The sequence below is a fragment of the Zea mays genome, chromosome 10 (genome assembly GCF_902167145.1).
Source record: "Zea mays cultivar B73 chromosome 10, Zm-B73-REFERENCE-NAM-5.0, whole genome shotgun sequence".
NCBI lineage: Eukaryota > Viridiplantae > Streptophyta > Magnoliopsida > Poales > Poaceae > Zea > Zea mays.
The window spans coordinates 77,710,277-77,782,017 of NC_050105.1; the positions used below are offsets into that span (position 1 = coordinate 77,710,277).

The window sequence follows — 71,741 nt, forward strand, 5'->3', positions numbered from 1 at the left end:
TGGATCGTGGCTTCTAGTAGTCGCGGTCCTTCTTCTTCTTCTTCTTTCCGTCCTGGTGGACGGCCCCCAAGCCACCCGACTGGGCAGCTCCAGTTAGTGGGGGCGAGTGCCATGCACGGCCCTCGGTGGCTCTGGCGCACTTGTCGGCCAGAGCGAAGAGTGTGGGGATAGTTTCCACGTCATGTGTGGCCAACTTCTCCAACATTTTTTCATCACATACTCCCTGTCGGAAAGCTGTGATGATAGAAGCATCAGAAATACGAGGTATCGTACCTCGCACCTTGGTGAAGCGGGAGATGAACTTCCGGAGGATCTCTCCGGGCTCCTGCCTCACCGCATGGAGGTGGGCCTCCACACCGTGCTGCTGGTAAGCACTGGCAAAGTTCGCCACGAACCGCACGCAAAGTTCCTCCCAGGAGTAGACTGATCCCGGGGTGAGGTTCATGAGCCAGGTACGGGCAGGTCCAGACAAGGCCACATGAAAATATGTTGCCATCACAGTGGTGTTTCCACCTGCTGTTGTGATGGCGGTAACGTACACCTGCAGGAACTCCGACGGGTTCGTCGTTCCGTCGTATTTTTCTGGCAGGTGCGGCCGGAACTTGGGTGGCCAGGACGCCGCGCGGAGATGATCCGCAAGAGCGGCACAGCCCACACCGACCAAAGGGACGCCCGTTTGGGACCGGGTGCCCATTGGTGTCTGTGGTGCAACCGCAGCGAAGTCTTGATCGAGGTCGCGGCCATCGATGTTCTGGCGGCGCTCGCGTGCCCTTTCCAAGGAGACCCGGGCATCCTCTCTCGCACGCCTGCGGTTGAGCTCTGCCCGGAGGTCGTTGGTCTGTGCGCCCCTTACTGAGGGCAAGCGCATAGATGCTGACGCCTCGTGTTGGCGCCGGGATGACCGCGTCTTCGACCTGGCTGAGGTAGAATGTGCCATACTGAGCAGTCGGTCGACATCGTCCCACCATTGCTTCATGGCTCATGGTGAAGCTGTGGAGCTTGGAGGGTGTCGCAACAACTCCCTGGCTGCCGACAACGCCCCTGGAGATGCCCTTGATGGAGTCCGGAACGTTTGCGCTACTACGTGCTGCCGTGCAGCGTGTATAGCAGGAGTACTTGGTACTGGGCGACTAGGAACCTGCGGTGTGGAGGAAGCAGCTTCTCCCTCCACCGCAAAGTCTACCGAAGTCTCGGCGCGGTGCTCAATGATCTGCACCATCATGCTTGGGCAAGGGATCGAGCAAAAACCTAATGCCTAGGCCCCTACCTGGCGCGCCAAATGTCGGAGAGTAGATCTCCGGCGGGGTGGCGGAGTGCACCCGCCCTAAATCCTGAGATGAGGAGGGGCTTAGGCGTTTTGCTTGATCGTTGGGATTAACGAGAAGAACTCAAGAACACACAAGGATTTAGAGTGGTTCGGGCCACCGGAGCGTAATACCCTACTCCACTGTGGGATGTATTGCTTGTGAGCTTGTATGAGCTTGCGAGTCTAAGGTGTGACCTAATATTGCGTGTGTGTGTAACGTCGCATGCCTCCCCTTTTATAGCTGAAGGGGGGCATGCACAAAGGCACTGGGCCCCGACATGTGGGCCCAGGGACATAAAGAATATAGCGCTTGTAGCCACTAATGTCTGTTGTCGAGACAATCTCCTTGTGCCTTAACGCCCGAGATCTCCGTATCCTCGGCGTGAAGGGGAAGCTTCTTGTAGAAGGGAAGATGAGTACAGCGCGCCGCTCGGCTCGAGCGCACTGTTCGCCAGTAGACTGATCAGAGGTGCCATCTGCTGGATGGGTCTGACACCGTCTGCCAGCGGATGGAACAGGACACATTAAATGCTGAGAGGGCACGTCGCCGGTCAGCGTGTTGGCAGGCGGCGCGTCCTCTCCGCCATAAATGCAAAGGTTGCATGGCTGTATGGACTTTGCATCAGGCTCAACCTGCTGGTTTATGTCACGGGCCACAATCCACGCGGCAGCAGCGGGCCTTCACCTGAGCGGAAAGCGGAGAATAAGGCCTGGACACGTGCCGGCACCGAACCCTTAGCCATGCCGGGGTCCTCCTCGTCCCGGGACCTTGCCAAGACCTGGACCTTACTGGGGGGAGCCTGGAGCTTATTCGACGGACCTAGCATGTCCCCCTGGGAGCGCCGGACCCGTTCGTACAGGGGTCCGGCGTTCCTTGGAGGTCCGGATCCATCGATACACCTCGAGAAGTATTACCTTTCCTTGCCACGTGGTGCCCCTAGTCCCGCCCATGTGGTGGGGTTGGGAGCCGCTCTCCGTAAGACCTGGAGGTGCGGTACGGGTGCAGCGCCTTCTTACCGTAGAAGGGGGTACCCCTGATTTAGGGTACCGACAGGTTTGTTTTTGTTGGGTGAAGTAACTGAAGAAGAAAGAGGGGCTATAAAGTTGGTTATTGGTGGCATTCTTGCCTAATGATGGGTGATGCAAGATGCTTGTGGTCAGAATTGGAGGGGCATATCTATGTCTTGTGTCCCAAACTATTTTGTAGACTCATGATTCCTTGCTTGTTGTCTCTCTACAAAAATGAGAGAGCTCAAAACAGGAACTCATCATTATCAATCCATAAGGTATGTGTAAGTCATTTGCTTATCACGTTGCTATTAATTAAAATAGAGAAGTAGTATGCCAATGCAAGCTCTTATTGTCAAGACACTACTACTTTAGCAATATGCAAGCACCTCGACTTGTCATGTTGCTCTTAGAGCACGGGGGGTAGTAGTGAACTTGTCATTCTGATGTAATAAATGTTGCTAGGCACGTGCTCATTGTCGTAGTTGGAACTCGAAACAAATGTTTTTTAGGTATGACCGATGATGCTACTCACGCTTATCATGTTGTTGTCGAAACTCAAAATGGAGGATTTTGGGTATGACTAAGGATGTTACAAATGTGCTTGTCATATTATTATCAAACTCAAAACAAAGGAATTTAGGTGCATCTGACGATGCTACATACTTACTTGTCGTATTGTTGTCGTAACTCAAAACCAAGGATTTTGGATACGACTAATGATGTTATGCACCTACTTGTCGTATTATTGTTGAAACTTGAAACATATGACTTTGGATACGACTAATTATGCTAAACACTTGTTTTTATCATCTTTCTTTAGTATATTATTTGCACTCACTCTATGATATGATCATTTCTCGCCCTTATAGATGCTATGTAGATACTTTAATATCATGTTTAAAGTTGTTGAATCAGACAAAAAACAAGAAACATCTTAGGTTCCTTAATTTTACACAATTGTTAGTTATAATGATACCTACAACACCCACAATTAAAGACAAGTCATCCATAGGTGCAACAATTCATATGGTTAAGTACACTCATTTTCCTTCTCCATTTCTCTTTTTCTCTCCTGCCCACATTCTTTATCACTCATATTGATTCCATGCAACTAGGACACACACCATTGACTAAGAACAAGATTAGATACCATCCCATTTGATCAGAAGCATGGTGGCAACCACTAATTACATTACTTGGAGCACATGCATTAGCATTGGAGAGAAAAAATCAAGTCAGTGGTTATTTTTGGTTGGGTGAAGCAATTGAAGAAGAAAGAGGAGGTTATAAAGTTGGTTATGGGTGACGTTGTTGCTTGATGATAGGTAATGCAAGATGTTTGGAGTCAGAATTAGAGGGGCACATCAATGTCTCGTGTCCCAAACTATTTTCAAGACCCATGCATCCTTCCTTGTTGTGTCTCTATGAAAATGAGGGAGCACATGACGAGAACTCAATATTATCAATCCATAAGGTATGTGTATGTCATTTGCTTATTGCATTGCTATTAAATAGGAAAGTAGTACGCAAGCTCTAATTGTCAAGACGTTACTACTTTGGCAATATACAAGCACCTTGACTTGTCATGTTGCTCCTAGAACATGGGGAGTAGTTGTGAGCTTGTCATCTGGATACGATTAATGTTTCTACACACATGCTTGTTGTGTCATTATTGAAACTCGAAACAAATGTTTTTTGGGTATGACTATTGATCCTACACAAGCTTGTTGTTTTGTTGTCGAAACTTGAAATAGAGGATTTTGGATATGACTAATGATGCTACACATGTGCTTGTCATATTGTTATCAAACTCAAATTGGGGGAATTTAGGTACAACTAATGGTACTACACATTGCTTGTCGTTTTTATCATAACTCTGTGGGGGATAGATATCCCCCAGGTCCACTAAAAGAGTAAAAGACCTCACGAAAGCCCCAAGGGCCCAATAAATCGTAAGGTCATTCTTTCGTGGGCCTGGGGAGAGACAACCAGCAAAGCAGATCGACATGAGGCCGGATTGGTGCAAACCCAGACGACCCACAACGTCGAGCGAGCGACCACAACAGAGATCCGACTTTCCCGCGCTGGAGCCCCCATGCAACGGAGCCATGCGAGGATAAGTCGGCAAAACTACAGGGAGATAAACTCAAACAGTTCACTATCTTTTAGCTACACGTTGTTATCATATCCACATGTATTGCCCCACGGTCGAATATATAAGGCCTAGGGGGCACCCCTTCAGAACGATCGACCCTATTACTTAGCCACCCACATCAACTCTCTGCATTCTCTAGTTCAGAGAGCTCTCTTGTAACCTTGTCCACCAAGCATACTCACCAGGACGTAGGGTGTTACGCATTTCTAAGCGGCCCGAACCTGTAAACCTTGTCCACTGTCCCTCGTGCAATCGGCACGAACCATTTTGCTACAGTTGTCGATACCGTCCTACTCCTAAAAAACACCCTGAGGGGCAACCCTGTGTGTGCGGTCGGACCCAAAACACCGACAGCTGGCGCGCCAGGTAGGGGGGTGTGTCGACGATCCAAGCTAGCTCAATGGCCGTCACCTTCTACAGCAAGATCACCCTGCGTCCCGGATCCATATTCTGCTTTGGAACAATCTCATCCGTGGCGGATGAAGAGGGAACTCTACACCGCATCGCGGATTCGCCGGAAAAGAAGTCTCCTCCAACGAACTCCGAAAATGCCGGAGAGGCGCAACCTCCAGCTCTCCGGAAAAAGATCGTCTCCGGAAAGTCGGGGGCCGAGGGCCCGCCGACCCGGAGAACTCCACTATCTACTTCCCCGACAAAAGAATGGACACAGATCGTGAGGAAGAAGGAGACCAAGGGGAAGCAAGTTGTTCTTTCCGTATCTCCGCTCTCAAAGGAGAACGGAAAGAAGGTCGCCACGACAGCAGCACCATTCTACCTCGACGTCCTCTTCATCGGGAGAGTGGAGTCGCCTACCGTCTCCGACGACGAGCCGACCGCACCTGGAGAAGAACCGCCTCAACGAGAATCTCGCCGACGGAGGAACCGGCGCAGGAACATTCGGCGACATCACGCGACCGGAGAACGGGATCCGGAGCAACCCGTCTCACGAGACGAGGTCTCGGAGATAGGAGAAACTCCGGAAGAACGCGTCTTCAGAGAACGAAGGAACTCCCAACGACGTGATCGCCGCCGGGCTCAGGAACAAGCCGAGCAAGATGCAAGGCAACGTCGGGAGAATCCGTTCTTTGGGCGCAACCTGAACCCCGACTTTGCCCGAGCCATGAACACGCCGAGCGAAGTCGGAGGAGTATTAGCTCGGATAGCTGATGGACTCCCTCGGACTCCCGACGCCGAGGGCTACCGACGACTGTTCACCCAGGCAGCCAACCATCTTCTGCCGCTCGCTCACCCGCCGAACGATCTACGACACGCCATCAACAGTCGTCGAGACGCGCGAAGCTCCATCAATGCTTCGCGTGAACGACGGCATGAGAACGAGATCCGCCGCCGGGAGGAGTACGACAGGGATCATGGTATCCCAGCTCGGAGCCAGGCCACCAGAACTAAGTCGGCAACAGCCTCAACTGGCGGTACTACCCGGGGACGGTCGAGGAACCACAACAACTACTCCCCTCCCCGGGACAGGCATCATCCCCGACGACAGGAGGACACCTGCGGAGTGTCTGCTCTTACTCCGCGCCTTAGGGCCATCCAATGGCCTCCCAACTTCAAGGTATCCAATGTCGACAAATATGAACCTAAGCAGGATCCAGGGGGTTGGCTAGCCGTCTACACCACCGCTGCTCGAGCTGCCGGGGCGTCCGAAGACGTGATGACCGCATATTTACCCATTGTCCTTGGGCAAGACGCGCTGCAATGGCTGCGACATCTACCCCGACACTGCATCGACGACTGGGGCGACTTCAGTCGACGCTTCACTGCCAATTTCCAGTCCCTCTCCGACAAACCGGCGCAACCATGGGACCTCAAATCCATCAAGCGCCGGGGGGACGAAACTCTTCGGTCGTACCTCAAAAGGTTCCAGACCATGAGAAATCGTATCCCCGAGGTCACGGAGGCGGCCGTGATCGAGGACTTCTACAGAGGATCCAATGACTCGGCTTTCGTCTGAGCCATACTGCAGAAGGCGCCGACTACTTCCGAGGAGCTGTTCCGGGAAGCCGATCTCTACATCACCGCCGACGAGCGAGCTCAGGACCTCATCGGAGGAGCAAAGCCCGCACCGGCAGCACCACGACGCGACGCGAACCAGCAACCCGACAAACGCTGGGAGAAGAGGCCTCGCGAAGAAGTGCACGTCGCCGGACCACCTGCCTCTCGCGCCCGAGGAGGACCTCGCGGAGGCGAACGCACGCTGGACGACGTCCTCGACGCCCAGTGCCCATACCACAAAGACATGCGCCACACTCTTCGAAACTGCCAGGACTTCAAGCATTCCGTCGGGCACGGCCGACCCTTCCAACCTCTACCTCCTCCTCCATCGAGGGGAGGACCAGATGAACCACGACAACCCCACTAGCAGGAGGGGGGAAGAGGAGGAGCTTTCCCGCGCGTTGACAGGGAGGTCAACGTCATTTTCGGTGGACACGGGTCGCAGGAGAACAAAAGGCAACAAAAGCTCAACGACCGCCAGATACTGGTGGCGACCACCGGTCCTCCCACCCCATACTGGTGGTCGGAGCACCCGATCACCTTCACTCGGGAAGATCAATGGCTCAACTTCGACCATCCAGGCAAATACCCGCTCCTCGTCGATCCGGTGATCCGAGAGAGCCGGGTGAAGAAGGTGCTAGTGGACGGGGGGAGCAGCATCAACGTCACCTTCCCCCGGACGCTCCACGGCTTGGGAGTTCACCTCAAAGAGCTCCACGAGTCGGACACTCCTTTCTTCGGCATCGTGCCAACGGAAGGGGAATACTCGCTGGGCCACATCTACATGCCGGTCACCTTCGGAACTCCGGAGAACTACAGAACCGAGTTCCTGAGGTTCGAAGTGGCGAACTTCGACTGCGGGTACAACGCCATCATCGGGAGGCCGGGACTGGCCAAATTCATGGCCATCCCTCATTACACATATATGATACTGAAGATGCCAGGACCGCAAGGAATCATAATCGTGCGCGCCGACTTCCAAGGCGCCACAGAGTGTTTCCGAGTGGCCATCCAAGCAGCCCTCACCACCAAGCCGTCAGCGGTTCCTTCAACACTGGCGAACTCTAAGCCTGAGGAGGACCTTGCAGTACCGACAAACGAAGCTCAGGCCGCGACCTCTATGCGGCCGACTGAAGAAACCAAGAGGATCAACCTGGGGTTCGCTGATGAACGCAAGACTGCCATCATCAGCTCCAGCTTGGACGACAAATAGGAAAGCGCGCTCATCCAGTTTCTGCAAGATAACCGAGATGTATTCGCATGGCAACCTGCGGATATGCCGGGAGTCCCAAGAGAACTGGCCGAGCACAAACTGAAGGTCTATCCCCAGGCAAGGCCGATTCAGCAAAAACTACGTCGTTTCACGCCCGACAAGAGAGAGGCCATTCGCACCGAGTTAGCTCGCTTGGTCGCGGCTGGATTTATTAGGGAGGTGTTACACCCCGAGTGGTTAGCCAACCCTGTTCTTGTACTCAAAAAGAATAAAGTGGATTGGCGCATGTGCGTCGACTATACTGATCTCAACAAACACTGTCCGAAGGATCCCTTCGGGCTCCCAAGGATAGATCAGGTGGTGGACTCCACCGCTAAATGTTCTGTGCTGTCTTTCTTGGATTGCTATTCTGGATATCATCAGATTAGTTTGGCGAAGGAAGATGAGGAAAAAACAACATTCATCACTCCGTTTGGTGCTTTCTGTTATACCTCCATGCCGTTCGGCCTCAAAAACGCTGGAGCGACTTATCAGAGAGCCATCCAAACGTGCTTAGCCGATCACTCGGGCAAGCGTGTGGAGGCCTACGTAGATGATGTGGTAATCAAAACGGAGAATTCGGAAAACTTCATCGAAGACTTACAGCTGGTTTTCAACAGTCTGAGACGATATAAATGGAAGCTTAATCCCGAAAAATGTGTTTTCGGGGTACCAGCAGGAAAGTTGCTCGGGTTTATCGTCTGAGAGCACCTAGAGGGGGGGGGGTGAATAGGTGATCCTGTAAAAAACTTCAAACTTATAGCCACAAAACTTGATTAGGTGTTAGCACAGTTTATGCCAAGTGGCTAGAGAGGAGTCAAAACACAATAACCACAAGAATCCAATCAAGCACAGAGTGACACAGTGGTTTTATCCCGTGGTTCGGCCAAGACCAACGCTTGCCTACTCCACGTTGTGGCGTCCCAACGGACGAGGGTTGCAATCAACCCCTCTCAAGCGGTCCAAAGACCCACTTGAATACCATGGTGTTTTGTTTTCCTTTCACTATCCCGTTTGCAAGGAATCTCCACAAATTGGAGTCTCTTGCCCTTACAAGTATATGATCACAAATGAAACACAGAGTAAGGGAGGGAAGCAACACACACAAATCCACAGCAAAAGCGCACACACACGGCCAAGAATCGAGCTCACAAGACTATCTCAGAGTTCTCACTTAGAACAGAGCTCGAATCACTTAGAAACACAAACGAATGCGCAGAGACTTAGTGTGGATGATCAAGAATGCTCAAAGGTTGCTTGTGTATCTCCTCCATGCGCCTAGGGGCTCCTTTTATAGCCCCAAGGCAGCTAGGAGCCGTTGAGAGCAAATCCGGAAGGCCATCCTTGCCTTCTGTCGTCGGGGGCACCGGACAGTCCGGTGCACACCGGACACTGTCCGGTGCCCGATTTGTTTCCTTAAACGGCGAAGACGACCGTTGCAGACCGTTGGCAGATCTGGCGCTGTTGGCGCACCGGACATGTCCGGTGCACACCGGACAGTCCGGTGCCGTCTTCCGACCGTTGGCTCGGCCACGTGTCCCGCGCGGATTGCGCGGCTGACCGTTGGCCCGGCCGACCGTTGGCTCACCGGACAGTCCGGTGCACACCGGACAGTCCGGTGAATTTTAGCCGTACGTCGCCGGCCAATTTCCCGAGAGCGGCCAGTTCGAGTCGCGCCAGCCTGGCGCACCGGACACTGTCCGGTGCACACCGGACAGTCCGGTGCTCCAGACCGAGCTGGGTCTTGGCAGCACACAGCCAAGTCCCTTCTCCTTTTCTCTATTCTTCTTCTTTCTGTTTCTAACACTTAGACAAATATATTAGTACTTAAAACCAATGTACTAAGGCTTAGAAACATACCTTTACTTCATGATTTTCACCTTGTTCATCCATGTACATAAATTCACATTTAGGCCCTTGTGTTTGCACTCAATCACCAAAATACTTAGAAATGGCCCAAGGGCACATTTCCCTTTCAATCTCCCCCTTTTTGGTGATTTATGCCAACACAACATAAAGCAAGTGGAACAAGTGCAAAATCACTTCAAATAAAAACTCAAATTGGTTTTATTCAATTTTGGCATATATGGATCATCCTTTGCCACCACTTGGTTTGTTTTTTTTTTCAAATCAAACTCAAATCTCTATCTCTAAGTCAAACACACATGTTGAAGTATAAAGAGAGTCATTCCAAAAGAGATTGATCAAAGATTTCACAAACTCCCCCTTTTTCCCATAATCAACACTTCTCCCCACAAGAAGCCAACTTTTGAAAATAGAGACAATAAGAGACAATAAAAGCTTTTGACAAAACAAAAACTCTATTCTACTATTTTCAAAATTTTCAAAATCTCTCAAGTGGTAGCTGATCCATTTATCACTTTGGCCTTTATTTTCTCCCCCTTTGGCATCAAGCACCAAAACGGGATCAATCTTGGCCTTTTAACCCCATTGCCTCACCAAAGTCTTCAATTAAGAGCAAATGGCAATAAGATTTCATGAGATGAACTTGGAATTAGTTACCCTCTCATCGGAGTGCAGTGGAAGTCTTTCATGGTCCAAGCCCACCTTTTCCCTTTCAATCCTCCTTCGAGACTAAATTATCAAACTCAAGCACATGGTTAGTCTCAAAGGGTCAAGTTGTAACACATCTCCCCCTACACATGTGCATCACTTTGCAACGGACTTGTGAGGTCCAGGGAGTGTTTGTACAACTTGAGCACCATAATAATCAACATAATGCAAGAAGAAACATGATCAAAAGCATAACTACATGTATGCTACAATTCAATCCAGGTTCCGCGAATCTAAGACATTTAGCTCACTACGCAACCTGCAAAAGGTCTTCTCATCTAGAGGCTTAGTGAAGATATCGGCTAGCTGGTTCTCGGTGCTAACATGAAACACTTCGATATCTCCCTTTTGCTGGTGGTCTCTCAAAAAGTGATGCCGGATGTCTATGTGCTTTGTGCGGCTGTGTTCAACAGGATTTTCCGCCATGCGGATAGCACTCTCATTATCACATAGGAGTGGGACTTTGCTCAGATTGTAGCCAAAGTCCCTGAGGGTTTGCCTCATCCAAAGTAGTTGCGCGCAACACTGTCCTGCGGCAACATACTCGGCCTCAGCGGTGGATAGGGCAACGGAAGTTTGTTTCTTAGAGTTCCATGACACCAGGGACCTTCCTAAGAATTGGCACGTCCCCGATGTACTCTTCCTATCGACCTTACATCCAGCATAGTCGGAGTCTGAGTATCCAACTAAGTCAAAGGTAGACCCCTTTGGATACCAGAGCCCGAAGCAAGGCGTAGCAACCAAATATCTAAGAATTCGCTTCACCGCCACTAAGTGACACTCCTTAGGATCGGATTGAAATCTAGCACATATGCATACGCTAAGCATAATATCCGGTCTACTAGCGCATAAGTAAAGCAAGGAACCTATCATTGACCGGTATGCTTTTTGATCAACGGACTTACCTCCTTTGTTGAGGTCGGTGTGTCCGTCGGTCCCCATCGGAGTCTTTGCGGGCTTGGCGTCCTTCATCCCAAACCGCTTTAGCAGATCTTGCGTGTACTTCGTTTGGGAGATGAAGGTGCCGTCCTTGAGTTGCTTCACTTGGAACCCAAGGAAGTAGTTCAACTCGCCCATCATCGACATCTCGAATTTCTGCGTCATCACCCTGCTAAACTCTTCACAAGACTTTTGGTTAGTAGAACCAAATATTATGTCATCGACATAAATTTGGCACACAAACAAATCACCATTACAAGTCTTAGTAAAAAGAGTTGGATCGGCTTTCCCAACCTTGAAAGCATTAGCAAGTAAAAAGTCTCTAAGGCATTCATACCATGCTCTTGGGGCTTGCTTAAGTCCATAGAGCGCCTTAAAGAGCTTACACACATGGTCGGGGTACCGTTCATCCTCGAAGCCAGGGGGTTGCTCCACGTACACCTCCTCCTTGATTGGCCCGTTGAGGAAGGCGCTCTTTACATCCATTTGAAACAACCTGAAAGAATGGTGAGCGGCATATGCTAGCAAGATACAAATTGATTCTAGCCTAGCCACAGGAGCAAAAGTCTCCTCGAAATCCAAACCTGCGACTTGGGCATAACCTTTTGCCACAAGTCGAGCCTTGTTCCTCGTCACCACCCCGTGCTCGTCCTGTTTGTTGCGGAACACCCACTTGGTCCCCACAACATTTTGCTTCGGACGAGGCACCAGTGTCCAAACTTCATTGCGCTTGAAGTTGTTTAACTCCTCTTGCATGGCCAACACCCAGTCCGGATCTAGCAAGGCCTCTTCTACCCTGAAAGGCTCAATAGAAGAGACAAAAGAGTAATGCTCACAAAAATTAACTAATCGAGATCGAGTAGTTACTCCCTTGCTAATGTCACCCAGAATTTGGTCGACGGGATGATCCCTTTGAATCATCGCTCGAACTTGAGTTGGAGGTGCCGGTTGCGCTTCTTCCTCCATTACGTTATCATCTTGTGCTCCCCCTTGATCAAGCGCCTCCACTTGAGGTACCTGTTCGTCATCTTTGGTTGGGGGTTGCACCATAGTTGAGGAAGAAGGTTGATCTCGTTCATCTTGTTCCTGTGGCCGTACTTCTCCAATCGCCATGGTCCGTATAGCGGCCGTCGGAACATCTTCTTCATCTACATCATCACAATCAACAACTTGCTCTCTTGGAGAGCCATTAGTCTCATCAAATACAACGTCGCTAGAGACTTCAACCAAACCCGATGATTTGTTGAAGACTCTATACGCCTTTGTATTTGAGTCATAACCTAATAAAAAACCTTCTACAACTTTGGGAGCAAACTTAGAATTTCTACCCTTCTTTACTAGAATGTAGCATTTACTCCCAAATACACGAAAGTACGATACATTGGGTTTGTTACCGGTTAGTAGCTCATACGACGTCTTCTTGAGGAGGCGATGAAGGTAGACCCTGTTGATGGCGTGGCACGCCGTGTTCACGGCTTCCGTCCAAAAGCACTCGGGGGTCTTGAACTCTCCTAGCATCGTCCTCGCCATGTCGATGAGCGTCCTGTTCTTCCTCTCTACCACACCATTTTGCTGTGGTGTGTAGGGAGCGGAGAACTCGTGCTTGATCCCTTCCTCTTCAAGGAACTCCTCCACTTGAAGGTTCTTGAACTCGGACCCGTTGTCGCTTCTTATCTTTTTCACTTTGAGCTCAAACTCATTTTGAGCTCTCCTGAGGAAGCGTTTGAGGGTCCCTTGGGTTTCAGACTTATCCTGCAAAAAGAACACCCAAGTGAAGCGGGAAAAGTCATCAACAATAACTAGACCATACTTACTTCCCCCTATGCTTAGATAGGCGACGGGTCCGAAGAGATCCATATGCAGCAGCTCCAGGGGTCTTGAAGTGGTCATCACATTCTTGCTGTGATGCGCTCCTCCCACCTGTTTCCCTGCTTGACAAGCTGCACAAGGTCTATCTTTTTCGAAATGAACATTGGTTAGACCTATCACATGTTCTCCCTTTAGAAGCTTGTGGAGGTTCTTCATCCCCACATGTGCTAAGCGGCGATGCCACAGCCAGCCCATGCAAGTCTTAGCCATTAAGCATGCATCTAGACCGGCCTCTTCTTTTGCAAAATCAACTAAATAAAGTTTGCCGTCTAATACACCCTTAAAAGCTAGTGAACCATCACTTCTTCTAAAGACAGACACATCTACATTTGTAGATAAACAATTATATCCCATTTGACATAATTGACTGACAGATAGCAAATTATATCCAAGACTCTCCACTAAGAATACATTTGATATAGAATGCTCATTAGAAATTGCAATTTTACCTAGCCCTTTTACCTTGCCTTGATTCCCATCACCGAATATGATTGAATCTTGGGAATCCTTATTCTTGACGTAGGAGGTGAACATCTTCTTCTCCCCCGTCATATGGTTTGTGCATCCGCTATCGATAATCCAGCTTGAACCCCCGGATGCATAAACCTGCAAGGCAAATTTAGGCTTGGGACTTAGGTACCCAACTCTTGTTGGGTCCTACAAGGTTAGCACAAATGTCCTTAGGGACCCAAATGCAAGTCCTGTCTCCCTTGCATTTTGCCCCTAACTTCCTAGCAACTATTTTCCTATCCTTTCTACAAATAGCAAAGGAAGTGTTTAAAGCACAATAAATTATAGAAGGTTCATTCACTACTTTCCTAGGAGCATGAATAACATTCTTTCTAGGCACATGAGCAATATTTCTCCTAGGCATATCCCTATCATGCTTATAAGAAGAACTAGAGGCAAACATGGTATGAGAATCATAAACATGTGAATCAAAATCATTATAAGCATTTCTAGCATTTCTCCTATCATAATACATAAAAGCATGGTTCTTTTTAGCATTACTTGCCATAGGGGCCTTCCCTTTCTCCTTGACGAAGATGGGAGCCTTATGGCTTGTTAAGTTCTTGGCCTCTCTCTTGAAGCCAAGACCATCCTTAATTGAGGGGTGTCTACCAACCGTATAGGCATCCCTTGCAAATTTTATTTTATCAACTTCATTCTTGCTAGTCTTAAGTTGGGCATTAAGACTAGCCACTTCCTTATTTAATTTGGAAATTAAAACTAGATGTTCACTACAGGCATCAACATCGAAATCCTTACACCTAGTGCAAATCTTAACATGTTCTACACAAGAATTAGATTTATTTGCTACTTCTAACTTAGCATTTAAATCATTGTTAACACCTTGTAAAGTAGAAATGGTTTCATGACAAGTAGATAGTTCATAAGAAAGCATTTCATTTCTTTTTACTTCTAAAGCATATGATTTTTGTGCCTCTACAAATTTATCATGTTCATCATACAATAAATCCTCCTGCTTTTCTAAAAGCCTATCCTTTTCATTCAATGCATCAATCAATTCATTGATTTTATCTATCTTAGATCTATCTAAGCCCTTGAACAAGCATGAATAATCTATGTCATCATCACTAGACTCACTATCACTAGAAGAAGCATAAGTGGAGTCTTGAGTACTCACCTTCTTCTCCCTTGCCATAAGACATGTGAGACGCTCGTTGGGGAAGAGAGCCGATTTGTTGAAGGCAGTGGCGGCGAGTCCTTCGTTGTCGGAGTCGGAGGAGGAGCAATCCGAGTCCCACTCCTTTCCTAGATGCGCCTCGCCCTTTGCCTTCTTGTATTGCTTCTTCTTTTCTCTTTTGTTCCCCTTTTCCTGGTCACTTTCATTATCGGGACAGTTAGCGATAAAATGACCAAGCTTACCGCATTTGAAGCATGAGCGCTTCCCCTTGGTCTTGGTCTTGCTTGGCTGCCCCTTGCGACCATTTAGCGCCGTCTTGAATCTCTTGATGATGAGAGCCATCTCTTCATCGTTGAGTCCGGCCGCCTCAATTTGTGCCACCTTGCTAGGTAGCGCCTCCTTGCTTCGTGTTGCCTTGAGAGCGAGAGGTTGCGGCTCGTTGATCAGACCATTCAAGGCGTCGTCCACATATCTCGCCTCCTTGATCATCATTCGCCCGCTAACAAATTTCCCAAGAACTTCTTCGGGCGACATCTTGGTGTACCTGGGATTTTCACGTATATTGTTCACCAAGTGAGGATCAAGAACGGTAAATGACCTTAGCATTAGGCGGACGACGTCGTGGTCCGTCCATCGCGTGCTCCCGTAGCTTCTTATCTTGTTGATAAGGGTCTTGAGCCGATTGTATGTTTGCGTTGGCTCCTCGCCCCTTATCATTGCGAACCGTCCAAGCTCGCCCTCCACCAACTCCATCTTGGTGAGTAAGGTGACGTCGTTCCCCTCATGAGAAATTTTGAGGGTGTCCCAGATTTGCTTGGTGTTATCCAAGCCGCTCACCTTATGGTATTCATTCCTGCACAAGGAAGCTAGAAGAACAGTAGTAGCTTGTGCATTCTTATGAATTTGTTCATTAATGAACATGGGACTATCCGAACTATCAAAATGCATTCCACTCTCTACAATCTCCCATATACTAGGATGGAGAGAGAATAGGTGACTACGCATTTTGTGGCTCCAAAATCCGTAGTCCTCTCCATCAAAGTGTGGGGGCTTGCCGAGTGGAATGGAGAGCAAATGAGAATGTGAACTTTGCGGAATACGAGAGTAATCAAAAGAAAAGTTCGAATTAACCGGTTTTCTTCTCTCGTAGTCGTTGTGGTCCTCGTCCTTTTGGGAAGAAGTAGACTCGTCGCTGTCGTAGTAGACGATCTCCTTGATGCGCCTGGTCTTCTTCTTCTTCCCTTCCTTCCGTCTTTGGCCCGAGCCGGAGTCGGTAGGCTTATCGTCCTTCGGCTCGTTGACGAAGGATTCCTTCTCTTTGTCGTTGATCACTATACCCTTCCCCTTAGGATCCATCTCTTCGGGCGGTTAGTCCCTTTGTGAAGAGAACGGCTCTGATACCAATTGAGAGCACCTAGAGGGGGGGGTGAATAGGTGATCCTGTAAAAAACTTCAAACTTATAGCCACAAAACTTGATTAGGTGTTAGCACAATTTATGCCAAGTGGCTAGAGAGGAGTCAAAACACAATAACCACAAGAATCCAATCAAGCACAGAGTGACACAGTGGTTTTATCCCGTGGTTCGGCCAAGACCAACGCTTGCCTACTCCACGTTGTGGCGTCCCAACGGACGAGGGTTGCAATCAACCCCTCTCAAGCGGTCCAAAGACCCACTTGAATACCACGGTGTTTTGTTTTCCTTTCACTATCCCGTTTGCAAGGAATCTCCACAAATTGGAGTCTCTTGCCCTTACAAGTATATGATCACAAATGAAACACAGAGTAAGGGAGGGAAGCAACACACACAAATCCACAGCAAAAGCGCACACACACGGCCAAGAATCGAGCTCACAAGACTATCTCAGAGTTCTCACTTAGAACAGAGCTCGAATCACTTAGAAACACAAACGAATGCGCAGAGACTTAGTGTGGATGATCAAGAATGCTCAAAGGTTGCTTGTGTATCTCCTCCATGCGCCTAGGGGCTCCTTTTATAGCCCCAAGGCAGCTAGGAGCCGTTGAGAGCAAATCCGGAAGGCCATCCTTGCCTTCTGTCGTCGGGGGCACCGGACAGTCCGGTGCACACCGGACACTGTCCGGTGCCCGATTTGTTTCCTTAAACGGCGAAGACGACCGTTGCAGACCGTTGGCAGATCTGGCGCTGTTGGCGCACCGGACATGTCCGGTGCACACCGGACAGTCCGGTGCCGTCTTCCGACCGTTGGCTCGGCCACGTGTCCCGCGCGGATTGCGCGGCTGACCGTTGGCCCGGGCGACCGTTGGCTCACCGGACAGTCCGGTGCACACCGGACAGTCCGGTGAATTTTAGCCGTACGTCGCCGGCCAATTTCCCGAGAGCGGCCAGTTCGAGTCGCGCCAGCCTGGCGCACCGGACACTGTCCGGTGCACACCGGACAGTCCGGTGCTCCAGACCGAGCTGGGTCTTGGCAGCACACAGCCAAGTCCCTTCTCCTTTTCTCTATTCTTCTTCTTTCTGTTTCTAACACTTAGACAAATATATTAGTACTTAAAACCAATGTACTAAGGCTTAGAAACATACCTTTACTTCATGATTTTCACCTTGTTCATCCATGTACATAAATTCACATTTAGGCCCTTGTGTTTGCACTCAATCACCAAAATACTTAGAAATGGCCCAAGGGCACATTTCCCTTTCATCGTCAGCCACCGAGGAATTGAGGCTAATCCGGATAAGATTGAAGCTATCATGAAGATGGAAGCACCTCGATCACAAAAGAAGGTTCAGCGACTTACGGGATGTATGGCAGCTCTGAGCAGATTTATATCCAGGCTGGGGGAAAAAGGTTTGCCATTTTACAAGCTACTCAAGAAGGTGGATAAGTTTCAGTGGACTTCAGAAGCACATGAAGCTCTAGATGCACTGAAGAAATTCTTGACAACACCACCAGTACTGAAGCCACCCCGACGAGCTACGTCAACTCAACCAGCTGAAGATTTGCTACTGTATATCTCTTGCACGACTCACGTGGTAAGCACCGCGTTGGTAGTCGAGCGAGTAGAAGAAGGACATGCCTATCCAGTACAACATCCTGTTTACTTCATCAGTGAAGTTCTAGGCCCCTCAAAGAAAAAGTACCCTCAAGTTCAGAAGCTATTATACGCAGTACTTCTAACTGCCCGCAAGCTGCGTCACTACTTTGATGACCACAAAGTCATAGTAGTCACTGGTTTTCCAATAGGGGATATTCTTCACAACAAGGAAGCCATTGGCCGAATAGCCAAGTGGGCTTGCGAGCTGGGATCTCATGACATCGAGTTCCGACCCCGCACTGCCATCAAAACTCAAGCACTGGTCGATTTCGTATCAGAGTGGACTGAACAGCAAGTACCAGATAACCCAGAGACTGCAGAAGTATGGCGAATGTATTTCGATGGCTCGCTGAAGCTATAGGGAGCAGGAGCAGGAATTCTCTTCACCGCACCTGGAGGCGAGCACCTCAAATACGCCCTCCAGTTGTTATTTCCAGCCTCCAACAATGCAGCCGAGTATGAAGCTCTGATCCATGGATTGAACATCGCCATATCATTGGGCATCAAGAGATTGATGGTATACGGAGACTCTATGGTAGTCATTAGCCAGATAAACAAAGAGTGGGATTGTTCAAGCGATTCAATGGGAAAATACTGCACTGCCGTCCGAAAGTTGGAAGACAAATTTGAGGGTCTAGAATTTCATCATGTAGAAAGAGATCGGAACACAGCAGCCGATGTACTGTCCAAGCTAGGATCCAGTCGAACTTAGGTCCCACCCGGAGTCTTTGTGCAAGAAATTATACAGCCGAGTATCTCAATGGATCAAACAGAAGAGTGCAACATCATAGATCAACCCGAGTCAGACTCTGATGACTGGAGAAGGCCGATCATCAAGTATATAAAGAATGAAGAAGAACCAGACGACAAGAACTCGGCAGAGCGCATTGCCAGACAGTCGGCTCACTATACACTCATTGGGGAGACATTGTACAGAAGGGGTGCATCAGGCGTCCTCATGAAGTGCATTCTCCCGTCCACTGGGAAGCAACTTCTGGAGGAGGTCCATGCTGGGCAATGTGGAATACATGCAGCCTCCAGAACACTAGTCGGGAAGGTCTTCAGGTCAGGATTCTATTGGCCAACAGCAAAGAATGATGCAGCCGAGTTAGTTCAGAGGTGCGAAGCTTGCCAATACTTGTCAAAGCAACAACATCTGCCAGCACAACAACTGCAGACCATACCAGTAACTTGGCCTTTCGCATGCTGGGGACTGGATATGATTGGACCTTTCAAGAAAGCTCAAGGGGGATACACTCATGTATTGGTAGCGATCGACAAATTCACTAAATGGATAGAGTTCAAGCCCATTGCTTCTTTAACCTCTGCTAAGGCCGTGTAATTCATACAAGACATAATATTCAGATTCGGGATACCAAACAGCATCATAACTGACTTAGGATCCAACTTCACAAGTTCAGAATTCTTTGACTTCTGCGAGCAAAAGAGCATTCAGATCAAGTATGCATCTGTAGCACATCCAAGAGCCAACGGGCAGGTTGAGCGAGCCAACGAGATGATATTGGAGGCACTCAGGAAAAAGGTCTTCGATAAGAATGAAAAATTCGCAGGGAAGTGGATAAGGGAATTGCCCTATGTTGTTTGGAGCCTAAGAACCCAACCTAGCCGAGCTCTGCATGGAAACACTCCTTTCTTCATGGTCTATGGGTCGGAGGCAGTGCTACCCGCAGATCTCAAGTTCGGGGCGCCAAGATTAATCTTCGAAAACATAGCAGAAGTCAAGGCCACCAGGCTGGAGGACATCGATATACTTGAAGAAGAACGGTTGAATGCAGTAATCCAATCAGCACGGTACCAGCAGACTCTAAGGCGCTATCACGACAAGGCTGTGCGACAGCGATCCTTTTCAGTAGGAGATCTCGTCCTCCGCCGAATTCTAACGGGGGAAGGACGGCACAAGTTGTCGCCCTTATGGGAAGGACCCTTCATAGTAGTAGAAGTCACTCGGCCAGGATCATATCGTCTCACTCAGATGGATAGCACAGAAGTCGGGAACTCCTGGAACATAGAACACCTCAGGAAGTTTTATCCCTAGCTGTATTTCAGAAGCTATTGGGACGACGATGTACTCTGTAAAGTGGAAACAGGCCATCAATAAAAAAGGGGTTTTCAAAGATACTCAGTTTGTTCACGATTGACTTGCTTTCTTACTTAACTCGGGGTGACCACTATGCCCTACTAACGGAGCAATCGGCTTAAGTCGGCAACGACTTAAGGCGGTGCGACATGCTCACGCTTACTTAACTCGGGGTGACCACTATGCCCTACTTACGGAGCAATCGGCTTAAGTCGGCAACGACTTAAGGCGGTGCGACATGCTCACGCTTACTTAACTCGGGGTGACCACTATGCCCTACTAACGGAGCAATCGGCTTAAGTCGGCAACGACTTAAGGCGGTGCGACATGCTCACGCTTACTTAACTCGGGGTGACCACTATACCCTACTAACGGAGCAATCGGCTTAAGTCGGCAACGACTTAAGGCGGTGCGACATGCTCACGCTTACTTAACTCGGGGTGACCACTATGCCCTACTAACGGAGCAATCGGCTTAAGTCGGCAACGACTTAAGGCGGTGCGACATGCTCACGCTTACTTAACTCGGGGTGACCACTATACCCTACTAACGGAGCAATCGGTTAAACTCGGTGGCGACTTAAACCGGTGCAACATGCTCACGACTACGCAATTCAGGGTGACCACTACGCCCTACTGACAAAAGCAAGCGACTTAAGTCAGCAGCGACTTAAGGCGATCCGACGAGATTACAATTACTCATATAAGGATGACTTCTATATCCCGCAAACAAATTTCATAACCATCGCGCATCATTTTACTACTGCAAATTCACAGACTGATGAATTCTGAAACAATACGAGAATAACAATGTCGTTTAAGTACTGAAATGATGTCCTCTAACAAATATTCAATCATGCTAACCGCGCGCTCAAAGCACGCAAAATGTTTCTCTATTTCGCAATATCTTTCTCAGGAGCGATCGATGAGGAAGGACGAGTCGAGGAATCAGGGGCAGCATTCACATCAGCCCTTATATCTTCGGGAACAACCACGCCGGGTCTCCTCATCAAGATTCGCCCCGCCCGAATAGCCTTGTCCATGGCTCTGTCGCGCTGGGCTCTGAGAGTAACAGAAGTTTCTTCGGCAACCTTGGCAGCCAGTCGAGCAGTTTCTAACTCCTGGACAATGGATTTCTTGGAAGCTCGGAGTTCTTTGATGGTAGCATCCTTTGCTGATATCAACTGCTTGAGGCGGGTCACTTCATCCGCGGATTCCTGCAGCTTACAGCGTTGATTGTCCAACTCTTCCATTGTAAAGCGGTGACTCCTCTCCAAGATGGTCAGCGAGTTGCTAGAATCACGATACAATCTGTCAAGACTGTCACGAGAAGCAGCAAGGATACGCTTTTCTTCCTGCGAGAAAAAGTCAATTCCCTCAAAAACCAAGCAAGTAATAGGAACACAGCAAGGCAAAGGCACAGTTTTGTAGATCACCTTTTCAGAATTGAGTTGAGCATGGAGAGAAGAACTCAGTGCATTGGCGTCATCCAAGGCAGCGGAGACCTGACCCAGTTCAGTTTGACTCTGAGAGTACTTCTCCTCAAAGTCAGCACACCGCTAGACCAATTCAGCCTGATCTCGGGAATGTTTTTCCTCAAGAGTCGAAATCTGCCGAGTCATTCCTAGCAAGAGATAATCAAACAAAAAGGGGTCAGAATGTAAAGCAGTCCACAGTGAAGGCAAAGAGAAGCAAAAAAGCACTAACCAGCATTGGTTGCCTCCAATTCAGAGACGCGATGTCGAAGTGAGACTGGATTCCAACATGCAAGAGACGAAGCCACTTCTGGGACGGAAGCACCCTGTAATCTCAGCTGGCTAGCCATCCCATCCACCAAAGCCTGATGAGGAGAACAGATGAGTGTAAAGACAACAGTTCATGCAATGTAAAAGTCAAGCTAAAATACATCACGGTACCTGGAGATTGGAAAAGAACGAAGGAATCCCCAAATCAGGAGAGATAAGTTGATAATCAGGCGTAAGGCCACCACCCGAAGCAGCTTGCAACGAACCAGCAGGAATCAGCTCGGTGCCTTCAACAGAGCCAAATACTCGGTCAGCGGGGACGCTGCCCTCTAAAGCGACTCCCTGGTCCAAGGTTTGGGCTACCACCATACAGCCAGAGTGTGGAGGAGATCCCGCATGAACGTCCATGGAAGTACAGGAGGGAGACCCCACTCTGGCACCCTCGAGGGCAGGGTCATAGTTTGCACTGCCCACTTGAGCCGGATCATCCCCGGCAGCACCCTCGGGGGCTGGGCAGTGGCTTACACTCCGAGTCAAGTCATCCCCGACGACATCCTCGGGGGCTGGGCATGTGTCAACACCATCCTTGGAGTCCAAGTTCTCTGCAGTAGCCACCTCTAAGGTTGACGGGCCCTCAGCTACTTCCATAGGACCAGGACGATCCAAGTCAGTCTCCCGACCCTCGAGATCACGCTCTAAGGTCGACGAGGCACGGGATGACCTCAATCCAGCATCAGGCACGTCAACGCAAACCTCCATTGCACCATCATCCACCGGTTCCGATAACAAATCCTCTGGGACCATATCCTCAAGAGTCTGATCAAAGTTGGCCAGGGACAGTTCCTGCAAACCAATGAGGGCAGACAAAGCAGGAGAGGGAACTCCACTACTTTCGCCGCTCGCGATGAGCTGTCGACTGTTTTTCCGAGTCAAAGGAATTTCATCTTCTTCCTCCTCATCATCCACATTGGCAACACAAGCAGCACCCCCATTGGGATCAGCAACAGATGGAGCACCCACATTAGGATCAGCAACGGATTGGGTACACCCATTGGGGTCGGCATCAGTAAATCCAGTTGCAGGCACTTCTTCAGTAGCAGGAACCGAGGTACCAGCGTCCCGATCCAAACTGGATACTCGCCGGAGGCGTCTTCTTTTCTTCTTCTGCTCATCAGTAGAAGGATCAGGCTAATTGGCTCGACAAGGGCGCCTCGGGCGAGTACTGACAGGCTTCTGAGTATCCAAAGTTGTATCAGCCTCTGGGAGGGGCGCCACTACCAACGCCCCAACAGGAGCAGCGTCGGAAGAATCCTTAGCCAGCAAATCAAGCATAGCACTTATCTCTGCATCACTAGGGTTCAAGGGCACCTCAAAATGGACCTGTCGTTCATCATCAGGAATCTCCCCAAGCGAAGCAACCAAGGCACTAACTTCATCAGCAGAGGGTCGCACTCTAAGGCCCAAACTGCCATCAGTGACAGGTGGATTCGACACAAAAAGGGTGAAGGCTTTAGGAGGAGGCAGGTTCCAGGCCGAGTATGCCACTGGAGCACCAACATTTGACACTTTGCCCCTAAGGATCATCTCTAGTCGGCTCACCAAGTCTGCAGAGGGAATTCTTCTGTTGGTAACCCGAGTTGAGTCGGCTAGCCCTCTATACAGATAAGCTGGGTATGCCCTGTCTTTCAATGGCTGAATATTTTTGAAAACAAAATCAGTAACCACAGCTGCAGCGGTCAGACCCCTCTCTTTCAGCAGTCCAACTTCAGCTAGCAACACACCGGCCTCAGCTACCTCCTGATCTGTGGGAGACTCGGTCCAGCTTGGGGTGCGAACGTCCGGCTGTCTTCCCGACCGGGAGGGGAGAGAATTCCCATAATTCTCAACTATGAACCACTCCAAGCGCCATCCCTTGATACTGTCCTTGAGAGGGATCTCGAGATATTCAGTCTTCCTCCCGCGGCGCATCTCCAAGCTGGCACCCCCAAACAACTAAGGTTGTCCCCCGGCCATCCCAGGGCGACAATGATACAAGTATTTCCACAGACCGAAATGCGGCAGCACGCCAAGAAAGGCCTCACATAAATGAACAAAAATGGAGATTTGCAGGATTGAATTGGGGTTCAAATGGGTCAAGTTAAGATGGTAGAAATCAAGGAGGCCGCGGAAAAAGGGAGAAATGGGAAGGCCAAGGCCGCGGAGAAGGAAAGGGGCGTAAACAACGGACTCATGGGTATCCTCAGTCGGAATAGTAAACCCATGGCAAATCCGCCAAGAACAGAGTTCCCGCGGAGGAAGAACCCCGATGGATACGAGGTGGAGAAGTTCAGGCTCAGAAATGACGGACATGTGGTTACCTGCGAAAGGCAACTGGCTGTTGGGGTCGATTGGAGGAATCACCACAGCAGATGAACTCGAGGTCTTCCTCTTGGGCGCCATCTCGATTCAACCAGCGAGCGGAGTGGGAGGCGAATAGCAGAGAGGATTCGGAAGCGAGAAAGCAAGAACTAGGGCATGGAAAGCAAAGGCGGCTAAAAGCGCAGCACTTATGGGATATTCTCGAGCCAGATACCGTTTCAAAAAGTGCCCAGTCAGCACCCGGCGGTTATTTCTAAAACCCCAGCGTGCCACGTGGTCACCCGGTAGTTATCTCCAGAACCCCGGTGCGCCACCTCATCACTCGGCTATCATCCTTAAAGTGGCTCGCGCGGCCTGCTATCACTCGGCATTGCCTCCAAAACACCGATTTCGTGTTCAGTCGCTCGGCATTACCTCTAAAAAATGCTGACGTCGCCCTTCAGTCGCTCGGCATTACCTCTAAAATGCTGATGTTGCTTCCCAATCACTCGGCGTTGCCTCTAAAACGTTGATATAGCGTTCAGTTGCTCGGCATTGCCTCCAAAACGCCGATGTCGCCCTCTAGTCGCTCGGCGTTACCTCTAAAACGCTGATACCGTGTTCAGTCGCTCGACATTACCTCTAAAATGCTGACGTCGCTTTCCAATCACTCGGCGTTGCCTCTAAAACGCTGATATAGTGTTCAGTTGCTCGGCGTTGCCTCCAAAACGCCGACGTCGCCCTTCAGTCGCTCGGTGTTACCTATAAAAACGCTGACGTCGCCCTCTGAGATTGTCTCAAGTCGCCCGGCAGTTATCTCTAAAACTCCGATATTGTGTTCGGTCACTCGGCAGTTACCTCTAAAGCGCCGACACCGTCTACAAGTTACTCGGCAGCTATTTCTAAAAGCATCAGTTTGATGCCCGAGTGATGCACTTACTGTCTCAAAGGAATCAGCTTCACAAACGAGCAGGACAATCATAAAGGAGAAGCCAACATCATTTTTTCATTAGAAGGAAGATAACATACTTACAAATCAACTCTTTATGAGTTGATACTTCCCTACTACTACTACATTACATTACTACTACTACTACTACATTACACTATACTACTCTACACTACTACTACATTATTCTAACTACACTATACTAATATCTAAAAGACCAGTGGCATCTAGCCACTGGCCCTGTTGCTGCCGCCGCCGCTGCCGCCCCTGTTGCTGCCGCCGCCGCTGCCGCCCCTGGTGTTGCCCCTGCTGCTGCCGCCCCGGTTGCTGCCCCTGCTGCCGCCGCCGTCGCCGTCCCTGCCGCTGCCGTCACCGTCCTTGCTGTCGCCGCTGTCGCCCCTGCCGCTGCCGTCACCGTCGTCGTCGTCGTCGTCCTCGTCCTCGCCGCCGCCGTCCGAGTCCTCCTCATCCGAGGAGTACTCCGACTCATCCGAGCCCTCGAGCCCGGAGCGCTCGACGGCCCGGATGTACGTCCAGACCTCTGCCGCAAGCCCCTGGAAGTCGTCTGAGTCATCAGACGACTCACGCAGGGGGATGGGAGCCAGAGACCCCTCAGACTCAGAGGAGAACTCCTTCTCTGAGTACTCCGAGTCACCAAACTCCTCCGATGGAGGAGTTGGCTCACGCTTGCGCTTGTTGTTCTTGCCCATGGTGGAAGCAGAAGGGAGAGAAGAAAGGGAAGCAACAGAGAACAATGAGAGATGTGAAAAAGCCAGAGAGACAACGACGTTATTTATAAGAGGAGAAGGCAACCGCTCACCTCCAACCGCGGTCACTGAACAGTCGCAAAGCATTCAATAAGCACTTCAACCCGTCTGAAGACACGTCAGGCGGCTGACGCCGTTTAATGCAACACAACACCCATTGGGACTCCAGTTAACAGCGCGGAGGATATGATTACACTCGCCGTCACATCACATTACTACTCAGAAGCAGCCGGCTAAAACACTCAGCGTACCAAGCCGTCCCTTACCCACACCCATTGGGGGGGGGACGCCCAGGAATTATCAGTATATTTTTCAAAACGGTCACATCTGTGTAGGGCACGCAGTGAATACCTCAAGACAAAAATGAGATATCAGTAAGGATCAGATGAAAGCCAAATATAGCCAGTGAAGTACAAAATATGGCCGACAGAAGCGACGTGAAGACTAGACAGAGAACATCCATCAAACGTCCAATCAGTCGCAGATCAAATAAATTGCACTACCTAGCAAGATATGGATGGATTGCGAACTCGGCTGCTAAAGACAAAATATATGCTGACCTCTGAAGCAAAATATTGATGACATAATGCTGACCTCCAAAGCATAATGCGAATAGCTTCGTGCCAATTTCTACAAACAGAAAGGATAATTTTCAGCAAAGAGACACAAAAGAAAGACCTTCAAATGGATTATCCTCAAAAATCCATTTGAAGGTCGGGGGCTACACCCATTGGGTGCACCTCTGGTGCACCCCATGGATTATCATTCCAAGCCAAGATAAGGCCGACTTCTAAGGCGTGAGATAAGATTAAAAGGCCAGCCCTCAACCAAAACGCAGGAGCACAAATGGAAATAATTTCTGGGGAAGACCTTCGAGTAGATTACTTTCTAAAATCTACTCGAAGCTCGGGGGCTACACCCATTGGGTGCACCTCCGGTGCACCCAATGAAGTTCAGAATCCTACAAATTGAAATGCCGACCTCTAAGGCACAAGCGTGAAACAAGGCTTCGGTCTACGAGTGATCAAAGTAGGAGAAGACAACAAGAAGTCATTTTCTTCAAATCACCTGCAAGCTGGACCTAGGATCTTTGGGCTGATTACCTCTAAATTAACCCAAAGATCGGGGGCTTGTGGGGGATAGATATCCCCCGGGTCCACTAAAAGAGTAAAAGACCTCACGAAAGGCCCAAGGGCCCAATAAATCGTAAGGTCATTCTTTCGTGGGCCTAGGGAGAGACAACCAGCAAAGCAGATCGACATGAAGCCGGATTGGTGCAAACCCGGATGACCCACAACGTCGAGCGAGCGACCACAACAGAGATCCGACTTTCCCACGCTGGAGCCCCCATGCAACGGAGCCATGCGAGGATAAGTCGGCAAAACTACAGGGAGATAAACTCAAACAGTTCACTATCTTTTAGCTACACGTTGTTATCATATCCACATGTATTGCCCCACGGTCGAATATATAAGGCCTAGGGGGCACCCCTTCAGAACGATCGACCCTATTACTTAGCCACCCACATCAACTCTCTGCATTCTCTAGTTCAGAGAGCTCTCTTGTAACCTTGTCCACCAAGCATACTCACCAGGACGTAGGGTGTTACGCATCTCTAAGCGGCCCAAACCTGTAAACCTTGTCCACTGTCCCTCGTGCAATCGACACGAACCATTTTGCTACAGTCGTCGATACCGTCCTACTCCTAAAAAACACCCTGAGGGGCAACCCCGGGTGTGCGGTCGGACCCAAAACACCGACAAACTCTAAACATAAGATTTTGGATACGACTAATGATGATATGCACCTACTTGTCATTTTGTTGACAACATTTGAAACAAATGATTTTGGATACGACCAATTATGCTACACACTTGTTTTTAATGCATATTTCTTTAGTATGTTTTTTTGCACTCACTCTATGATATGATCATTTCTCACCCTTATAGATGGTATGCAGAGACTTTGATATCATGTTTAAAGTTGTTGAATCAGACAAAAAATAAGGAAACATGTTTGATTCCTTATTTTTACACATCTGTCGGTTCTAAGAATATCCACGACACCCACAATTAAAGTCAAGTCAACCATAGATGCAATAATGGACATGGTTAGGGACACTCATTTTCCCTCTCCAACTTTCTTTCTCCCACCCTCCCACACTCTTTATCACTCATATTAATTCCATGCAACTAGAACACACACCATTAACAAGTAATAAGATTAGACATCCTCTTATTTGATCATAAGCATGCTGGTAACTAGTAATAAAATTAGTTGGAGCACATGCCTCATCATTGAAGGAAAAAAATAAATGAAATTAGGAGTTGTTTTTGGTTGGGTGAAGTACTTGAAGAAGAAAGAGGAGACCATAAACGTGGTTATGGGTGGTATTCTTGTCTGATGATGGGTGATGCAAAATGCTTGGGGTCAGAATTGGAGAGGGGCGCGTTGATGTCTTGTTGTACCAAACAATTTTACAAGGCCCATACACCCTCGTTGGTCGTGTACAAAAATGGGGGAGCTCAGGATAGGAACTCATCATTGAAAAACTTTATGCTACGTGTATGTCCTCCTCTTATCACATTGCTATTAGGATGAAAACTAGCATGTAAGCTCTGTCTTGTCAAGACGTTACTACATTAGAGATATACAAAAGCCTCGGCTTGTCGTGTTGCACTTATAACATGGGGGCTAGTAGTGAACTTGACGTTTGGATATGACTAATGATGCTACACACTTGCTTGTCGTGTTGTTGTTGAAACTCAAAACAAATGATTCTAGATATGATTAATGATGTTACGTACATGCTTGTCGTGTTGTTGTTGAAACTCAGAACAGAGGAATTTGGGTATGACGAATGATGCCACACACCTACTTGTCGTGTTCTTGTCATAACTTGAAAGAGGATTTTGGATACAACTAATGATGTTGGACATATTATTATAGTGTTGTTGTCGAAAGTAGAAACCAAAGGTTTTTGGGTATGATTAATGCTACCACGCACTTTCTTGTCGTGTCGTTGTCGAGACTTGACACAAATGATTTCATGTATGACTAATGATGATGTGCACCTGCTTGTCATGTTGTTGTCAAAACTCAAAACAAAGAATTTTAGGTATGACTAATGACGTTACTTATATGCTTGTCGTGTTGTTGTTGAAACTAGGAACAAAGAAATTTGGGTAAGACGAATGATGCTACACACCTACTTGTTATAACTCAAAAGAGAGGATTTTGGATACGGCTGATGATGTTGCATACCTTCCTATAATGTTCTTGTCGAAAGTAGAAACCAAAGGTTTTTGTGTTTGATTAATGATGCCACACACTTGCTTGTCGTGTTGTTGTCGAGACTTGACACAAATGATTTCGAGTATGACTAATGACATCTACGTACATGTTTGTCGTGTTGTTGTCGAAACTAAAAACAGAGGATTTAGGCACGACTAATGACGTTACTTCTATGCTTGTCATGTTGTTGTCGAAGCCAGAAACGGAGAATTTTCCAGTATGACTAATGACATCTACGTACATGTTTGTCGTGTTGTTGTCGAAACTCAAAACGAAGGATTATATGCACGAATAATGACGTTACTCATATGCTTGTCGTGTTGTTGTCGAGACCAGAAATAGAGAATTTCCCGGTATGGCTAATGATATCTAAGTACATGTTTGTCGTGTTGTTGTCGAAACTCAAACCAGAGGACTTTAGGCACGACTAATGATGTTACTTCTATGTTTGTCGTGTTGTTGTCGAGACCAGAAACCGAGAATTTTCCGGTATGACTAATGATATCTACTTATATGTTTGTCGTGTTGTTGTCGAAACTCAAAACAGAGGATTTTAGGCACGACCAATGACATTACTTCTATGCTTGTCATGTTGTTGTCAAAGCCAGAAACGGAGAATTTTATGATATGACTAATGATATCTACGTACACGTTTGTCGTGTTGTTGTCGAAACTCAAACCAGAGGACTTTAGACACGACTAATGATGTAACTTCTATGTTTGTCGTGTTGTTGTCGAGACTAGAAACGGAGAATTTCCGGTATGACTAATGACATCTACGTACATGTTTGTCGTGTTGTCGTCGAAACTCAAAATAGAGAATTTTAGGCACGACTAATGACGTTACTTCTATCCTTGTCGTGTTGTTGTCGAGATAAAAAACGGAGAATTTTCCAGTTTAACTAATGACATCTACGTACATGTTTGTCGTGTTGTTGTCGAGACCAGAAACGGAGAATTTCCGGTATGACTAATGGCATCTACGTACATGTTTGTCGGGTTGTGTCGTCGAAAGTCAAAACAAAGGATTTTAGGCACGACTAATGACGTTACTTCTATGATTGTCGTGTTGTTGTCGAGAACAAAAAACGGAGAATTTTTCGGTATGACTGATGGTATATACGTACATGTTTGTCGCTCGAAACCAGAAATGGAGGCTTAAGGGCACGACTAATGATTCTACTCATCTACTCGAAACCAGAATTTACCGTGCTGTACAGAGTATCTAGTCGGTGACTTTGCCATAGTTAAACCCTCTAGCGATCTATATTCATGCTCGCTCATTTTGGCGACGAAACGAGGAGGAAGCCTGCTCGCGCTACAACAAGCACCGAAGTATCTCTATCTCTAAGATATTATATCTCTAGATAGTATAAATATAATATCTGCCAAAATACCTTCTAATAATCAATGCGATCAAATCTTTTTTGATTCAAAAATAAATGATTTCCATGCTATAAAACGGGGGCACCAGCGGGCCTCAGGGCACCACCACCAAACACAAGAGAAGTAAAACCAAGTGTCAGTCTCTGACTCCCCCTCCCCCCCGGTTCCTCACTTTCTCCTGTGCCGTGGTCTTGACAGTCCGGGCCCACTCTCGAGTCTCCGACCGCATTGAACTCTGTAAGGAATACATAACTCAAATCCCATCGCTTCCATGTCGTTGGTTGCAAGTGGTGGAGCTTTGGGACATGTTTGAAATTTAGGGTTTCTTCATTAGGATTATTAGTTTGTGAATTGTGATCCTTCCTTTTTCGCTGAAGTGGTATCCCCAGTCTTGTTTCAGTTAATGTGCATTTTTTAGAAAAAAAAAGCAGGGGTAAAACTCTATTTTTTTAATAAAAATGATTCACTCCTGGAACCAGTTTCGGACGCTCCTCCCCACCGCTATCGCCGCTGATGGTGGGGCCTGAGAGAACCTCGGCCCTCCTCCGGCGCCGCCAAATTCCGGTGAAGTCTCCATAGGTTCGTGCCGGAGGTTCGATTTTGCTGGACCCCATTTGGATCCTGACCTCCGGCATTGTGCCATTCTCGGAGTAGGGGGAGGCTCGCTCGCTCTTCCTGTTTTTGACTGGTGTCTCGTCCATGGGTGGGGTCCTGCAGGTGTGTACTGTATTAATCATTTAATCGGCGCCAGAGCGACTGGGCGCCGCGCTGCTGCGACTGCGACTACGCGGGCATGGCGGGGAAGGAGGCGGCGGAGAGCAGCAGGGCCAGGAGGCGCATGGATCTGAACCTGTACGTGGGCCTCCCGCCGCTGTCGCCGCCTCGACTCTGGCTCGACACCTCGGCGCCTTCCCGAACGACGTGGGTGTCCCACTCGGGTCCCGGTGCCGCGCTGGACGCTCCAAGGACACGCGAGCCCGAGGAACCGCTCGCCCCGGCGGCGGCGGCGGCGGCGGCCTACTCGCCGTCGAACGCGCTCTTCGCCCCGGACCCGGAGGAGCACCCGGTGTTTGATCCCTTAGTGTACTCCTGGCTCGACGGCAGCGGTGAAGAGTACACCGATGCTCCTGCGCTGTCGGCGCCGGCTCCAACGCCGGTGGATGGTCATGGTGTCTCTGGGCCGCAGTTTCTGATGGCTGCCACTGGGCTGGACGGGGACGATCTTGCGGTACCAAGGCCTGTGCACCCTAGCCGGGTGGCGGCGGCTGCTGCTGCTGCTGGTGGACTGGAGATGGTCGGCACGAGCGTACTTGGGCAGTCCACTCAAGGTGCGACTGCAAGTGAAGCAGGGGAGCTCCGGTTCCTGAGGGCGATACGGATCAGCCAGCAGCACAACATCGTGAGGTCAGGACCAGCGAGCCACACTCAAGTGGCAGCTAGCACGGATGCGGGTAGCCTGGTCATGGCAATGCAACACACACAAAGCGCTTTCGAAGCAGCAGCAGATCCGGATGGCGGCGGCGACAAGGTGCGTGGAAGCGACGCCGCAGAGAAGGACGGGTCCTGTGACTGCAACTGCGACTCCAGCTTCGAGTGCAACATCTGCCTCGAGCGGGCCAAGCAGCCGGTGGTCACGTCCTGCGGCCACCTCTTCTGCTGGCCGTGCCTGTACCGGTGGCTGCACGCGCAGTCGCCCTTCTGCGACTGCCCCGTCTGCAAGGGCGAGGTGTTGCTAACGAGCATCACACCGATCTACGGGAGAGGCGGCGACGAAGAAGGGGACTCCGGCTCCTCCGCCGTCCCCGACCTGCCGCCCAGGCCGCAAGCGAACCGGAGGGACAGCCTGAGGCAGCAGCTGCAGACGGCGACGGACGCCAGAGGGATCGCCGCGGTGCTGAGGGAGATGATCCAGAACCAGGGCATCGTGACCTCGGTTCCCGCAGGCCGGCAACGGGCTGGTAGCGCTCGGAGGCAGCGAAGGCAGGGTAGCAACGCGTCGCGCTCCGCGGTGGTGAACGCGGGCAATGCTGCCCCTGAGGGCAGCGATCCGATCCAGCCGCCACACTCCAATGGCGGCAACGGTGAGCAGGTTGTTCATGCAGCTCCTCAACAACCACCACCGGCTGTTGTGCTGGGCGAGCCTGGGCCAAGTAGGCGGTCGAGGCATTCGGAGTCCGCAGCCATAAGAAGGACAAGGAGGAGGCCACAGCAGTAGGGAGCAGAGTGTTGGCACTCCCTTCAGTAAGAAAAAAAGAGAGCTACAGATCATGCATCAAAATGTTAGTTATCACCATGATTAACATCTCATGGTTAATAATATACTAGGAATGTAGTACATGCCATCGCTCGTTTGCCAGGCAAAACGAGTCGAAATGTCAGTCCCAGTCCCAGCATGTTGGGAATATATTTTCTGATTGAGCCTCTGTTTCTGTTCTGATATGCCATTATAACTTATCTGATGTCGCTATTCCCGAGTTTCCAACATAGTTACATTACTTCATCATTGTAAGCGTGTCCTGTTAGCAAACTATTCTAGCGTAGAAACACTATACTGACTTCTGCTTGGGTCTCTGTTTCTGCTCCAATTGCTAATGTCGCTGTGACTGAGCAGCACAAGAGTAACCATACCAAAAAAAAAACCATGTTGCCTTGTTATGCCACTGGCTATTTATTAGCACATAAAATTGCCACAACCGGTGTCAGGCTCAAAAAAGAGAAAAGGGCTCCTAATTTCAGCAGAACCTTTCATGCAGCACTCACACCTATAATCAGCCCAAAAGAGATTTATATGGCAGATGGAGTTGATCAAATCAGTGGGGCATTTTCCATTCGTATGCCATTTGCCAACCTGAACATTCAGAAACACTGCACCCACCACACAGCCTCATGATAATGCTGATGGCATTCTTTGTGACCCACTAGCTGTTCACATTTTCTTACGGAAAACCATCTCACTACTGGAGAACAAGAACAGCTTGGTGCAGAATTATTTATAAAGCAAGCAGATGTAGAAGGTCCACAAGATCAAACTACAAGCTCTAAAAGAGCAACAGAAGTTCAAAGAAAAAAAACACGATGTTGTACCCGGATGAGCACTTAACCAGTATGTAGACTTCTAACCTGAATCCCAATGTAGTTAAACTAATTGATGAGGTAGAAAAAAAAAAGTTGGAGCCTTCTCCACGGAAATTTCCAGGTTCCTTTATCCTCGCAGCTGAACAGTATCTGCTCAAGAAACAAGCTCAACAGCAAAGGGAATTGTCAAGCTCAACGGCAAATTATTTGGTATGGTTGGCAAGTTCACATCATCGGTGAAATTTGCTTTGTGTTGGTTCCGATTCCATTCACTACCCTTCCGCGTGGATGATTTGAGCATATTTGATTTGTGTATAGGCAAAAGGCAGAATGGAGTTCTGTTCAGTTCTGCAACCAGAGAATAGCACTTGTGTTTATTCAGCTTGGTTCTGGCAAAGCTTGTGTGGAGGATGCTTCTACTGTTTTCTCATAAGTATAGCTAGCAGCCTAGCACCTTAGAAGTGTCGCAGGAGCAAGGATCTGCAAAGACTTACCAGTAGCAACACAATTAAATATTCACCATTTCTATCACCTCTTTGTGGCATGATAAAAGACAATTGGCCTCCTTTATTGTTTGGGTGCCTGTATTCCATCTTTTGTACTTGAAATGAAATGCAGCATTGGAGGACAAATATTATACCAATATTAAATTGAACTAGTTGATATACCTTCTGCATGAGAAAAAGGAACATTTCCAAAATTCGGAATGCACAAGAATTGTATATCTTGCAGTTCTAAAATTGTTTATGATAGAAAAGATAGCTGCATATCTCCAATTGATTAGTGCGGAAGTTGGGATTACTGTGCAAAAAAAATTTGATTGCCAGAATGCAACACGCTGTCCACAGTATCTCTAATGGTTTTTGCATGACAAAATCCAGCAGTGGTTTACTGGTTTTCCTTCAAAGCAACAACACACATAGAGCATTAGATCTTGAATTGTTCAATCAGTCTGAGAAGGCTATATGTCTCAGCGTCAGGCATTGCCCCTCTCAAAATCATTGTCCTCGACAAATCCGGCTCATAAACTTTTGCCTTCACATAAGCTTTCAGGAGGGTGTTATACACAAAGGAATTCAGAGAATATTTGGATTCATTCAGTTCACTGTACAGTCTCTTTGCATTTTCCAAGTCTCCAATTTCTGCAAAGTTCTCAAGCAACAGATGTGTGGTCTCCAACCATGGTGTTGAACTCCTCACCTTTTTAGTGACGACTTCCTTCTTTCCCATATCTATTGTGTTCAAAGCTTCTTTAACAAGACCTGATTTCAAGCAACCCAATGCTAAGTGGCGATAAGTAATAGCATTAGGCTGGCATCCATTTGCTCTCATTTCCTTGAATACAGATGATGCTTTATCGACAACACCGTGCCTGCAGTAAACTGATAACATAGAATTAAACTGTTCTGTAAGGCTTAACTTCTTTGTTGATTTTATATGGATCCATATCTTTTCTGCCTGGTCAATGGAGCCAACCTTTCCAAATGCTTCGATTGCTAGTGTGAAGCTTTTGGATCGAATATGAGGGAGGTCTTGCATGATCTCCCATGTCCTCTTTAGCTCCTTTTCCTTCCCAAGGTATCCATACAGGATAAGAAGAATTTCCAGCGTGGACCAATTAGTACCTGTCATGGAATTCTCAATGGCTTCTACATATGTATGGCAAACAGTATATAGCCTTGCAACAGCATGTGCAATGGCTAGAATGCCATAAGTGATCTCATTGGGCTCAATCTTTGCTCTTTTCATACCATTGAACACCCTGGCTAGCCCATCAATGTTGTGCTCATTGGCTTGTATTTTCAATAGGATGTTGTAGGTTGACGTGTGAGGGACCACACGATCAGCTTTCATCTGGGAAAGGATCTTGGATATAGTTTTCCTGCGACCGGGTGATGAGTGAAGGATGATCAGGCGGTTGTAAACATACGGCGAGATCGGCAGGGACAATTCTCTCATCTTCCTCATGTAAGCGTATGAATGCTTAATGTGATTCAGATCTAAAGCAGCCATGACAAGGTTGTTGTAGAGGAGCTCTTTCCGGCATTCCTGAGGCACGCGAAGGAAGAGGCTTTCGGCTTCAGAAATGCCATGGACTTTAGCTGTGAACTCCAGCAGATACGAGTAATCAAGCTCACTCAGCTTGTAGGGCCTCTCTCTCACGATCCATTCCATGACCTATGGGAAGGAAAAGAAAAAAAATCACATCCGGAGCAAATACTAGAAGGTAGGGAGATCTTATGTATAAATTAGTTACCAACTACTCCCACATTGTTCAAGCACAAATGAAGACTACCTAGTTCCACGGTGATGAGCTAACTAAGAAGTGAATTACCACCATTCAAATAAGCTTTCCACCACATCGTGAACAAGTACAGAAATCAGCAGAACACCTGGAAATTTCATGTCACTGCTCACTCAGCTCGCGCCAATCACCAAAGACAGAGAAAGTCTCGGCTGGGAATGCCATGAACGAGCAGAGGCGAAGTGGGGGGAAAGGGGAACCTGCAGGGCGGTGCGGTGTAGGCGGTGTCGTCGGAGGCGGTTGATGGCGTGGAATACGTGGCCACGGTGCACGGCGCGGCCGTCTGCCATCCAGCCCCGCATGGCCGCGCCGACCGACGCCGCCCGCTCCACCCGCCGCGCCAGGGAGCCCTCCTCCCCCGGCTCGTCGCGGAGCCCCTCCGCTCCAGCAGGAGGAGGCGCAGTGGTGTTGCTTCCGGAGCTGGTGAAGAATCCGGCGGCGTGGACGGGGAACGGCGGCCGCCGGTGCCGGAGCAGCACTCGCCACAACAGCATCGCGGCTTCGCAGATAGGCGGAGGGCGGAGGCCCCAGTACGGCAGGGTGGGGGCACCTGTCTCACTCACCTAACGCTGAGCGCCGGAGTCGTGGCCCAACTTCTATCGGTCGAGCCCATCAGCCCAAGTGCTCAACACAATTATCATGTCTGTGTACTGTCCTTAGATATATCATCACATATATTTATATATTATACATTAACTGATTTGTTCTTTAAAATCTATAGACCTGATAGCTATTTTTAGATAGATCTTGATTACTTGGCGCATTTTGAATCAATTAATTATATTAAGGTGCTCCTGTTTTGATCATCTCGTCACCCTAATTGTTCTCGTTGTCGTGGTGTACTGGTGTTATGATCTTGGCTAGTTTCTACTCGTGGTAAGGTAGAAAAACCCACAATTTCTATTGCTCAATCTACTGTGCTTGCTCTTTAGGATGCTCCTCATCTCTAGATATGTGTTCGTTTAATATATCTCTACTCATAATACAACGATGGTTGTGAGGTTTGATCAGTTGGATAGAGTAAAACCAGAGCCATGCCCACGAGTATGGATTGGGCCAAGCCACACAAGTGACATTTTGTTTGTTTGTGGTCAGTGCCACGGGGAGTAGTGGTATTTAGTGTGCTCTTGTGTTAGTGGTTCTCTCTCATGATGGACCAAGACGTTAGGCCCTCATCCAGGAGTCGATGATGGTGACATGAAGCCTTAGCCTCCTAGACAGGACAAGGGCAAGGTAGTGGAGCAGATGTGTCACAAGAATAAGAGCACCCCGACAGACATACACAATAGGTTATTAAGGTTGTAGCAACAACAAAGGCCTCAAAAGTGTGAAGGCAACAATGGTTATCTTAGGATTAGTGGCTCTAGATGGCACTCTACTCAACCACTTTGTTGGTCTTCTCGTAGGCGCACATTCGTTTACTCGATAGAGCCTCAGCTGCAGCTAGAGCCTGACTTAGGCAACAGTTTGCATCATAGAGCATGGTATGACCTAGAGGAGAGCAGGTCATGTTGTAAAGGCAGAGGAGAGTATGTTGTCCCACCTGCAGAGGCAGAGGAGAGCAAGCCGCACTATAGAGCACAAGATGACCTAGAGGTCCCACCTACAAAGGAGGGGGGGTCTACCACCTCACCATGTCGACCTCCATGGCACTTCAGCTAGCATAGTCAAGCCATATTGTCTTGCCTCATTTGACAAATGGTTCCCCAAGAAGCAGGATGTCAAGGCAGGTGACAACTTTTACACTACTTTTTAGGCCTATTTCTTCAAGACCTTTGAGTCAAAACAGATAGCATTATGTTCTCACAAGTTCTTGAAATTGGGTTTCTTGATAGCTGCATCTAGTTTATAGGAGACACAACAACACATTGAGTACATGCCTGTCTTAGAGGTTCTTGTGACACTAGTAGGGCTTTACTTGGAGGTGTGTGTTAGGGTTTTCTACTCTACCATTTGGATTGATGAAAACTCTCTTGTGGGTTTTGGTGGTTTGAATGACAACCCAAGTAAAGGACTAACATGTGTGCTAAGTGTTGAACAGGTGCTTAATGCAAATCTTATAGGGTTCATCACAAGTGAACAAGTGTGATGGTCCAAAGACTAGAATTTCTATAGATAATAGACATCACAAGTAAGATGGACATTGTTTAAGTGACATTGGGTGTGCATAACTCGGAGACAACTGATCAATCCAAGGATGGAGGCAAGAAGAGCTTCGAGGTACCGAGTGCACGGGAGAAGGTCAAAGAGGTCGAGGAACCCAAAGCCAGGGGTGAAGAAGAAGACTTGAAAAGTCAAGGTTGATCGAGTTGAGAAGAGATATGGTGCATCGAGGATCATGACTTAAGAAAATGACTTGTAACTAATGAGGTAATATTATGGTTATGTGGTGTAAGTCACAAGACTCAAGATGAAGCTCAAGAATTGAACAAGGTCACTAGAAGGAATAGTAGTAACAAAGCCAGTACCCAGAGGAGCCCGATAGAGCTAAGTTCACTTTGATCTTTAGTTTGGGTTGTTCCTATGTTTGGATATATTCTATGTGACCTTTGTAGGGTGTTGGAGCTCATATATGTCAATCTAGAACAAGTCAAGTTGACTTGACGGTTTAGAGTCCAACATCGACCTCAAACAGGCCAAAATGGGTAAAACAATGAAAAAGGTTAAGTATGCAAGGTTTGAGTGTTCGACTATGTTGCATACACCTCTTACTACAAGTGTGGTGCTTTGGTTTGCTCTCTAATTCTTTCTGTAAAGAAAGTGCCATTCTAAGCTCTACTTGAGGAGAAACAGAAAAGTTGGGAGAAGAACAGGAAAGAGGTAAGTTTCTATGACTAAGTCAATTGGATTATACTCTAAATGTGTTTGTTTAAGTCTCAGGAAAATCCTCCCAAAAGTTGAAGTCAAATGGAGAAAGAATGGAGGAAAAAGCACTCATTGTGCTGTTGGCTGGTGCACAACACAGTGAATAGTAAATGTCCGGTGCACAGGACAGTAAATAGTAACTGCCTGGTGCACATGACAGTGAATAGTAACATGTCCGGTGTACAGGTCAGTGAATAGTAACTTGTCTGGTGTACATGTCAGTGAATAGTAACATGTTTGGTGCACATAGGGCAGTGAATAGTAACATGTCCGGTGCACATTCAGTGAATAATAACATGTCCGGTGCACCAACGGCTAGCCCTTTTAGAGAAGGAAACTACCAATCAGATGCACCCGCAGACAGGGAAGGCCGGGAGCTTCCAAATGAAGCTCCAAGAGCTACTAGGCCCCCTGGGACTATAAAAGGGACCCCTATGCGCCTCCAACAAGTATACAAGAGCAGCCAATGTGACACCCCAGGTGTCTATTTCGTGTTATGTCGGGAGATTTATCCTAATCTCGGATGCTCAGTGAAAATTTCTATTTCTCGATCACATCTATCTCCATTTATCAAGTTACTCTTGAATGTTTCACCAAATTTGGAATTATTCGATCTCAAAAACATCCAAATTTGGAGCCTGTTAAAACTTTTATTTCTCGGAGCAAATGCAAATTCGAAAGTCAATATCGTCTCGCAACTCCCGTCCAGACTCATTTATTCAGACTCTCGATAGTTGTTATGTTATCCAATCAGTGTCCGAATCCGCTTTCTCGACAGTCGGTCTACGTCCAAATACTTAATCCGAATCCGCATTCTCCCGCAGCATCTATTTGTGTCAGACTCTAATTAATTTTGATGCAAATCAGCTTGTTATCTTTATATCATAATTCCTCTCTATCTATCAAGCGTATTCTAAAGAATTCTAGAAGTTTAAAGCAAATACTCACATGAAAAGATAAATCCTATACATGCTTGAAACTGCTCGTCTAAACAAATGCAAATTTTGAAATTCAACAAAACCTTGTCATCTTGCTCAAACAACTCTATATCAACTCTACAACAAAAGTTATTAAGGGTTCATATAGAGAAAATGCCAAGAAACTGTTAAGAAAATAGTCCGGTTGCCTTAAAAATATAATTGGGAGCTTTATAATGATACTATCTTGACCAAAGTGAAACTTTTATTTATATTCAAGATATAAGATTTGACCTCTAAATTTTTTTTGTAGAACCTGTGTTATACAACAAATTTTATATTTAAACTAAGCCTTATTCAATCTCTAAGAATCACAAACAGTGCCATCAAGACAGAATAAAAATCTGATTTCAGGATTCGAATTCTTCTAAGTCTGAAATAAGTGTCGTTCGGGTCGACGTCTCGTATTCCCAAATTTTTGTTGAACAACTCAAGTTTCACCAAATATAAAAGTTGTTAATAACTAATAGAGGCACAACATATTAAAAGATGACATTCATCCGATTCCGTTTGACATGCTTTGACATTCAGTTTTCACAAGTTTCCACTGATTTCTGACCCACTGACAAACCAATTTTCGTGGGTCTATAACTCTCTAACCAGTGCCCGAATTGCCTCAAGTGTTGTACAAAAATTGTAGAGTGTAGATCAAGGAAGATATTTTGTGCAGCAACCGAGATCCGAATCCAAGCAGAAGATGCCAAAAACGGGCAGCCAAAGTCGCTCAGAACCACACAAGCAGCGCTCGCCCACACACTATCGTCTGCTTTTGTGCAAACCTGGCCACCGTCGCCCATGGTCAGTAGTTGTCGCCGCCCTCTGGCCAATGCCTGCCTTGTTAAGCTAGCCAGTAGCTGCTCCAGCCGCGGTCTTTAAAATGGACAACGTCCCTCCTGCACGCGCTCGCCCCCTGCTCCATTTGTATCAGGCGGCTCCTCCCATGGCGCCCTTGCAAGCTCCCCTCCAGACCGGTTCCTTGCTTTCCCTCGAATCCCAGCAGCGAGTAGGCGTCGTCCCCATGGCGGGAGCTCCTTTCTCCCCACGCTCCAGTACCTCGCCGTGGGATCCCCCTCTCCTCCCTGCTCTGGCATCGACACGGCCAGGGACACGACCAGCGGCAGCCTCCTACTGTTCACGTGAGAAATCAAGGAAGAAGACTCCCCCTGTCCATGACATGTGGGCCCAAGGCCAAAGTAATGGTGCTTCAAATTCCAGATTTCGTAATATCTTCTAAAATTCATATCTCGAGTTTTAGAGCTCCTAAAATCGTGAAATTTGTTTTGTTGCCTTCCTTATACAATGCTCTAACTATTGGATCTATAAGTTGGCATGTTTTAGAGGTAGAGGAGTAGACTCCTCACACCGGGTAAGTCTAGCTGAGTATTAGTATACACTGGGTAAGTCCACTGATTTCTGACCCACTGACAAACCAATTTTCGTGGGTCTATAACTCTCTAACCAGTGCCTGAATTACCTCAAATGTTGTACAAAAATTGTAGAGTGTAGATCAAGGAAGATATTTTGTGCAGCAACCGAGATCCGAATACATGCTTGAAACTGCTCGCAGCTGATGAGACTACTTGATCTATTGTATTGCATTGAGTAAAAAGTGGAAATGAGATACTGGCAAAAGATGTTGATTGATATAATGTTTGATACCATGTATGAATAGATAGGTTTTCATCTAGTCTAAAATTATTATTCTAGAACTTGAAAAATCTAAAACTTGATTTTAGACTCAGCTAGTGCTTTTGGCAAACCAAACTCCTCAGCCAAATAGCTGCATGTCTAGAGGTAGAGGAGTAGACTCCTCACACCGGGTAAGTCTAGCTGAGTATTAGTATACTCAGCCTTGCTTGTGGCATAATTTTTGCAGGTACCTCCTTGATTTGGTTGATGGTGTGACTTGGCCTTCATCCCTGCCACCGGGATAGACGGTCGAGTGGGTTACTACTTCCGCAGGAGAGGACCAGGAGGAGTAGCGTGGCCAGGCTTCACCATGTTACTCGGTTTTTCTCCATTAGTTATTTCCGCTGCACTAAAAATACTGTTACTGCTTTTGAAACTCCGATAATGTAATCAATATTGATACTTATTAAATTTGTGGTATTATGCTTTATTGTATTTCTCTGTGCCTCACCTTCGAGTGAGCTAGTGGTATTCGATCCTGGATAAGTGGCTTTATCGGACTAGATCCGAGGGACTGACGGGTTATTCCGATTTAAGTGTGTTGATGCCTTTAAGGGTGCGACTTGGGCACTTCAGCTAGAATGATTCGGGCGGTTCCGCCACAGCCAACAAGTCCTTACATCATTTGGATCAATTCTTTCTCTCCCTCTCTTGTGTATCTCTCTAGTTTGTGTAGAGGCAAAGTTATAAGCCTTTAGAGAGAGGGGAAGTGTTGTTGAGAGCTAGAGCAAAATCTTGAGTGCATTGTTACTCTGCCGGAGTGCTGTCGAGAAGATTGTAAGCAACCACGACATCGTTGTAACTGATATCAACATAGTGGAAGGCTCTATCTGTCGCACTGACAGATCTGAGCAAACAAATGAAGGAGTTGAAATAGACTCCAAGCTAAGGTGTGGCTAACTCCAACGAGGACTAGGCCAACATTTTAGGCTTCACCGAACCTCAGGATAAATCCCTATGTCTGTGTACTCTACTCTATGTTGTGTGTTGTTTCTCTGTCTTATTTGCTTTTTATACTTGCACTTCAATACTTATTCATGGTACAAGATGTCTTTGAAGTGTAGGGTATTTTAAGACATGAACATCAATTCCGCTGCAACCTACTCGAAGGGTATTTCATTCCACTGCGATCCAGTCTTCGAGTAGAGTTAGAATTTTCAGCTTTTAAGTGTTAATTTTTATTCACCTATTCACCCCCCTCTAGGAGACATCTAGATCATGTTCCCGGACAAAGGGAACTTTCAATTGACCGTTACCACGAGTTCAAACAAATTATGTTCAAAGGGGAGTTTTTATATGCTTTTGACTCGAGAGATTTTGGATACTTTTAACTTTGTTCAGTTAGAGACTAGGATCCATAGTTTGTGCTATGGTACAATAGACCCCTGAGATAGCCTCATGGAAGAGTGCGTCCTCTAGCAACTCATGTGATAGCTCTGTTCCACCCACTGATCGGATTCGAGTTCCATTGTACTCTAGACGATTTGACTACAGTTGGTCAGGTCTTGAACATGGCGATAAGGAGCACTCTACTTCCTGAGGCCAACTTTGCTAGGGTGTCTACCAACATACAACAGTGGTTGTTTGGTGCTCTTGTACCTCACACTGTCTTTGACATAGCAGACTTTCTACTGTGTGAGATTGAGGATGTGATCTCTGACGGTTTCCATGGTAGATGTTAGCTTCCCTACACTCACACATGTTCATGAAAAAAAATGATTCAACACCAGAGACACAGTTGCACCCGTTAGGTATCCTTTGAGACACATTTGCACCCGTTAGGTATCCTTTGAGCACTTTTGACTTTACAAACCTACTCATGCTGGTGGCGCTCGACGTGGTAGCAGGGTTCTCATAAAGGTTTGTAGAGGCTTATCAGTTGAGGAGAGAGAGAGGAGGAGGAGTAGGATGAGGCTATTCTTCAGGTTGAGCACAAGGACTTAGCACACTTGTTAGGTGAGGACCTTCCTTCTAGTGATAGCTCCGATAAGGACTTCAAAGTTCCTACACCTCCACTGCCTCCTAGAGCACACAACACAGAGGCTGGGGGCTTAGACTAAGGCAATGCATAGGCTGGTAGCTCCGGTTTTGTAGCAGACTCCTCTTGAGATCAGTGGATACAGGAGATGTTTAGGCGCTAGCAATAGCCCAAAGTGATAGCTAGAGGCCTAGGTAGCAGCACATGAGTAGATGATAGCCTTGATCTCTAGACTCAGCTCATCATGGCCAGTTCTAGGCACAACTAGCTTAGGAGAGACAAACTACACAATTCTTACTCCAACGCCTCCTTGGTTCCTTCTATGTAGCAGGCTCCAATTGCTCCACTCCAAACACTTGTAGTTCTAGCGTCCAATGAACTTCTTGGATAGGATGGTTTCATTTAACAACAATTTGTGTCTCCGTTAAAGAAGTCCCCACATGCCTTCACTAGACCAGATTGGGATGTGCCACAGGGTTTAGCTAGCTTGTCTTAGTCTACTCTAGTAGCTTCTCTAGGACAGACAAAGTATGTTTTGGCTTCCATGTCAACAGCTATCGATTCTCATAGTCTCTCGGCTACTTTCAATGAGGTCATAGGATTCCCTACTCCATTTGTGACAACTAAGACACCTCTGATAGCTTCAGGAGCTCTAGAGATTGTACCTTCTTCAGCAGCATCATCCAAGCAGTAGATCCCACCGAGTCTGCATCCTCTAGCTAGTTTATTTTCAATGGGTAGCTACTAAAATTGAGGAGAATAAGATGATAGTAGAGACTAACGATGATAGTTCCACTTGGCTTAGCGTACTTCCTAGCATGTGACTACCTCTCTAGACAACTCTTAGATTTTGTTGTTTGACTCCAAAGGGGAAGAAGAGAATATGCGAGATAGGGGAGAGCTAGTGGGAGGAATTTGGATCTTTTTTGTGCTCTCTCATGCATCACATTAACATTATGCATTGTATTTATGTTTATTTACTTGCTAGCTTGTACCTTATGATACTTTGTGACATTTATGTGCTCTCTTTTACCATGTACCATGTCATGTATGTTGCTCGTTTTTCGTGCTTCCATTACATTCTATGTCAAACGAGTACTTTGTTTTGTAGCATGCTTATTTCATGTACTTTGTGTAGGTGATGTGGGTTTAGCTCGCATGACCTCACCCTAACCCCTGTAAGACAGAGGTGGAAGTTTTCCAATATACTAAAAGCTAACTTGTGTATTTTGGTCAACAAAAATCCAATCCAACATCTAGGTACCCGTATTTTTAATGGAAGAAAACATTTTCGCTCACCTCTAAAAACACAAGAATTCGTGATTTCTGACTAAAATTTCGAACCATGCCTTTTCCTATAGGAACTAGAGTCCTCTATTTTTTACCTGCAAGAACCCTTCAATCCAAACGAGCCCTAGAAATGGTCATAAAAGGTGTAACATCTCACAATAGAACTATAATCATTCATGATACATATGGAAAGTGATAGCATAACCTCTCATGTGGATATGGTAAGAAATGGACCAGATGATACAAGCATATTTACTGGTGCAAAAGATGATACTCAAGTGATATTTTCCTGATGCCCCCTGGGCATACTTTCAAATGATAATGATCAATTTAGGACATACATATTCTTCCTCGGAAAAGCATAGTGATAGATAATAGGGGTCTAAGAGGGCAAGCCTCATGGTTAACATCTTTGCAGGAAATAACATCTTTGGTTGGTATTTTAAGAAAGCTATCTAGTCTTCTTAACCATATAAAGGTGATTCTACTTCATCAATTGTCGTGGGACAATACATTAGGTCGTGCTCAGCAGAGCATGCATATGGTTGTGTAAAACACTATTATGCACTATAGACTGCACTGTTTATAGAGTGAAGTTTGAAATAGGGAGTGGGATAGGGGGTGAGATAGGAAGGCTGCTGGACACAACCTTACATGACTAATGCACCGTCACAAAGTAAATCGTGATAGATATCAACACCTATATGCACAGAGAAATTAACACCAATTGTGAAAAAGGAACGAGGCACTAACTCTATGCATAATACCAATTAACTTAAGGGCTTGTTTGGTTTGTTGACTCACTTGTCACAGTTTGTCATGTCTAAGGTTAGACAGGTTTGACTAAGTTAGGCACGTGTTTGATTTGTAGCCGCGGTTGTGGCAAGATTTTTCTCTTGCTGTGTAGATATCACTTGTCCATGACTTGAAAAAGTGCAACAAGATTCACTTATATGTGGTACACTGTGGCGTAGAATTTGAACGTCTAACCTTAGGCAAGTGTGGTATAAAATATGTGACAATTTTTGGCACCTTACGTATACAACCAAGCAGACTCTAAATGTTGGTTTGCAACCTGCAAACAAGAAGCAATGCACCCTAAACACTCAGCATGATATCAGTTGGAATGCTTCGTCCAACTCTTTAATACCCCCGTCAATTTTGTTCCATTCAACCAAGTGTGAATCACCTTCTCTACTAACTAGTATCATAACAAATATTGTTTTGGGACGGAGGAAGTAATGCACAATGACCATTGATTTTATGGTTTTACTATTTGATTACGCACTTATGTGTTAGTGGTGTAAAATAAAATAAAAAACAAATTAATTAATCGACGAGTGAGCCCAACTTTTTTGCAATTTAGTCCTGAAAGGATCACGATGTCCAAGAGGGGGTGAATTAGGCTTTTCTAAAATTCTTATAAAAGATTAAAACCTAAACATGAGCCCAACTTCACCCAATCCACTAGCAAGAAGTAAAAGCTATGAAATAGAGAACAACCCTAAGTCATTATTGCAAATACTAGCAAAGCAAATACATAAAGTAAAATGCTCAAAGTAAATGTGAAAAGTAAAGTAGGGACAAGAAGACTCCTCCAATTTTTCCCGATGTATCGAAGAGTCGGCACTCTCCACTAATCCTCGTTGGAGCACCCATGGAAGGGTATCACTCCCCCTTGGTCCTTGTAAGAACCAAGTGCTCACTATGAGATGATCCTTTGCGTCGGAGACACAGTGGATCCCTCACGACCGCATACAACCATCGATTCGGGTCACCAACAAATCCTCCAGGGTGATCACCGAACTCTTATCGCCACCGAGCCGTCTAAGTGATGCCGATCACCAAGAGTAATAAGCCATAGACTTTCACATGACCAAGAGAACCCTACTACATGTGGTGTGTGCTCTAGGTGGCTCTCATGCGCACTAATGAGGTCCTGACATGAGAGTATGATTTTTCTAATCACCTCACTTGGCTTTGTAGACTTGCAATGATCTAGCAATGAATACTAGGTGGTTGGGGCAGTAAGATACTTAATATGGCTAGTAGAGGGGGTATAAATACACCCACCAACCAAAACTAGTCGTTGCACAGCTCTGCTGCGCATGGGCACACCGGATAGTCTGGTGCGCCAACTATGCACTCCCAACGACTAGTTTTGACAACTAGCCATTGCTCTGGAGATGCACCGAACAATGCACAGTACCTGCTCGGTGCACACCGGATAGTCCGGTGGCGGCTAAAATCAACTGTTCGCAACTGTTTGCTCTCGGGTTTTCTTGATGTTGGGGTTAGATCTCGGGCGCTCTCAGGCCCGCTGTCTAGAGGACCACCGAACAATGTGGTGCACATTGTACAGTCCGGTGCACATCGGACAGTCTGGTGCACATCGGACAGTCCGGTGCCCCTAGGTCAGCAACCATTTCCTTTTCTTTTGGTTTTTCTAAACCATTTTAGATTCTATCTTGTGAGTGAATTCTAGAGTGACATCTAGCACTAGTTGTGAGTGTGAACATGCACCGACACTACACTAGATTTCTCTTGGTCAAACTACTCATCCACAACCCCTCTTTATAGTATGACTAAAACAAAAATAGAACTCCTTCGACACTAAGGATATGAAGTCCTTCATCTTTTGATTCGTCTTTTTAGATGTCGCTTCAAGTTCTCATATGAGGGATTGTTTTCACCGTTGTAGCGCAACTCCCTGCAATGTGACCTAACTTACCATTTGTTCTGCAAAACACACGTTAGTCACATGTAATCTTATGTTTTCATTAATCACTAAAATCAACCAGGGGTCTAGATGCTTTCAAGTCATTTTTGTTTTTTATTTTCACAAATATGCTCATTTAAAAAATGGACCCTTAGCTCGACACCAATAGTATTGGTGCCTAGCATACACGGGTCGACACCAATACTATTGCCGCCTAGGTATCGGCCACGATAGATGACGTGGCGGTGGCGTGGCACTTACGTGGCATGGGGTCGGCACCTTAGGGTGCGTTTGGTTGCAATGACAGGACGGGATGGGATGGGACGATCCCTCAAATTAGGTTGTTTGGTTCTAGGTCAAGGGTTGAGACAGTACTATCTAGTGTTGTCCCCTGTTGTCCCTCAAAATTGGAGGGACGAGAGAGGACGTCAAGAGACGATCCCGTCCTAGCTGTCCCACAACCAAACACACCCTTAGATCTTGGCGCCGACCCCCTTTATATCATGCCCGTATTGTATACTAGGCATTTCTTGCCCTTGCTGCCCACTCAACCCCGCCCTCTGCCACCACGCCTCCATCCTCGCGGCCGCCGCCACCGTGCCAGGCCACCCTGACACCGCGCCTAGCCACCTCTTAGCCGCCGCTCGCTTGCACCGCCGCGAGCCCAGGCCGCGCCGCTGCTGCTCGGTCCCAGTCCACGACACCACTCCCCCGCAGCTCCTCCGCACCACCATTGCGTCGGTAAGTACAACTCGCTTGTTAGTTAGTATTTTAGTTAGGATTTTAGTCATTTAGTCAGTATTTTTAGGTGTTGAGTTTGAAAACTTGCTATGCCGCTAATTAAATTGCTAGTGACTAATTTGATTATTTAGTTAGTATTTTAGTTAGTTATTTAGTTTCAAACCTTTATATGTATCTAATATAGTTTTGTTGTTATATAATTAGTTGTTGGTTGAATGTGATAAGTGTGAATGTGAAAGTGATAAACATGAATTTGATTGAATGTGATTGAGTTGATGAATGTCGTCGGATGATAAATGTGTTGCATGATGAATGTGACTTGAATTTGTGGGTTTTATTAACCTACCCGTGTAGGGGATGTGCTGTCCAAATTTTATACTTAGTGCTATTTTTTTGCAGAGAGGATACCGTTCGACTCCATGGCCAGCCCTTGCCTTACTCCAACACCACCTTAGATATAACCCTTTTCCTCATTATTTAGTATTTAGTTATTGTTAGTAATTGGTTATTAATTAATAACTAGTTATTTTAAGTAATTCATTATTAGTTACTAGTTGGTTAGTATTTAGTTATTAGTTAGTATTTCATTATTAGTTAGTAAGTAGTTAGGTATTAGTGGGTGGGGGTTAGCCAATAAACATCAATAATGGTCATTGAATGTTTAATTCGTGTTTCAGATAGATGGATAATTTTTTGAGCATATATCATCAAGGCAATGTGGAAGAAGATCGCTATGCAAATGTTGAGTTCATTGACATGCGACATGTGTCCATGTTATTCGTTTGTAGAACATCCTTGAGTGAGGTGTTTACAAATGTTAAACAAAAGCTAGGTTACCGTGAAGATGACGACATTGCAGTTTAAGCCAGCACTGGACAGTGGATGACTACGCCGACATTGATTCTACCGAAGACGAAGACACGACGTATGACCAGTCCACTACACTGGAAACCCAGGTGGAGGTGGCACCCATCTTGGGTCAAGTGGTACTGTTTAAATTTTTTTACTCAATTTGAAATGCATAAAACTTGGCATATATGTAATCTAGATTTGATACATTTTGTGTTGCGGGGCAACGTATTGAGACACTCGGTATAGGACATTGATGCAAAGCTTTTGTCTGTGGGCGACAACAACATACATACCTTCTTGGAGGTAAGCCTCTAATGAGTCTTGTTTTTCAATTTTTTTGAATATGTTGTCAAGTAACATGTTTCTGGCACACAACGTTTATCTAGACGCCTACGCGGAGGTGGCGCTCGTTGTGGTTGCAGGACCATGGTTCCACAGGACGTCCATGTCCCATTGTTGGGTGTCACTAGGCAGCTTTCATCTACCCACACAGCAACGACGTCCACAAGATAGTGGATTGGCTTCGGCGATGATCAAGACGAGATTGGGACTTCATAGCTCTCTGGGGCTCCTTCGACACAACCGTCCCAGCCAGAACAACGTAGGCGGCTAAAAGTCGCCTAGAGGGGGTGAATAGACGAAACCTAAAAATTATAAACTTTGAACACACACTTCACCCGGGGTTAGGGTTAGAAATAAATAAGTGTGAATTCTGAGTGCGGAAGATAGTTCTTCTTGCTATGAGTTGCTCAATCAATGCAGATAAATTTGGAAGCTAACTCAAAATAATGTGAGCAAGGGAACTTTAGAAAGAGAGGAGAGGGAAACAAATCGAGTGATGAAGATCAACACAAATGAATACGTTGATTTGTTTCCCAAGGTTCGGTTCCAATGAACCTACTCCCCGTTGAGGAGGCCACAAAGGCCGGGTCTATTTCAACCCTTTCTATCTCTCAATCGGTCACTTAGACCGGTCGAGTGCTTCTTCTCAATCTTACGGGTCACTAAGACCCCGCAAGGATCACCACACAATTAGGTGTCTCTTGCTTGCTTTACAAATAACTTAGAAAGTTTAGAGAGGGATGAAGAAAGCACAATTAAAAGCCAAGCAACAAGAGTAATAAGAAAAGACACAAAATCACACTCTCTCAAGTCACTAATCACTAATGATCACTAGTCACAATTATGGAACTTGGAGAGATTTGGAAGCTTGAATGTGTCTTTGGTTGAGGTGAATGCTCTTGTATTGAATGAGAGTGAATGAGAGGCTTGGATCATGTGAATTGAGGTGGTTGGGGTTGTATTTATAGCCTTCAACCACTTCCTAGCCATTGCTCCAATTCTGCCGACCACGGACGGTCCGCGCCCCTGGTCCGGATGGTCCACCCCTGCACATCAACGACTAAAATCGCAACGGTCAGCAGTAATGGCTATATCAACGACTATAGTGCATTTAATGTGTCGTCAGATGTCAGATAAAGCAGTCGCAGATGGTCCGGCCGTGCACCCCGGACGGTCTGCGAGGACGCTAAAAATGCATTTTACCGAACCCGTCACCTTCGGGGTTTTCTGGTTTTACAACGGCCGGACGGTCCGCGCCTGAGGCCAGACGGTCCGTGCTTGGTCTCGGATGGTGCTCGCTTCTCCTTAGAACAGTCTGCAGTGTAAACAATGTTTTTTGCAGTGTTCCTTTCCGAGGCTCACCGTGGTGTTGCGGACGGTCTGCCGCAAGGGCTCGGACGGTCCGCGCATAGGTGTTTTTCCAAAAAGCTTCTCCTGTCCGGAATAATCTACAGTATTCCGGACATTCAACTTAGAATAGTTGTAGATGAACTTATGCACTTGAGAAATGATCAACTAGGAAAACTAGTAAGTCCATAAGGTTTGTGATGGTCATCAAACATCAAAATCGATTATAGGAAATGTTGAGACCATTTCCCTTTCAATCTCTCCCTTTTTGGTGATTGATGCCATCACAAACCAAAGCAATACAAAGTGTAGAAATGTAACTAGTTTACATTTTGACAGATGTGCATAAATTACTTTGAAATGAAAACATTTCTAAGCATAAATGTTTGATTTGATATATTTAACATTTCAGGCCACATTTGCACCACTCATCTAGTTTTTGCAAATCTTTTGAAAAAGTCTTTTGAAATTCTATTGCAATTAGCCAATGGTATAAGAATATGATTTCAAAAAGCATTTTCAAGTTTTTGAAAATTCTCCCCCTATTTCAAATGATTTTCCTTTGGCTAAATAAAAGCTCCCCTTGAAGAAATTCTAGCTCCCCTTAGTTGTCAAGAGGGTTTTTGCAAATGCCTATTAATTTCTCCCCCTTTTTTGTTTGAAAAAGTTTTTAGAAAATAGGGTGGTGGTGCGGTCCTTTTTTGCTTTGGCCCAATAATTTCTCCCCTTTGGCATTAAGCGCCAAAAATGAAGAAAGCTAGAGGCCTCTCTTATAAGGAAGATATGGAAGTAAGTTCATGAGTAGGACAAAGGATAAATGATACCTACAGAGTCGTAGTCGAAGCCTTGCCTTTGCCGATTACTCCAATTCCCTTTCAATCTAAGACTAAGCATAAAAATACTCTTGGAAACACATTAGTCTTAGCTTTGGCACAAGAAGAATAAGAGATATGCATTTGTACCAAATGAAAGAAATATGACAAGATCAAAAGTATATAAAAGAGCAATATGTGCAAGATTTCAATCAAAGTTCCGAGAATCTAAGATGTTTAGTTCATTCCTAAGCTTGCTAAAAGTCTTTTCATTCATGGGCTTGGTGAAAATATCGGCTAATTGGTTGTGGGTGCTAACATAAGCAATTTCGATATCCCCCTTTTGTTGGTGATCTCTTAGAAAGTGATACCGGATGTCTATGTGCTTAGTGCGGCTGTGTTCAACGAGGTTATCCGCCATGCGGATTGCACTCTCATTGTCACATAGAAAGGGGACTTTGCTCAACTTGTAGCTATAGTCCCTAAGGGTTTGCCTCATCCAGAGTAATTGTGCACAGCAATGTCCTGCAACAATATACTCAGCTTCGGCGGTTGATAGAGCTACTGAATTTTGTTTTTTAAGCCCAAGACACCAGGGATCTCCCCAGAAACTTACAAGTCCTTGATGTACTCTTTCTATCAATCTTACATTCGACGTAATCGGCATCAGAATATCCAATTAGATCAAAGGTAGATCCCTTGGGGTACCATAGCCCAAACTGAAAGTCGTCTAGAGGGGGGTGAATAGGCGAAACCTGTAATTTATAAACTTAAACACACACTAAGGCCGGGGTTAGCGTTAGAATTAAATTCGAGGCAAAAGATTGTTTCTCTTGCCACGAGTTGCTCAAATGATGCAGATGACGTTTGGGAGCAAACTCAAATCAATATTGTCGGTACCCTGAAACTAGGGTACCCCTCACTACTGTATAAAGACGTAGTACCCACACGGCTATCTTTAGTCGCGTGGTAAAAGAGCTGTATGTGGGACCAGGCCATGACTCGCCTCAGCCTCAGGCGCCTACTTTGGGCCAGCAACAGCGCCTGACCCCACCACATGGGTGGGTCCAGGACTACCACGTCTCCAGAGAAAGTGATATACTCCAAGGCATCAATAGTGAGTCCGAACCCCCATGGGAGAGTGCCGGACCCGTGTCGGACCCATGTATATACGGTCTAGGCCTCCAAGTTTGGCCCAGGACCTCCACGTGTGCAAACCAGACCCCTAGAATGGGATCCAGACCCCCCGTATGGGGTCCGGGCCGCCCACAGTGGGGTCCCAGGGTTCCAGGACAGAACATACCCTGGCCTTAATTAGGACCCAGGCGAGGGTCCGGAGCCGACACGTGTCCAGACCTGGTCTAGTGGTGTCGGGGACCATAATTAGGGGTATCCCCAAGACTCCTAATCTCAGCTGGTAACCCCCATCAGCACAAAGCTGCAAAGGCCTGATGGGCGCGATTCAGGTCAAGGCTCCGTCCACTCAAGGGACACGATCCCGCCTCGCCCGAGCCCAGCCTCGGGTAAAGGCAGCCGACCTAGGAGGATTCACGTCTCGCCCGAGGGTCCCCTCAAGCAACAGACGCACCTTCGGCTCGCCCGAGGCCCAGTCTTCGCGGAGAAGCAACCTTGGCCAGATCACCACGCCAACCGACCGTATTGCAGGAGCATTTAATGCAAGGATCGACTGACACCTTATCCTGACGTGCGCTCCTCAGTCGACAGAGCCAAAGTGACCGCAGTCACTTCGCCGCTCCACTGACCGACCTGACGGGAAAACAGCGCCGCCTTCCCCGCTCCGACAGCTGTGCCACTCGACAGAGTGAGGCTGACAGTAGTCAAGTCCAGCCTCGGGCGCCATAGGAAGCTCCGCCTCGCCCAACCCCAGGGCTCGGACTCAACCTCGACCTCAGAAGACGGACTCCGCCTCGCCCGACCCCAGGGCTCGGACTCAGCCTCGACGCCGGAAGACGGACTCTGCCTCGCCCGACCCCAGGGCTCGGACTCAGCCTCGACTCCGGACGACGGACTCCGCCTCGCCCGACCCCAGGGCTCGGACTCAGCCTCGACGCCGGAAGACGGACTCCGCCTCGCTTGACCCCAGGGCTCGGACTCAGCCTCGACTCCAGACGACGGACTCCGCCTCGCCCGACCCCAGGGCTCGGACTCAACCTCGACCTCGGAGAAGCCTCCGCCTCGCCCGACCTCGGGCTAGGACCGACCACGTCACAGGGGGGCCATCATTACCCTACTCCTAGCTAGCTCAGGCTATGGGGAACAAGACCGACGTCCCATCTGACTTGCCCCGGTAAACAAGTAATGATGGCACCCCGCGTGCTCCATGACGACGGCGGCTCTCAGCCCCTTACGGAAGCAAGGAGACGTCAGCAAGGATCCGACAGCCCCGACAGCTGTACTTCCATAGGGCTCAAGCGCTCCTCCGACGGCCACGACATCACATGAACAGGGTGCCAAAACCTCTCCGACTGCCACGACGGCATGTACTTAGGGCTCTGGCTCCTCTCAGCTAGACACGTTAGCGCATTGCTACACCCCCATTGTACACCTGGGCCCTCTCCTTACGTCTATAAAAGGAAGGACCAGGGCTCTCGTACGAGAAGGTTGGCCGCGCGTGAGAACGGGCTGGCGGACAGTCTCTCTCTCTCCCTCGCGGATGCTTGTAACCCCCTACTGCAAGCGCACCCGACCTGGGCGCAGGACAACACGGAGGCCACGGGTTTCCCCTTTGCTGTTTCTCCCCCCTTCGTGTTCCGTCCCGCGCCGACCCATCTGGGCTAGGACACGCGGCGACAATTTACTCGTCGGTCCAGGGACCCCCCGGGGTCGAAACGCCGACAGTTGGCGCGCCAGGTAGGGGCCTGCTGCGTGTTGACGAACAGCTTCCCGTCAAGCTCTAGATGGGTAGTCTCCAGCAACCTCTCCAACCCGGGACGATGCTTTGTTTCAGGAGTCTTGAGTTCATGTCCCTCGACGGCAGCTACGACATGATACTCCTTCCTCCGCCGCGCGACAACGACAATGGCGGCCGTCAGCCCACCCGCCGGCGGCGGAATCGACGACGTCTTCCCCACGTGGCGGAAGAGCAACATCCGGGTCTGTCCCGTCACCTTCCCCGCCGACGGAGGAGGAGGCGGGGCAGGCATGGCCAAGCAGGAGGCGACACCTCGTCGTCTATCGAGCGAGTCGACAGCACCGGCGCCCCAACGGGGGACACGTCGGGTGTTGACCTCGCATCTGAGACGAAGACGAGCGCTGTTTCCCTGCAACACGCCAACTCCAAGCAGACGAATGACGCCAGCACGCTCGCGAAGGACTTGCTGGGCGTCAGCCTCGTACCTGAGACAACGGTGCAGTCCGTCCCCGACGCGGCTTCGTCACCGCCCGTCGATCGAGAGGTACCGTCCGTTTCCCGTCCCATGCCTTTCAGATTCAGCTGCGACCCACCAAGCGACCCCACTTTGGTGGACGCTTTCGTAAAGGCATGTTCAAACCCTCCGGGGTATCATATGCGGTCACCCTGGGACCAACTGACGGCCGTCTCGACCTACGGGCCCCTGGGTTCCGAGGAAGATGACGAGCCCGACTCTGGTTGGGATTTCTTCGGGCTCGATAACCCCAGTGCCATGCGGGACTTTATGACCGCATGTGACTACTGCCTCTCCGATTGCTCCGATAGCAGCCACAGCCTCGGCGACGAGGACTGTGGCCCAAGTCGTGAATGCTTCCACGTCGATCTAGGGGGTCTCGACGAAGGCAACCATCTTGGTATGCCGGAGGACGGTGATCCCCCTAGGCCTGCGCCTCGCGTTGACATCCTTCGGGAGCTAGCTGTGGTCCCAGTCCCTGCGGGGGGTCAGGACGCACAGCACGAGCAAATCCGCGAGGAACAGGCAAGGCTCGACGAGGAAGCAGGACAACTTGTGCAGCTCGGCAAAATATCGGGCAGGAGTGGGCAGGCCGAGCACCGGCCGGAGAAGCGCGTCATCTGGCCCAGGACGTCCAGCATCGCATCGCCGAAGATGCCAGGGCGAGGCTACCCCCGGCTTCCAGTGGGGTCAGCCAGAACCTGGCCGCAGCAGCAATACCACTCCGAGCTGAAAGGGAAATGTGCCCTTGGGCCATTTCTAAGTATTTTGGTGATTTAGTGTCCAACACAAGTGCCTAAGTGTAAAAAGGTGGACAAAGCACAAATCAAGGATAAAGTTATGTTTCTCAGACTTAGTACATTATTTTATGGACTAATGTATTGTGTCTAAGTGCTGGAAACAGAAAAAATCGAGTTGGAGAAGAGATGGTCAAGTTCAGCCAAAGTCTGCTTAGTCTGGTTTCACCGGACTATCCGGTGGTGCACCGGACAGTGTCCGGTGCGCCAGGCTGGCTCGAGCGAAATGGCCGCTCTCGGGAATTCACCGGCGACGTACGGCTATAATTCACCGGACTGTCCGGTGTGCACCGGACTGTCCGGTGAGCCAACTGTCGGCAGGGCCAACGGTCGGCCGCGCGATCTGCGTGGGACACGTGGCCAAGCCAATGGCTAGAAGGGGCACCGGACATGTCCGGTGCGCCAACGACTCTCAGGCTGCCAACGGTCGACTGCGCCATTTTTTGGAAAGAAATCGGGCACCGGACAGTGTCCGGTGTGCACCGGACTGTCCGGTGCGCCAGTCGACAGAAGGCAAGATCAGCCTTCCTAGATTGCTCTCAACGGCTCCTAGCTGCCTTGGGGCTATAAAAGGGACCCCTAGGCGCATGGAGGAGGACACCAAGCATTCTTACAACATTTCTAAGCACCAAGACATCAATTCCGCGCCTTTGATTCTTTGCGATAGCAATTAGAGCTCTAGTTGAGTAGTGAACTCATTGAGTTGTGTTGTGAGCTCTCGTTGCGACTTGTGTGCGTGGTGTTGCTGTGATTTCTTGTCTTGAGTGTGTTGCTAATCCCTCCCTTGCTCTGTGCTTCTTTGTGAATTTCAAGTGTAAGGGCGAGAGGCTCCAAGTTGTGGAGATTCCTCGCAAACGGGATTGAGAAAAAGCAAGCAAAACACCGTGGTATTCAAGTGGGTCTTTGGACCGCTTGAGAGGGGTTGATTGCAACCCTCGTCCGTTGGGACGCCACAACGTGGAGTAGGCAAGCGTTGGTCTTGGCCGAACCACGGGATAACCACCGTGCCATCTCTGTGATTGATCTTGTTGGTTATTGTGTTTTGTTGAAGATTCCTCTCTAGCCACTTGGCGGTTATTGTGCTAACACTTAACCAAGTTTTTGTGGCCTAAGTTTTAAGTGTTACAGGATCACCTATTCACCCCCCCTCTAGGTGCTCTCAATTGGTATCGGAGCCGTTCTCTTCAAGAAGGGACTAATCGCCCGAAGAGATGGATCCTAAGGGAAAGGGGATGGTGGTCAACAACAACGAGAAGGAGTCTATCTTCAACGAGCCAAAGGATGACAAGCCTACCGACTCGGGCTCGGGCCACAAGCGCAAAGACGGGAAGAAGAAGAAGACAAGGCGCATCAAGGAGATCGTCTACTATGACAGCGACGAATCTTCTTCTTCCCAAAAGGACGACGACGACTACGAGAAAAAGAAAACGGTCAATTCGAACTTTTCTTTTGATTACTCTCGTATTCCTCAAAGTACAAATGCTCATTTATTATATATTCCACTTGGTAAACCTCCTCATTTTGATGGAGAGGACTACGGATTTTGGAGTCACAAAATGCGTAGTCACTTGTTCTCTCTCCATCCTAGTATATGGGAGATTGTAGAGAGTGGAATGCACTTTGATAGTACGGATAGTCCCATGTTCATTAATGAGCAAATTCATAAAAATGCACAAGCTACTACTGTTCTTCTAGCTTCATTGTGCAGGGATGAATACCACAAAGTGAGCGGCTTGGATAACGCCAAGCAAATTTGGGACACCCTCAAGATCTCTCATGAGGGGAATGACGTCACAATGCTCACCAAGATGGAGTTGGTGGAGGGCGAACTTGGGAGATTCGCTATGATAAGGGGAGAAGAGCCAACCCAAACGTACAACCAGCTCAAGACCCTTGTCAACAAGATAAGAAGCTATGGAAGCACGCGATGGACGGACCACGACGTCGTCCGCCTAATGCTAAGGTCTTTTACTGTCCTTGATCCTCATCTTGTAAACAATATTCGTGAGAATCCTAGGTACACCAAGATGACGCCCGAGGAGATACTTGGAAAGTTCGTGAGCGGGCAAATGATGATCAAGGAAGCAAGATACGTGGACGACGCATTGAATGGTCCAATCAATGAGCCTCAACCTCTTGCTCTCAAGGCAACAAGAAGCAAGGAGACGCTACCTAGCAAGGTGGCACAAATTGAGGCGGCCGGACTTAATGATGAAGAGATGGCTCTCATCATCAAGAGATTCAAGACGGCGCTAAAAGGTCGCAAGGGGCAGCCAAGCAAGACCAAAACAAAGGGGAAGCGCTCATGCTTCAAATGTGGTAAGCTTGGTCATTTTATTGCTAACTGTCCCGACAATGATAGTGATCAGGATCAAGGGAACAAGAGGGAGAAAAAGAAGAACTATAAGAAGGCAAAGGGCGAGGCACATCTTGGCAAGGAGTGGGATTCGGATTGCTCCTCGTCCGACTCCGACAATGAAGGACTCGCCGCCACCGCCTTCAACAAGTCATCCCTCTTCCCCAACGAGCGTCACACATGCCTTATGGCAAGGGAGAAGAAGGTATGTACTCGAAACTCTACTTATGCTTCTTCAAGTGAGGACGAATCTAGTGATGAGGATGAAATAGATTATTCATGTTTATTTAAGGGCCTAGATAGAACCAAGGTAGATAAAATTAATGAATTGATTGATGCCTTGAATGATAAGAATAGGCTTTTAGAAAAACAAGAGGACTTATTGTATGAAGAACATGACAAATTTGTAGAAGCACAAAAATCTCATGCCTTAGAAGTTAAGAGAAATGAAATGCTTTCTTGTGAATTATCTTCTTGCTATGAGACGATTTCTAGCTTAAGGAGCATTAATGATGATTTGAATGCTAAGTTAGAAATAGCTGGTAAATCAACAACTTGTGTAGAAAATGTTGTTATTTGCAATAGATGTAAAGATTTTGACATTGATGCTTGTAGTGAACACATAGCTTCTATTGCCAAGTTAAATGATGAAATGGCTAGTCTTAATGCCCAACTTAAGGCTAGCAAAAGTGATTTTGATAAACTAAAATTTGCTAGGGATGCCTACATGATTGGTAGACACCCCTCAATTAAGGATGGGCTTGGCTTCAAGAGGGAAGCCAAGAACTTAACAAGCCATAAGGCTCCCATCTCCGCCAAGGAGAAAGGGAAGGCCCCTATGGCAAGTAGTACTAAAAAGAACCATGCTTTTATGTACAATGATAGAAGACAGTCTCATAGGAGTTGCAATGCTTTTGATTCACATGCCTATGACTCTTATGCTATGTTTGCTCCCAGTTCTTCTTATATGCATGATAGAGATATGCCTAGGAAAAATATTCATCATGTGCCTAGAAAGAATATTGTTCATGTTCCTAGGAAAGTTATGAATGGACCCTCTACAATTTATCATGCTTTAAATGCTTCCTTTGCTATTTGTAGAAAGGATAGGAAGATAGTTGCTAGGAAATTAGGGGCAAAATGCAAGGGTGATAAAACTTGCATTTGGGTCCCTAAGACAATTGTGACTAACCTTGTAGGACCCAACAAGAGTTGGGTACCTAAGACCCAAGCCTAAATTTGCCTTGCAGGTTTATGCATCCGGGGGTTCAAGCTGGATTATCGACAGCGGATGCACGAACCATATGACGGGGGAAAAGAAGGTGTTCACCTCCTACGTCAAGAATAAGGATTCCCAAGATTCAATCATATTCGGTGATGGGAACCAAGGCAAGGTGAAAGGTTTAGGCAAGATTGCAATATCAAATGAGCACTCTATCTCTAATGTGTTTCTAGTTGAGTCTCTTGGATATAATTTACTATCTGTTAGTCAATTATGTAATATGGGATATAATTGTCTATTTACAAATGTAGATGTGTCTGTCTTTAGAAGATGTGATGGTTCACTAGCTTTTAAGGGTGTACTAGACGGCAAACTTTATTTAGTTGATTTTGCAAAAGAGGAGGCCGGTCTAGATGCATGCTTAATTGCTAAGACTAGCATGGGCTGGCTGTGGCATCGCCGCTTAGCACATGTGGGGATGAAGAACCTTCACAAGCTTCTAAAGGGAGAACACGTGATAGGTTTGACTAACGTGCAATTCGAAAAAGATAGACCTTGTGCAGCTTGTCAAGCAGGTAAACAAGTGAGAGGAGCACACCACAGCAAGAATGTGATGACCACTTCAAGACCTTTGGAGCTGCTGCATATGGACCTCTTCGGACCCGTCGCCTATCTGAGCATAGGAGGAAGTAAGTATGGCCTAGTTATTGTTGATGACTTTTCCCGCTTCACTTGGGTGTTCTTTTTGCAGGATAAGTCTGAAACCCAAGGGACCCTCAAGCGCTTCCTCAGAAGAGCTCAAAATGAGTTTGAGCTCAAGGTGAAGAAGATAAGAAGCGACAACGGGTCCGAATTCAAGAATCTTCAAGTGGAGGAGTTCCTTGAGGAGGAAGGGATCAAGCACGAGTTCTTTGCTCCCTACACACCTCAGCAAAATGGTGTGGTAGAGAGGAAGAACAGGACGCTCATTGATATGGCGAGGACTATGCTTGGAGAGTTCAAGACCCCCGAGCGTTTTTGGTCGGAAGCCGTGAACACGGCTTGCCACGCCATCAACAGGGTCTACCTTCACCGCCTCCTCAAAAAGACTTCATATGAGCTGCTAACTGGTAACAAACCCAATGTGTCTTACTTTCGTGTATTTGGGAGCAAGTGTTATATTCTTGTGAAGAAAGGTAGATCTTCTAAATTTGCTCCCAAAGCTGTAGAAGGGTTTTTATTAGGTTATGATTCAAATACAAAGGCGTATAGGGTCTTCAACAAATCATCAGGTTTGGTTGAAGTCTCTAGCGACGTTGTATTTGATGAGACTAATGGCTCTCCAAGAGAGCAAGTTGTTGATCTTGATGATGTAGATGAAGAAGACGTTCCAACTGCCGCGATAAGCACCATGGCGATTGGAGATGTACGGCCTCAGGAACAATTGGAGCAAGATCAACCGCCTTCCTCAACTATGGTGCATCCCCCAACCCAAGATGACAAACAGGTACCTCAAGTAGAGGCGCATGATCAAGGGGGAGCACAGGATGTTCAAGTTGAAGAGGAAGAAGCACCTCAGGCACCTCCAACCCAAGTTCGAGCGACGATCCAAAGGGATCATCCCGTCGACCAAATATTGGGTGATATTAGCAAGGGAGTAACTACTCGTTCGAGATTAGTTATTTTTTTGTGAGCATTACTCTTTTGTCTCTTCTATTGAGCCTTTCAGGGTAGAAGAGGCCTTGCTAGATCCGGACTGGGTGTTGGCCATGCAGGAGGAACTCAACAATTTCAAGCGCAATGAAGTTTGGACACTGGTGCCTCGTCCCAAGCAAAATATTGTGGGAACCAAGTGGGTGTTCCGCAACAAACAGGACGAGCACGGGGTGGTGACGAGGAACAAGGCTCGACTTGTGGCAAAAGGTTATGCCCAAGTCGCAGGTTTGGACTTTGAGGAGACTTTTGCTCCTGTGGCTAGGCTAGAATCAATTCGTATCTTGCTAGCATATGCCGCTCACCATTCTTTCAGGTTGTACCAAATGGATGTGAAGAGCGCTTTCCTCAACAGGCCGATCAAGGAGGAGGTGTACGTGGAGCAACCCCCTGGCTTCGAGGATGAACGGTACCCCGACCACGTGTGTAAGCTCTCTAAGGCGCTCTATGGACTTAAGCAAGCCCCAAGAGCATGGTATGAATGCCTTAGAGACTTCTTAATTGCTAATGCTTTCAAGGTTGGGAAAGCCGATCCAACGCTTTTTACTAAGACTTGCGATGGTGATCTTTTTGTGTGCCAAATTTATGTCGATGACATAATATTTGGTTCTACTAACCAAAAGTCTTGTGAAGAGTTTAGCAGGGTGATGACGCAGAAATTCGAGATGTCGATGATGGGCGAGTTGAACTACTTCCTTGGGTTCCAAGTGAAGCAACTCAAGGACGGCACTTTCATCTCCCAAATGAAGTACACGCAAGACTTGCTAAAGCGGTTTGGGATGAAGGACGCCAAGCCCACAAAGACGCCGATGGGAACTGATGGACACACCGACCTCAACAAAGGAGGTAAGTCCGTTGATCAAAAAGCATACCGGTCCATGATAGGTTCTTTGCTTTATTTATGTGCTAGTAGACCGGATATTATGCTTAGCGTATGCATGTGTGCTAGATTTCAATCTGATCCTAAGGAGTGTCACTTAGTGGCTGTGAAGCGAATTCTTCGATATTTAGTCGCTACGCCTTGCTTCGGGATCTGGTATCCAAAGGGGTCTAACTTTGACTTGATTGGGTACTCAGATTCCGACTATGCTGGATGTAAGGTCGATAGGAAGAGTACATCGGGGACGTGCCAATTCTTAGGAAGGTCCCTGGTGTCATGGAATTCCAAGAAACAAACTTCTGTTGCCCTATCCACCGCTGAGGCCGAGTATGTTGCCGCAGGACAGTGTTGCGCGCAACTACTTTGGATGAGGCAAACCCTTAGGGACTTTGGCTACAATCTGAGCAAAGTCCCACTCCTATGTGATAATGAGAGTGCTATCCGAATAGCGGAAAATCCTGTTGAGCACAGCCGCACAAAGCACATTGACATCCGGCATCACTTTTTGAGAGACCACCAGCAAAAGGGAGATATCGAAGTGTTTCATGTTAGCACCGAGAACCAGCTAGCCGATATCTTCACTAAGCCTTTAGATGAAAAGACCTTTTGCAGGCTGCGTAGTGAGCTAAATGTCTTAGATTCGCGGAACTTGGATTGAATTGATGCATACATGTGTTTATGCCTTTGATCATGTTCATTCTGCATTTTGTTGCTTACTGGTGCTCAAGTTGTACAAACACTCCCTGGACCTCACAAGTCCTTTTTGCAAGTGATGCACATATTTAGGGGGAGCTGTGCTACAACTTGACCCTTTGAGACTAACCATGTACTTGAGTTTGGTTGTTTTAGTCTCCAAGGAGGATTGAAAGGGAAAAGGTGGACTTGGACCGTGCAAGACTTCCACTGCACTCTGATGAAAAGAGTAACTTTTCCAAGTTCACCTTTATACTCTTATTGCCTTTGTGTTCTCATTTGAAGATTTTGGTGAGGCAATGGGGTTAAAGGGCCAAGATTGATCCCGTTTTGGTGCTTGATGCCAAAGGGGGAGAAAATAAAGGCCAAAGCAATAAATGGATCAGCTACCACTTGAGAGATTTTGAAAATAGTAGAATAAGAGCTTTTGGTTTGTCAAAACTCTTTTATTGTCTCTCTTGTCAAAAGTTGGCTTCTTGCGGGGAAAAGTGTTGATTATGGAAAAAAGGGGAGTTTTTGAAATCTTGAATCAATTTCTCTTGGAATGACTCTCTTTATGTCTTAACATGTGTGTTTGACTTAGAGATAGAAAGTTGAGTTTGATTTGCAAAAACAAACCAAGTGGTGGCAAAGGATGATCCATATATGTCAAAATTGAATCAAAACAAGTTTGAGTTCTTATTTGAATTGATTTTGTACTTGTTCTACTTGCTTTATGTTGTGTTGGCATAAATCACCAAAAAGGGGGAGATTGAAAGGGAAATGTGCCCTTGGGCCATTTCTAAGTATTTTGGTGATTTAGTGTCCAACACAAGTGTCTAAGTGTAAAAAGGTGGACAAAGCACAAATCAAGGATAAAGGTATGTTTCTCAGACTTAGTACATTATTTTATGGACTAATGTATTGTGTCTAAGTGCTGGAAACAGAAAAAATCGAGTTGGAGAAGAGATGGTCAAGTTCAGCCAAAGTCTGCTCAGTCTGGTTTCACCGGACTGTCCGGTGGTGCACCGGACAGTGTCCGGTGCGCCAGGCTGGCTCGAGCGAAATGGCCGCTCTCGGGAATTCACCGGCGACGTACGACTATAATTCACCAGACTGTCCGGTGTGCACCGGACTGTCCGGTGAGCCAACTATCGGCAGGGCCAACGGTCGGCCGCGCGATCTGCGCGGGACACGTGGCCGAGCCAACGGCTAGAAGGGGGCACCGGACTGTCTGGTGCGCCAACGGCTCTCAGGCTGCCAACGGTCGACTGCGCCATTTTTGGAAAGAAATCGGGCACCGTACAGTGTCCGGTGTGCACCGGACTGTCCGGTGCGCCAGTCGACAGAAGGCAAGATCAGCCTTCCTAGATTGCTCTCAACGGCTCCTAGCTGCCTTGGGGCTATAAAAGGGACCCCTAGGCGCATGGAGGAGGACACCAAGCATTCTTACAACATTTCTAAGCACCAAGACATCAATTCCGCGCCTTTGATTCTTTGCGATAGCAATTAGAGCTCTAGTTGAGTAGTGAACTCATTGAGTTGTGTTGTGAGCTCTCGTTGCGACTTGTGTGCGTGGTGTTGCTGTGATTTCTTGTCTTGAGTGTGTTGCTAATCCCTCCCTTGCTCTGTGCTTCTTTGTGAATTTCAAGTGTAAGGGCGAGAGGCTCCAAGTTGTGGAGATTCCTCGCAAACGGGATTGAGAAAAAGCAAGCAAAACACCGTGGTATTCAAGTGGGTCTTTGGACCGCTTGAGAGGGGTTGATTGCAACCCTCGTCCGTTGGGACGCCACAACGTGGAGTAGGCAAGCGTTGGTCTTGGCCGAACCACGGGATAACCACCGTGCCATCTCTGTGATTGATCTTGTTGGTTATTGTGTTTTGTTGAAGATTCCTCTCTAGCCACTTGGCGGTTATTGTGCTAACACTTAACCAAGTTTTTGTGGCCTAAGTTTTAAGTGTTACAGGATCACCTATTCACCCCCCCTCTAGGTGCTCTCACGAGCGATGCCGGAACCATCCACCACCGAGGGGCGGCGTATCCAGGGAGAGCTCAAGAATCTCCTGGAAGATGTCGCGGTCCGACGGGCCGAAAGCTCTGCCTCCCGAAGGCAGGGGTACCCCGTGGAGCATCGCGCCGCGACTTCCAGGTTCATGCGGGAAGCCTCGGTCCACACCGGGCGAACGCGGAACTCAGCGCCTGCGGCACCGGGTCGCCTCGGCAACGAGCACCACTGCCGTGATCGTCGAGCCCACCTTGACGAGAAGGTGCGCCGAGGCTACCACCCGAGGCGTGGGGTACGCTACGACAGCGGGGAGGATCGGAGCCCCTCGCCCGAACCACCCGGTCCACGGGCTTTCAGCCGGGCCATACGACGGGCGCCGTTCTCGACCCGGTTCCGAACCCCGACTGCTATCACCAAGTACTCGGGGGAGTCGAAGCCAGAACTGTGGCTCGCGGACTACCGGCTGGCCTGCCAGCTGGGTGGAACGGACGATGACAACCTCATCATCCGCAACCTTCCCCTGTTCCTCTCCGACACCGCTCGAGCCTGGCTGGAGCATCTACCTCCTGCGCAGATCTCCAACTGGGACGACTTGGTCAAAGCCTTCGCCGACAACTTCCAGGGCACATACGTGCGCCCTGGGAACTCCTGGGATCTCCGCAGCTGCCGCCAGCAGCCGGGAGAGTCCCTGAGGGACTACATCCGGCGATTTTCGAAACAGCGCACCGAGCTGCCCAACATCACCGACTCGGATGTCATCGGTGCGTTCCTCGCCGGCACCACTTGCCGCGACCTGGTGAGCAAGCTGGGTCGCAAGACTCCCACCAGGGCGAGCGAGCTGATGGACATCGCCACCAAGTTCGCCTCTGGTCAGGAGGCGGCCGAGGCCATCTTCCGGAAGGACAAGTAGCCTCAGCAGCGCCAGCCAGAAGACGTCCCCGAGGCGTCCGCTCAGCGCGGCGCGAGGAAGAAGGGCAAGAAGAAGTCGCAAGCGAAACGCGCCGCCGCCGACGCGGACCTTGTCGCCGCCGCCGAGCACAGGAACCCTCAGAAGCCTCCCGGAGGCACCAACCTGTTCGACAAGATGCTCAAGGAGTCGTGCCCCTATCATCAGGGTCCCGTCAAGCACACCCTTGAGGAGTGCGTCATGCTTCGGCGCTACTTCCACAGGGCCGGGCCGCCGGCGGAAGGTGGTAGAGCCCACAACAGCGACAAGAAGGAGGATCACAAGGCAGAGGAGTTCCCCGAGGTCCATGACTGCTTCATGATCTACGGTGGGCAAGTGGCGAACGCCTCGGCTCGGCACCGCAAGCAAGAGTGCCGGGAGGTCTGCTCGGTAAAGGTGGCGGCGCCAGTCTACCTAGACTGGTCCGACAAGCCCATCACCTTCGACCAGGGCGACCACCCCGACCGCGTGCCGAGCCCAGGAAAGTACCCGCTTGTTGTCGATCCCGTCATCAGCAACATCAGGCTCACCAAGGTCCTCATGGATGGAGGCAGCAGCCTCAACATCATCTACGTCGAGACCCTCAGGCTCCTGCAGATCGATCTGTCCTCGATCCGGGCCGGTGCGACACCTTTTCACGGGATCATCCCCGGGAAACGCATCCAACCCCTTGGGCAACTCGATCTGCCCGTCTGCTTCGGGACTCCCTCCAACTTCCGAAGGGAAACCCTCATGTTCGAGGTGGTCGAGTTCCGAGGAACCTACCATGCAGTGTTGGGGAGACCATGCTACGCCAAGTTCATAGCCGTCCCCAACTACACCTACCTCAAGCTCAAGATGTCGGGCCCCAACGGGGTCATCACCGTCGGCTCCACGTACCGACACGTGTACGAATGCGACATGTAGTGCGTGGAGTACGCCGAGGCCGTCGCCGAATCCGAGGCCCTCATCGCCGACCTGGAGAGCCTCTCCAAGGAGGCACCAGATGCGAAGCGCCACGCCGGCAACTTTGAGCCAGCTGAGACGGTTAAGTCCGTCCCTCTCGACCCCAGCTACGACGCCTCCAAGCAGATCCGGATCGGCTCCGAGCTCGACCCCAAATAGGAAGCAGTGCTCGTCGACTTTCTCCGCGCGAACGCCGAAATTTTTGCGTGGAGTCCCTCGGACATGCCTGGCATACCGAGGGATGTCGCCGAGCACTCGCTGGATATCCGAGCTGGAGCCCGACCCGTGAAGCAGCCTCTGCGCCGATTCGACGAAGAAAAGCGCAGAGCCATAGGCGAGGAGATCCACAAGCTGATGGCTGCAGGGTTCATCAAAGAGCTATTCCATCCCTAATGGCTTGCCAACCCTGTGCTTGTGAGAAAGAAAGGAGGGAAATGGCGGATGTGTGTAGACTACACTGGTCTAAACAAAGCATGTCCAAAGGTTCCCTATCCTCTGCCTCGCATCGATCAAATCGTGGATTCCACTGCTGGGTGCGAAACCCTGTCTTTCCTCGATGCCTACTCAGGGTATCACCAAATTAGGATGAAAGAGTCCGACCAGCTCGCGACTTCTTTCATCACACCCTTTGGCATGTACTGCTACGTTACTATGCCATTCGGTTTGAGGAATGCGGGTGCGACATACCAAAGGTGCATGAACCACGTGTTCGGAGAACACATTAGTCGAACGGTCGAGGCTTACGTCGATGACATCGTAGTCAAGACGAGGAAAGCCTCCGACCTCCTTTCCGACCTTAAAACGACATTCCGGTGTCTCAAGGTGAAAGGCGTAAAACTCAATCCTGAGAAGTGTGTCTTCGGAATCCCTCGAGGCATGCTCCTGGGGTTTATCGTCTCCGAGCGGGGCATCGAGGCCAACACGGAGAAAATCGCGGCCATCACCAACATGGGCCCCATCAAGGACTTGAAAGGAGTAAAGAGGGTCATGGGATGCCTTGCGGCTCTGAGCCATTTCATCTCATGCCTCGGTAAAAGAGGCCTACCTCTGTACCGCCTCTTGAGGAAGACCGAGCACTTCACTTGGACCCTCGAGGCCAAGGAAGCCCTCGGGAACCTAAAGGCGCTCCTCACAAGCGCGCCCATCCTGGTGCCCCCCGCTGCCGGAGAAGCCCTCTTGATCTACGTCGCCGCTGCCACTCAGGTGGTCAGCGCCACGATCGTGGTCGAGAGACGAGAAGAGGGGCACGCATTGCCCGTCCAGAGGCCGGTCTACTTCATCAGTGAAGTACTGTCCGAGACCAAAATCCACTACCCGCAAATTCAGAAGCTACTGTACGCGGTAATTCTGACGCGGCGAAAGTTGCGACACTACTTCGAGTCTCATCTGGTGACTGTGGTGTCATCCTTCCCCCTGGGGGAGATCATCTAGTGTCGAGAGGCCTCGGGTAGGATTGCAAAGTGGGCGGTGGAGATCATGGGCGAGACTATCTCGTTCGCCCCTCGGAAGGCCATCAAGTCTCAAGTCTTGGCGGACTTTGTGGCTGAATGGGTCGACACCCAGCTTCCAGCAGCTCCGATCCAACCGGAACTCTGGACCATGTTTTCCGACGGGTCTTTGATGAAAACAGGAGCGGGCGCGGGCCTACTCTTCATCTCACCCCTCGGGAAGCACCTCCGCTACGTGCTGCGCCTCCATTTCCCGGCGTCCAACAATGTGGCCGAGTACGAGGCTCTGGTTAACGGGTTGCGCATCGCCATCGAGCTAGGGGTCCGACGCCTTGACGCTCGTGGTGACTCACAGCTTGTCATCGACCAAGTCATGAAGAACTCCCACTGCCGCGACCCGAAGATGGAAGCCTACTGCGATGAGGTTCGGCGCCTGGAGGACAAGTTCTTCGGGCTCGAGCTCAACCACATTGCCCGATGATACAACGAGACTGCGGACGAGCTGGCTAAGATAGCCTCGGGGCGAACAACGGTTCCCCCGAACGTCTTCTCTCGAGACCTACATCAACCCTCAGTCAAGACCGACGACACGCCCGAGCCCGAGAAGGTCTCGGCCCTGCCTGAGGTGCCCTCGGCTCGGCCCGAGGCACCCTCGCCCCCCGAGGGTGAGGCACTGCGCGTCGAGGAAGAGCGGAATGGGGTCCCGCCTAATCGAGACTGGCAGACCCCGTACCTGCAATATCTCCACCGAGGAGAGCTACCCCTCGACCGAGCCGAAGCTCGGCGACGGGAAGGAGCTCTACCACCGTAGCCCCTCAGGCATCCTCCAGCGATGCATATCCATCGTCGAAGGTCAGGAGTTACTACAAGAAGTACACTCGAGGGCTCACGGTCACCACGCAGCACCTCGGGCCCTCGTTGGAAACGCATTCCGGCAGGGTTTCTACTGGCTAACCGCGGTGGCCGACGCCACTAGGATTGTACGCTCCTGCCAAGGGTGTCAATTCTACGCAAAGCAGACCCACCTGCCCGCTCAGGCTCTGCAACAATACCCATCACCTGGCTGTTTGCTGTGTGGGGTCTGGACCTCGTCGGTCCCTTGCAGAAGGCACCCGGGGGCTACACGCACCTGCTGGTCGCTATCGACAAATTCTCCAAGTGGATCGAGGTCCGACCCCTAAACAACATCAGGTCCGAACAGGCGGTGGCGTTCTTCACCAACATCATCCATCACTTTGGGGTCCCAAACTCCATCATCACCGACAACGGCACCCAGTTCACCGGCAGAAAGTTCCTGGACTTCTGCGAGGATCACCACATCCGGGTGTACTGGGCCGCCGTAGCTCACCCCATGACGAATGGGCAAGTGGAGCGTGCCAACGGCATGATTCTGCAAGGACTCAAGCCGCGGATCTACAACAACCTCAACAAGTTCGGCAGGCGATGGATGAAGGAACTCCCCTCGGTGGTCTGGAGTCTGAGGACAACGCCGAGCCGAGCCACAGGCTTCACGCCGTTTTTTCTAGTCTATGGGGCCGAGGCCATCTTGCCCACAGACTTAGAATACGGTTCCCCGAGGACGAGGGCGTACGACGACCGAAGCAACCGGACCAACCGAGAAGACTCACTGGACCAGCTGGAAGAGGCTCGGGACATGGCCTTACTAAACTCGGCGCGGTATCAGTAGTCCCTGCGACGCTACCACGCCCGAGGGGTTCGGTCCCGAGACCTCCAGGTGGGCGACTAGGTCCTTCAGCTACGACAAGACGCCCGAGGGCGCCACAAGCTCACGCCTCCCTGGGAAGGGCCATTCATCATCTCCAAGATTTTGAAGCCCGGAACATACAAGCTGGCAAACAGTCAAGGCGAGGTCTACAACAACGCTTGGAACATCCAACAGCTACGTCGCTTCTACCCTTAAGATGTTTTCAAGTCGTTCATACACCTCGTTTACATATGCCAACAAAGTCTAACCATCAAGGAAGGGTCAGCCTTGCCTCCGCAAAGCCCGACCCTCCCTCGGGGGCTAGAAGGGGCGAACCCCCTCTGCGTCAAAATTTTCCTCGAAAGAAGTCTTCCACCAAAACGACTTTCGTGTCTCCCGGCTATATCAGTAACAGGACCCCGAGAAACGAATAAGAGTGGATGTAAGTGGCAAGGCCGACCGAGCCGAGGGACTCCTATGCCTCCGGGATACGGATACCTCACTCGTCACCTTCCACAAAAAATAACTCTTACTTGGGTAAGCAATCCTGCTACTGACGAACGAGTCCGGATACGCAAAACAGGAGGAAAAGAGACACAGCTTTATATTACGATGACAAAGTGTTCGGGCCTCGGCGGCCTCAAATACACATACGCATTCAAAATAAACTGCTCTGGTAGAATCAGGCGTCGCCCGGAGAAGGAGCTGTGCCCTCGGCTTCATTTCCACCCTCGGCGAGATCCGCCCCGGCCTCGGACGACGGCGCAAACGGAAGGATATCTGCTTCAAAGGTGGTCGCCAGCACTGCGCTTGGGCCTGCGGCGGCCGCGTCAAGCCTCTGGACTTCGGCCAGGGTAGCTTCATCTCTGTCGGGAAGGCAATACCCCTCGCTGACCCGCTCCAGATCCACGTCGTAGTGGGAAGCGAGCACGGCGAAGGCCCGCCTGACGCCGTGATGCAGCGCCTCGCGGAGTCTGCCACGCGCGTGGTCACCCAAGGCCTGCAGGCGACTCTGAGGGGAGCTCCCCGAGGGGACGTCGTCGAGACCAAAGACCCGGCAGAAGGCCGAGATAGCCTCGGACATGGCCACGTGGTTGGCCTCCCTTTGCTCGGCCGCCTGGGCAAGTGCCTTGGTGGACTCATCAAGGGCAGACTCGAGCTCTGCAAACAGCCAAAGCAGAAGTCTTCAAACATGAGTTGAAGAATGAAGCTGAATCAAAATCTTAAAACAGCCAAGACATACCTTCGGCTCGGGCACGCTGCTCCGAGGATGCAGCTTGGGCCACGGCTAGGTCTGCCGCAAGGGCTCCAGCCCGAGCAGACGCCTCGGCTAGCTGGTCTCCAAGGACATCAGCCCGGCTTTCAGCCTCGGCGGCCCGGCCCCGAGATTGGTCCCGCTCGCCGATGACCTGGCCAAGCTCCAACTGCCGCCGCTGCGCCTCTGCGCGCGCCGCCGCTGCCTCCGCTCCCAGATCGACACAGAGCAACTGAAGGTCCGCCACCTCGGCGCTCCGTTGGGAGAGGCGCTCGGTAGCCTCGGCAAGCGTGGTCCTCAGGAACCGCAGCGAACCCCAGACATCGGCCTCGCGGCGGATGAACGACGACTGGGCGGCGCTCAGATCCGTCAGATCCTCAGGAAAGGAAGCGGGGCATCACAAAGAATGCCTTGATCACGTGAAAGGTATGCGTGAAATCCTTACCTGGAGGATCTTGGGAACGTCCCTGCAAAGGACCTCCAAGGTCGACCGAAGCGACCCCACCATTGCCTCGGCACACTCACGAAGCCCGTCCCAAGACTGCTCCTCTCGCTCATCGTCAAGAACGAAGAGGGGATCCGAAGCACCACTGGTCCAGAACCGGAGCGACTAACGCCGCCCGTCGGGACTGCGCCGCGCGAGGACGAGGTTGCCGCTCCCTAGGACGGGTCGCGGTTCTGCGCCCCCCTCCTCCGAAGCATCGAGTAGCGGCACCTCGGCCATCTCAGCGTCGGCGGCGACGGGCGGCTCCATGGCCAGAACGACAACAGCCTCGGTAGAAGCCGGTGCCAGCGCCGGCAACACGTCTGGTGGGCTCAAGGCCACAGCCGCGCCAGCAGTCTCCCTCGGCACGACAGTCGCCTCGACGGAGGGGTCAGCCTCGGGAGCTCGCCCCACGATAACTTGTGCCGCCTGAGCCCCCCGCTTTGGGGCATCTTGTGAGGAAGCCAGCTGGCCGGCAAGGCCCGGCGCGGTAGTGGCTGCAGAAGCCGACGCCGTCTTAAGGACCTTTCGGGGAGCCAG

At 48.8% G+C, this 71,741-nt stretch overlaps 2 protein-coding genes across 8 annotated transcripts; one reads left to right on the forward strand and one right to left on the reverse strand.

The window, feature by feature from the left end:
• Window positions 1–30,499: 30,499 nt before the first annotated feature.
• Window positions 30,500–32,918, forward strand: LOC100194220 (putative RING/U-box superfamily protein). Of its 3 annotated transcripts, XM_035962932.1 has the most exons (3): window positions 30,500–30,652; window positions 30,895–30,994; window positions 31,133–32,918. In XM_035962932.1, exon 3 carries the CDS (start codon window positions 31,209–31,211, stop codon window positions 32,628–32,630), a length of 1,422 nt encoding a protein of 473 aa, XP_035818825.1. In that variant the 5' UTR covers window positions 30,500–30,652; window positions 30,895–30,994; window positions 31,133–31,208; the 3' UTR covers window positions 32,631–32,918. The 3 variants fall into 3 exon arrangements, with proteins under 3 accessions (XP_035818825.1, NP_001132733.1, XP_023156884.1); NM_001139261.1 differs by lacking the exon at window positions 30,895–30,994 and having other exon boundaries at window positions 30,529–30,652; window positions 31,133–32,868; XM_023301116.2 differs by lacking the exon at window positions 30,500–30,652 and having other exon boundaries at window positions 30,899–30,979.
• Window positions 32,919–33,373: 455 nt separating this feature from the next.
• Window positions 33,374–36,411, reverse strand: LOC103641252 (pentatricopeptide repeat-containing protein, mitochondrial-like). 5 transcript variants are annotated; one of them, XR_004853176.1, is made up of 4 exons: window positions 35,996–36,370; window positions 35,826–35,883; window positions 34,159–35,668; window positions 33,374–34,072 (listed from the first exon to the last, which is right to left on the reverse strand). XR_004853176.1 is itself a non-coding variant. In XM_008664616.3 (3 exons), the coding sequence occupies exons 2-3, from the start codon at window positions 35,829–35,831 to the stop codon at window positions 34,418–34,420; spliced, it is 1,257 nt and encodes a 418-aa protein (XP_008662838.1). In that variant the 5' UTR covers window positions 35,832–35,883; window positions 35,996–36,370; the 3' UTR covers window positions 33,374–34,417. The 5 variants fall into 5 exon arrangements, 3 of the variants coding, with proteins under 3 accessions (XP_008662838.1, XP_008662839.1, XP_008662837.1); XR_004853175.1 differs by lacking the exon at window positions 35,826–35,883 and having other exon boundaries at window positions 35,996–36,405; XM_008664616.3 differs by having other exon boundaries at window positions 33,374–35,668.
• Between the last annotated feature and the right edge of the window lie 35,330 nt (window positions 36,412–71,741).

Excerpts from the sequence above, each read along its gene's own strand:
- LOC100194220 (XM_035962932.1), top strand. The coding sequence starts at position 31,209 with ATGGCGGGGAAGGAGGCGGCGGAGAGCAGCAGGGCCAGGAGGCGCATG.
- LOC103641252 (XM_008664615.4), bottom strand. The coding sequence starts at position 36,289 with ATGCTGTTGTGGCGAGTGCTGCTCCGGCACCGGCGGCCGCCGTTCCCC. Across the intron at positions 35,669-35,995 it reads TACACCGCACCGCCCTGCAG|GTCATGGAATGGATCGTGAG; the intron begins GTTCCCCTTTCC and ends TCCTTCCCATAG.